The sequence below is a fragment of the Notolepis coatsorum genome (genome assembly GCF_963971535.1).
Source record: "Notolepis coatsorum genome assembly, chromosome: 7".
Classification (NCBI taxonomy): domain Eukaryota; kingdom Metazoa; phylum Chordata; class Actinopteri; order Aulopiformes; family Paralepididae; genus Notolepis; species Notolepis coatsorum.
In genome coordinates this window covers 141949627-142021715 of record NC_140171.1, presented here as the reverse complement: position 1 = coordinate 142021715, position 72089 = coordinate 141949627, and the positions used below count along the sequence as shown (strand labels likewise).

Sequence of the window (72089 nt, the reverse complement as noted above, 5' to 3'; positions counted from 1 at the left end):
GTATTATGAGGTCAGGTTTACCAGCTAGTAGCTGGTATGCTATGCTAATAGTAGCCTATGCTATGCTAATGGTAGCCTATGCTATTGTTGCTAATGGTAGCCTATGCTATTGCTAATGGTAGCCTATGCTATGCTAATGGTAGCCTATGGCAGGGGTTCCCAAACTTTTCAGGCCGCGACCCCCAAATAACGGTGTCAGAGACAATAGTATGCAACCTATGCAACCTTGAACTGGAGAGCCTGGACTGGTCAGATGAGCTCAATGGTACACTGGTTGAAGAAACATGGCTTGGCTTCAAAACCAAATGTTCAACAATACTAAACAACATGGCCCCCCTAAGAACCACCAGGGTAATGCGCCGTGGATTCACACTGAAATACTGACCGCTATGAAAGCCAGAGACAAAAAATGCTCTGAGTTTCGTAAAAGTCAGTCAAAGCTTACCAAAAGCACGAGCAGTGAACTCCCAGCCCACGTGACTGAACTCAAACTAGAAAGAAACAGACTAAAGAAATGACGTAAACTCCATGATCAAACCTGCTAAAAAAAATGTCATCAATGACAAAACTGAGAAACAAAAATAAACCATGTGAACTTTGGAAATTACTCAATCAACTAGGCTGCAGTAAAAAAAAACTTAAAACCAGGTTCTCAAACATAAACATAAAGACGGACAACACGGTCATCACAGACAAGCTGGATGTAGCCAATTACTTAAACACTTTCTTCACAAACATAGCCACAACACTGGTAAACAAACTACCCACCCACTCAGGGCATTATGGGGTAGAACACATAGTAGCATACTACAAGAACCTAGGCGTCCACAAAGACGACTTCAAACTGGAAATGGTAACTACAGATGAGGTACTCAAAAAACTGAGCGCCCTCCAACCGAACAAGGCCACTGGCCATGACAACATCCCCTCCAAATTCCCCAGAGACGACAGCAGCCGCCATCACCCCAGTCATCACACACATAATAAACCTCTCCATAAAACAGGGACACGTCCCCAAGGACTTCAAAATTGCGAGAGTAACATAGAGCCACAGGTAGGGTTGCCACCTTTGACTAATCGAAATAAGGGACACCGATAATCTTTTGGGCGGTTTTGGGGCGTTTTTTGGGCAAAAATGGCCGGATTTTGTCACTTTTTTTTTTTTTTTTTTTCTTTTTATACTTTATTTCGGTTTTAGGGTTAGGGTTATGTTATTTAATTATTTTGGGGAGCCAGCCCCCCAAACTCCTGAAATGCATAGAAATCTATGAAATCTAAATAAAACAATGAAATTTATATTAAAAAGAGCTAGCCCCCAAACCCCTAAAATACATAGAAATCTATGCATTTTGGAACAGTTATAGTCAAGAAAGCATTTAGTCATACTTAAAGTTTAAAGTGCTTTATTTGCATTTAACATTGTTTAAATAAATTGGCTGAACTATAGCCTCAACTTGAGCATAATACTGTATGCATGTAAAGTAGGGCTGGGCGATATGGCCTAAATATGATATCACGATATTTTCTGACCTTTCGGCGATACACGATACACATCACGATGTTTTTCTTTTTTTCCCCAAACAATTCATTATGAGGCTTACCAAGACAATTTGAGTTTGCAAGCTAACATTAAAGACTAAATAAAATACCCATGCATTTAGCATTTTTATATTATATATTAGATTTAGATTATTGGATTATTAGATTATATATTGCATATATTTAGCAATGAGATATTATATGATTTAGATATGAAATATGATTAATTGAAAATGGGGGACCCTGATGTAAACAAGACAAAAGACTTTCTCTGGTCTGCATCCCCTTAACAATTGTATGTATTGAGCTGTACTGTACCCATTCTGCAATATGTTAATAAAGTTTTAAATCAATCAATCAATCAATAAATAGCATTTTAGCATTTTTATGAAACTACTGTATATTTGTATGTCTCTAAATGTTTTGATGAATTGAAAATGGAGGACCCTTATGTAAAAAAGCCGAAAGTCTTTTTCTGGTCTTCATCCCCCAGTCCACTGTTGTTGTATTGAGCTGTACTGTATTGTACCCATTCTGCAATCGTTAATAACGTTTCCATTCATTCGATCATTCAGCCGGCAGAGTCTGCCAATTACGTCACACCGATTGAACCCGCCCTGCTGTTCTTAGCACCAATCGGCAAGCTCTATGCGTTTTTTACTTCCGCAATTGATTTTGACGAGAGCTGAGCTCAGCTCAACGACAACAACAGCTCCCTGCGGCAGACGAGTGATTACCAGCGCACCGCAGCATGACTAAACAAGCCATAATGATTTTATTGCAACGAATGTTATAATAAAAGCCTTTCCATACATCTGTCTGATTGAAAACTTTATTAACAGACCGCAGAATGGGCATGCACAACTCCGCACGGGCTGAGATATGAACAGTAACGCTTGCTATCTATGTCGTCATTGGACATTGCTATGTTTGGGTAAATACGCTAATGTTATTGAACGTGTAACTATATAACGTTAATGCCACAAAACGAATGCCTTTGTTAATAATAATTAGTAACTTTGATGCAGTAGTGTGTGTGGGGGCGGCGTTGTTCAAAAGTTTGAACGGGTGTGGACCAGATTGACGCGACACAATCCTCTTGGGCAAAACATCACGATATCCACAATATGTTAAAAAAGTGTATCGTTAATGAACTGTACCCGATATTTATATAATATCGTCATATCGCCCAGCCCTAATGTAAAGTGCTGTAAAAACAAAGCCTGGGAACACTTTTACTGAAAGAGGACAATAATACAATGAAACACTTGTGTGACCCAAATTAAAAGATTAATAAAAAATAAAGTGCAAAGAAATCCTCCTTCCCTCAACCCTCTTAGCCAAAAAGTCATGGGTCCATCAGAAAGTGTTTATGTCCTCTTTGGTGTAGACCACGGTTAAACAGTCAACAGCCTTCCCTCTCTTCCTCACTGTGTTACTTCTTTTTCCAAGTGTACTTCTTGTTACTCCTTGCAGCACTGAGTAGCTCTTTGTCTTTCAAAGCAGTGCTGTGAAACTGAACAGGACTGCTCAAAGTTGAGAGTGATCAGGAGCTCACTCCTCATGAGCTCCACTGAGCACCTGTTCCTGCTGTCACTCTACTTGTTGGTCATTCTGGAAAAAATCCTTTCCACATATCCAGTGGATGCTGCAATGCTCAAGATGTGGCTGATGATAGACAGCATGTTAGGCAGGTCAGCTACTTTAAAAACAGCCATCCACCTGGCGGCCACACCTTTGGACTTCCATTCATCCTCAGCATCTTCTCTGAGCCTCTTCAGAATGGTATTGACTGTGGTGCATTCATCATAAAGTTCATCCATCTTGACTTTATGGATGAGGTTGAGCTTACTAGCCACCTTCTCAATGTCATCAAAGGTCAAGGTGCCATGGTGCAGAGAGAGAGGTTGCAGTGAGAACAGCCAGTTGTCTTCTGAGAAGTTGAACCATTTCTCAACATATGAGATTGCAAGGTTAAGAAATGCAGTGAACTCTGCCCTTGCCATATCTGCTTCCTGTGGAAGGAGGCGCTGCAGCTTCACTTTAGTTAAGTAGCCGTAGAACTGGTCATCTCGTCTCTGTGAGTTTCTGCTTGAAGTTATCCATGATGGAATATAACTCAACACAGGTGGTTGCATTACTCTCCAGCTTCTTTACAACTTCCTCAAAGAGGGAGAGGATATTATTGCAGAAGGTAAACCTCCACTATGTCTCCATCTTCCTCATTTGAGTCTTCACTGAGCTTTAACAACTCTTGAAGCCGTTTGGGACACTCATCCCCCAGGCTGATGAAGTAAGACTTCAATGTAGGGGTGGACGGTATGGTCTAAAATTTATATCACGGTATAATTTGAAGCATAGACGGTAACGGTATATATCACGGTATCATCGTTTTTGATAAAAAAATTTTTTTTTTATAAAATATATATATTATATAATTAGACTTGTACTTGTATTATCTGCGAGACATCGCCACCACGCAACAAGCTCCACTGTCTGTGTGTACTCTAGTAGCCTCCAGCTACGGCCAGGATTCACCGGAGCTGCACCTGGACCTATACTCGAGTAGCCTCGAGCAGAGCTACGGCCAGGATTCTCCGGCGCTGCACCTGGACCCTATTGCTATAACGTTACTTAACTGTGCTCAGCAAGCCCTCAGCTCGAATACGCATCGAATCAGTGTTATAAGACATTGATATCAGGAGCCATCTGTAGCTACTGCTAGCCGGATATATAACGTTAATACAACGCCTCAGTGAATTATTTAGTTCAATGGGACATTTCGTTTTGAACGGTGAACTAACTTGCGCTAACGTGAGCTAACAGGTAGCATACACGTCTCTGCTAGACTTTGTGGAGCGTTTGTTGATGTCAGGAGCTATCGGTAGCTGGCCGACTAGATACCGTTCGGTTAGACAATGCCTCATCATGTATTAAACTAAAAGTGAATAGTTGACTGGGTCATTTTGTAACGGTAGCTAAGCTAACGTTAGCTCAGGGAGAAGCTGCCGTCCTCCCGACAGCTCCCGTGTCCCGTCCCACTAGACTACTAGACCCGTGTTTACATGCGTGCGGTAGGGGCTGGCACGCCCACTGCGCGAAGCCTCCTAAATAACTTTTTCCAGTTCGCACATATCTATTATCTATGACTAATTCTATCTATTTTTAGGGGCAAATGCGAGTGAAATAGTCACGCTGTGGTTACATGACGTCATTGCTATTTTAGAGCTGCCCTACCGGTTACACGGTATAGTCAAAATCCATACCGTAGAGCAAATTCATACCGTTTATACCGTATACCGTTTATACCGTCCACCCCTACTTCAATGCAGTCCAGGTTTGCATCAGTCTGTGGATGGCTGGATTAAGAGAGAGCCACCTGGTGGTGACATGTCGTAGAATCTCTTGGAACTCAACATCACAGAACTCACAAAATTCTTTGAGTGATTCTCTTCGTTTGGCAGATACAGAGAAGTGGCCATAGACCTTCAGCACAACATTTTCCACATCTATGGTGAGCTTGTCAAGAGCGTGCTTCACTGTGTTGTGCAATATGTGGGCATGGCAGTTTCCTTGCAGCAGATCTTTTTGTTTCTTCTTCAGGTTGGTGAAGACAGAGTTGTGAATTCCATAATTCACATTTGTGTTGTCTGCACTAAATGCTGTCACTTGATTTAATGATAAGCCACATTTCTCAAGGGATTGTTCTAGGAGAGCTACAATCCCGGCAGCTGACGAATCTGGATTCTCAATGAAATCTAGCATTTTGTTGGTGACCCCACACTCTGGAGTGAAGTATTGGACAGCAAGGGGAAACATCTTCCTGTTCCCTTTATTTGATGCATCCGTCTGTATGGAGAATGGGAGGGGTTTGTCTGATGTTAAGGCCTTGAGAACATCACCCACTGCCTTTGGAGCAAGGACGTCTTTGACCAGAGCCTCTGCCTTTGTTCTTCCTAAAGTCATTTTCTTTACTATTTTAGAATCATGTAGAACCTTTTGATTGAGCTTGTGTGCACAGTCGGCACTGTTGTAGCTGAGGTTGTGTTTAACCGTGTGGTATACCTGTGTGACGTCACCTCAGCTGCAGTAACCTAGAGGGGAGGAGTGGGATGATCAAATTTAAATGAAATGAAATTGAACAGTATGACATTGACTTTTATATTGTTGTCTGAACACTATTTATTTATGTTTAAGTATTTATTTAAGTATTTTTGCATTTATGTATTTATGAATTATATTATGTATGTATTAACTCAACATTAATGAACAATCAACCATATTAGTCAACTGAAATAGCCCTAGACTATGCCAACATAGTCATGAATTGAAAATGGGGGACCCTGATGTAAACAATACGAAAGTCTTTCTCTGGTCTGCAGTATTGAGCTGTGCTGTATTGTACCCATTCTGCAATCTGTTAATAAAGTTTTCAATCAATCAATCAATCAACATCAGATTCAGCAGCCAATATGTAGGCTGCCTCTGCCAGGGCAGGTATAGAAATACTGACATCTAGTTAAAAACACAACCAGATAAATAAGATGTAATAATTAATAATATCCCATACCGAATCAATCTCAGGAGATGTTTCAGTCATGAAGAACTGTGACACCTGTGCTTGGGTCCTTTGCATTCTTATATTTCTGGCATGTTGTTCTCCGGAGGCATGCTGTCTGATGTCAGTCAGTCCACCATGTGCCACAGAAAACACACGCCTACATACTTTACAATTAGCTTTGTAAACATCTCCATTGACACTATCAACCCAGGGATTTGCCTCTTCCCACTCAGGTCTGTATTTCTGGAGGCGTTTTGTCTTTTTAGGACGCGGTGGAGTAGACATTTTCAAAGCGAGCGCGCAGACAGAGGTTGGGCACAGGCTCACAGCTGCGGCACAGAACTCTTCCTAGCAACGTGAAAGCGCTAATTCTCATTGGTCGGTGAGCTGCTGAGCGCACGCCCACCATAACAGAGTTGCCATGTCTGTTTATTTCCCCCGACTTTGACAAATTTGCCTTGTTTTTGTACGCCGGCTGGCTCATTTCTCTCACTAAACTGGCAACCTTACAATACGGAACATAGGGCGTCCCTTATCAGTTCAATACGGAACGCGTCTTTTAGTTTACAATTACGGAACGATTCCGTATTTTAAGGGACGGGTGGCAACCCTAGCCACAGGGAACAAAATAAACGTTTTGGCTTACCAGCCAAGGTGGCTGGTAGATTAAAAAAACTACCAGCCAGGCAGATTTTTTTTTTACCAGCCAAAAATTTGAAATAGCTTTTTAGTATATCGCCATGTGTTATTATTATTACTATATACAGGGCTCTACGCTAACCTTTTCCCCAGGGAGCACATGTGCTCCTAAATAAAATTAAAATTACGAAATTTAGGGGCACAGTGAACATTTTTCAAGTAACAGAGTTTATTAACAAACTATTTATTACATGCATATTATACTGTGCGTGCGTGTGCATACTAACGGTCAACATCTGTGCAATAGCACATATCACCAAAATCAGACATTTGCCCATGCCTACTAGACACAAACGATATTGGATGTCAAGCTGCTTTTGTATGTTGTACTGTTGTCACAATACCAACATTTTGACTTTGATACAGATACAGATAGGAAAGGTAATGGAATATATTAGATGACAGAACATGGAAAATTCTTTATACAATTATTTAATTCATGATCATTTAAACACTATTGAATAATAGTTAATCAATAGTAATTCATACAATTATTCTGTTACAGCTACTGAGCTATATACTATAGATTAGCTACTGTCCATCAATATCATCCTTTTCGAATGAAATAGGTTCAGGAGATAGAGGGAGAGAGAGAGAGCGACACACACACACACACAGAGATAGACGGAGAGAGACAGATTCTCAGCCCTCTCTTCCCCCACTATGCCTCTGAGCATCCCCAGTGATTAGCGTTAGCAGTAGTACCTTGCTGACATAATACCCCGGTATACGGTATATGACGGTATGACTTTCATTTTCATCAGCGGGGGGGGGGGGGCAGAGCTAACAATATACTCGTTATCATCACCATACATAACGCTTATATTGAAACACGTTGAGATTAGGGCCGTTCTTTCAACCTGAAAGTGCACTTTCTTCAACCTCGAAGTAAACAAATCACAGAACGGTAGCCAGTTAGTAGGTATCAACGTGAGCTCCCGGGACGGTAGCTAGTTAGTTAGCACCATCCAGGTATCAACGTGAGCTCCCGGGACGGTAGCTAGTTAGTTAGCACTAGGGATGCTCCGATCGATCGGCCAGCGATCGGTATCGGCCGATATTCAGTATAAATATGAGATCGGTGAATTCCGATCGTGAAAACCGATCGAAAAACATGATCCAATTCTTAGCGGAGATCTCACTCGCTGACTCTCAGGCACACAGAGCTGCGGCGTACTGCTCCTCCTCCTCCTGCCCCTCCCGCACTCGTGTAAACACGGGTCTAGTCTAGTCTAGTGGGACCTCCGTGAGCTAACGTTGGCTACCGTTACAAAATGACCCAGTCAACTATTCACTTTTAGTTTAATACATGATGAGGCATTGTCTAACGGTATCTAGCCGGCTAGCTACTGATAGCTCATGATATCAACAAATGCTCCAGCAATAGTCTAGTACTAGTGTATGATACCTCCGTTAGCTCATGTTAGCTCACTACGAAATGTCCCAGTAAAGTAACTAAATAGTTCACTGAGGCGTTGTCTTAACGTTATCTAGCCGGCTAGCAGTAGCTACAGATAGCTCCTGATATCAATGTCTTATAACATTGATTCGATGCGTATTCGAGCACCTGGCTTGCATCTCATGAGGGCATGCTGAATGTGATTTGACCAGAGTATAGGGTCCAGCTGCAGCGCCGGAGAATCCTGGCTGGAGCTGGAGGCTACTGAGTATACATTACACACAGACAGTGGAGCTGTTTGCAGATAGCGAGCATTTTGACTTGTTGCATGGTGGCGATGTCTCGCAGATAATACAACTACAAGTATGATTATTAGCGATGTCCCGATCACGTGATCGGGATCGGGGCCGATCACGTGATTTTCCCAAGATCGGGATCGGCAAAAAAAGAAATGTCATTTTCTTTTTACTTTTTTTTTTTTATTCAACAAACATGACCATGTTCACGTCTTAAACTCATACTGAGGCCTTCGTTTTGGTTTTAAATTGCATATCATCAGGGCGGCTAGGTGGTGTAGTGGGCAAGGCACTCGCCACCAGTGTGGAGACGCTAGGATTCGCGTGTTCGAATCCAGCTCTCCACATTGTTTTCAGTTTAGCTGGTCGTCCGCAGTAATACACATTGGCCGTATTACGGGGAGGGAAAACTGAAGGGTGGGGATCGAAGGTTGTGAACAAGCGACTCCTACAAGTCGGTTGGTGCGCCTGCGCAGTAGAATCAGGAAGTGTCGGGGGCAGCGTGAGCCTCCCACGCGTTACTCCTCGACACTGAGAGATCGAGCTGCGCAGGTGAAAAGATGCGACTGCTGTTACCTCAAGTACCGGAGGGGACTTGTGCTATGTATGACTTAGTCCACATTGCAGCCGGCTTGTGGGAGGCAAGTGTTGGGGAAAATGTGTATACGAGGGTGGAGGTAGGAAAGGGGTTAGTCTTGACTAGTTTAATATAGGTCAACTAGCAGGGCTCAAAGACACTAGGGCGACAGTCTGGCTGATGTTCTTAAAACAGCCTCAAGATAGCAGATGGACATTTTAGTACATCATATCGTGTGTTCTAATCTTGTGTCTTTTCTCTCTTACACACATACACAGCACAGACACAGACACAGCACACACACACAGACACACACAGTTACACAGCACACACACAGACACAGACACACACAGTCGCACAGACATACACACCGACACACACACACATTCCCTGTGTCACAATACACACATACAATACACACACGTCTGTACACAGACGCACACACACACAGACACACACACACATACACACACACACACACAAACACACACATCTCACTCTCTCTTCGATGTTCTTAATGTTTTACATCATATCGTGTGTGGATATCATATCTTGCTTATCTCTCCTCATGTTCTCTCTCTCTCCGATGTTAAATCTACGTATCATCTTAATGTACGTCATGTCAGATCTGACATGATGTGATACGTCATCATATCTGTCATGAGGGCAGGACTGAGAGGGGATTTAGGGACAGGCAAAGGGATCCAGGACAGAGTGTTTTTGTTCAAGCTGTGGCGATCCTCTTTGACCCATAGCTCTTGCTGTTAAAGAACTTCTTTTCTTAAATAAATTACCTATTTGTTACAATTGGAAATATCGTCTCCTGCTGTGTTAAACAACCTTTCCACAACACAAGAAACAGCGTCCGTGACAGGGGAGGGTTGAATTGGATGATACGAAATTGGGATGGGAGAAAAATATAGAAAAATGGGAGAAAAAGTGGATCAAAAAAAAGAAAAATTGCATATCATCATTTATTTATTTATTTATTGTCACACAGAGCAGAAGAATTTTGCCAAACAAACCAATAGTATCCAGCTGCAGAACGGCAGACCAGCCACAATCTCGGACCCAAATTAAAATCTTTTTATTTTTAATTTTTTTAATCCCAATTTCTCACATTACATTCACCCTGAATGTTGACGTTATCCAGGTGAAAAGTTAACTTCATAAATCATTTGATGTATAATTAAATCAAAGGAAATGTGTTTGGGTCTGAGAGTGTGGCTGATCTGCCGTTCTGCAGCTGGAAACTATTGATTTGTTTTGGCAAAATTCTTCTGCTCTGTGTGACAATAAATAAATGAATGATGATATGCAATTTAAAACCAAAACTAAGGCCTCAGTATGAGTTTAAGACGTGAACATGGTCATGTTTGTTGAATAAAAAAATAAAAAAAATAAATAAAATTTATCGGATCGGGAAATATCGGTATCGGTAGATACTCAAAATCACATGATCGGGATCGGATCGGGAGCAAAAAAACGTATAAAAGTATATATTTTTTTTTTATAAAACCAAAAATATCGGTATCGGCCGATATGGCTCATAGACGATCAGTGATCGGTATCGGTGGCAAAAAAACGTGATCGGGGCATCCCTAGTTAGCACCATCCAGGTATCAACGTGAGCTCCCGGGACGGTAGCTAGTTAGTTAGCACCATCCAGGTATCAACGTGAGCTCCCGGGACGGTAGCTAGTTAGTTAGCACCATCCAGGTATCAACGTGAGCTCCCGGGACGGTAGCTAGTTAGTTAGCACCATCCAGGTATTAACGTGAGCTCCCGGGATGGTAGCTAGTTAGTTAGCACCATCCAGGTATCAACGTGAGCTCCCGGGACGGTAGCTAGTTAGTTAGCACCATCCAGGTATCAACGTGAGCTCCCGGGACGGTAGCTAGTTAGTTAGCACTAGGGATGGGTACCGAATTCGGTACTTTTGAGGTACCGAACCGAAACACGTCGGTACTACCGAGTATCGATTCAAGTGAGATACCAAAAAAAAAAAATTACCTTTTTTTTCTTGTCAACGTTCACACGCACAATATATGCTTACCTAGGATTTGACTTGATTCAACAACAAAGCAGTCGGAGCAATGGCAAGCCGAAAACTGTCGAAATTGTAGTTATTTGAAGTTTGGATTTTCTTTTCACTACTGAGGTAGGTAAATAAAATTTCTTGAGACTAAAGTACCGAAAAAAGGTACCGTTGGGTACCGGTATCGATTCACAGGTACCGGTACCGTATCGGTTCAAATGTGAAAGGTACCCATCCCTAGTTAGCACCATCCAGGTATTACACACACTTCCGCGACCCACTCAAAATGGCCCCCGCGACCCACCAGTTGAGAAACACTGCACTACACGACCAAGGTACCCATGTACATGTCAAAATACTTCCCAAAGGTCAGTGAATACCACGATCACAACACCAGAGGGAGCTCCACAAATCATGTTAAACCCAGATTCGGCTCAAACAAGGGACTAAACACGTTTCGCAATTATGCCACATCAATGTGGAACGCCCTACCCAAAGCTGTAAAGGAATGTGAATCACTACCCACTTTCAAAAAAACTCTCAAAGAACACCTACGGGAGACTGCAATTCGAAACTGGCCCCTACAAATGTCATAACCCAGTTGTACAGTAAATGACCAAGTATGGCTTTGTCAGTATTCCAATGTACAGTGTACAGTGTCCCCCCCCCACCTCCAATGTACAGTCCCACCCACCCAACCCCACCTACCCAACCTCCTCCAATGTACAGTTTTTACTAGAGGGGTGGAACGGTTCACAAAATGGACGGTTCGGTTCGTATCACGGTTTTGGGGTCACTGTTTTCGGTTTGGTTCGCTATACGTTGTTTCTTATATATAAAAAGAATTTAACACTCAAATCTAAACATGCTTCTCATTTATTAAAAAAAAATTTAAAAAAGGGTTACGGTGTTTACAGCCTTAAATAATGTTTGTCACACAAAGACCGAACTGACTGAAAAATATAGGCTACTACATTTGTCTAAGTATTAACTTAGTGCAAGCAAACAATGTGCTCAGCCAGCACTACACTTTCCTTTCTTTAATATTTAACACAAAAAAACAATGTCAACAATAAATTCCCTGATTGTCAGTTCTTAACACTTTGAATGCCCATCACGATATCTCGTTTTATCAGCCCAACACCTGAATGCCCATCACAACAAATATCGTTTTATTTTTTATTAGCGATCTGAATTCATATTTCATCAACCGAGTCTCCCGTTGGTACAGCAGCCCCTATAGTAGCGCAGATTTGGAAAAAGCGCCCCCTCTATCCCTGTGTAACTGCAGGCGACTGACCTGGGATCAGTCGATATGTAGAGGCGGAGCCAACTCGCTCCTTGTGCTGGCAAGCTGTCTGCTCAAGAGGGATCTGCTCACGGGACGGGAATCAGCCTGGAATACCGTAATTCCTCTAATAGTAACCGGGTCTCAAATACAAGCCGGGTCTCTATTAATGGCCGGGTGCGCTCTTGAGCTAAGCAATTATAAGCCGGCCTCCTAATACAAGCCGGGTTACTAATATACTGAGCTGCATACTGAGCTAGTTACTTGATTTCACTTTGAAAACGTTGAAATGACCAGTGACCACCTGTAATTGCACTGTTTACTATTTCATACAGTAATTGGTTTCAATAAATTAACCCAGTACATTTTACTGGGTTCAAACTGACACAAAATGTTGATTTATTCATTATGATCCATTTGAAAATTTGAAATATAGGCCTCCCTCTTATACAGGCCTCCTCCTAATACAAGCCTGGTACCCGCTACAGTTGAAACAAATACAAGCCGGGGTTACTATTAGAGGAATTACGGTATGTATTTACAGCAGCCAATAATCAATTGATAAGCGTGATCGATATTTGGAATGGCGATCAGGAATTGGAATAATCTTTTTGGAGAACATCTGATCTGAGGTAAGGAATCTATTTTACCAGTCTTGGGATAATCAGAGTTGTATTCGCTGAGATAAGCTTTTGCCCTATGTGTGATCTGTCTGTGTGCGATCGCTGATGAGGAAATAAGAGAATCGATTTTCAGCTTGCGTCTCTAGCGTGCATACGTACACATATACTATATATACCGATATATTTTTATTTTATATTATATATATATAAAATATATACCGTACTTTTCGGACTATAAGCCGCAGCTTTTTTCTCCATTTTTCTACACCGGCTTATATAACGGTGCGGCTTATGTGACTCGACGTGACCAAACCCGAAAATGTAAAAATCCAAATATTGCTTTTTTGACTGCATTGAAATGTTATTTATCTGTTCCCTTATTTGCTAAACTTAATACAACTTGTAAATTAGTTAATTCTTGTTATTTGTCTGACAGTATTGTGTCCCAATGCTAATTACATATGGTAATTAAACATTAAAACACCTGCGGCTTATAGTCCAGTGCGGCTTATATATGTACACGTCATTCAATTTAGCTGCTGCGGCTTATATTCAGGTGCGGCTTATAGTGCGAAAAGTACGGTATATAAGATATTATCGGCCGATATCGGCATTAAAATGTGATATCGGAAAATATCGGTATCTGGTTTAAATTTTTTTTATTAAGGTTTATTCTATAACCTTTATTTACCCAAGCAAGTAAGAGCAAATTCTGATTTTATTTATTGTCAAAAGTATGCATAATGTTGTGTTAATTCCACAACAAGAGATGTGTAATGTTAATTACCTTAAATTATTCCGTTTTTTGGGGGGGAAACCCTGCATATATCGGTTGATATTGGTATCGGAAATTAAGAGTTGGACAATATCGGTGTATCGGTAAAAAAGCCAATATCAAGCATCCCTACTAACAATCTAACATTATTTAAATATTGAGTGCAACTGTGGTGGAACTATCTATGGGTTGGCGGGTCCGCACGGACATTTTAGTGTCACGGACCTTCAGCTCCGGTAACGTTAGGAGGTGATGGCATGCAGTGGAAAAGCGGCAATAGTCCCGGTTTGAGTTAGTAAAACACAGTTGTATGTTAGCCTTCTTGGATATTGAATAAACGCCTATCATTGTCTTTAAACACCCCGCCTCTCAGACTCCCATTTTCTCCTCTGCTAGTAGCTACGATAACATTAGCTGGCGGGCTACCATAGTTCAACGTGCGTTGTGTTGTACAAACTGCTAACGTTATGGCAAGATGTGTGTAGGGCTGTAGGCCTAGTATGTAGGGATGGGTACCGAATTCGGTACTTTTGAGGCACCGAACCGAAACACGTCGGTACTACCGAGTATCGAATCAAGTGAGAAACGGAAAAAAAATAAAAAAATAATATTTTTTTTTATTTTTTATTTTTTTTTACTTTTTTCTTTTCATGTCAACGTTCACACGCACAATATATGCTTACCTAGGATTTGACTTGATTCAACAACAAAGCAGTCGGAGCAATGACAAGCCGAAAACTGTCGAAATTGTAGTTATTTGAAGTTTCGATTTTTTTTTACGACTGAGGTAGGTAAATAAAATTTCTTGAGACTAAAGTACCGAAAAAAGGTACCGTTGGGTACCGGTATCGATTCACAGGTACCGGTATCGGTTCAAATGTGAAAGGTGCCCATCCCTACTAGTATGTAATGGTTAATGGTTAAAGTCGTAATGAAGATTGATTTATATTGTGCTTGCCATTTACACAAACTGACTAGCACCTAGCTGCAGTGCTGCTGCTGCAGCCAGCGCTCACCTCTCCCGGCTCCGTGCCAAATGATTTTTTTTTTTTTTTTGCGCATCCCCTGAACCGTACGATACACATCTTTTCTGGACACTTTTTGTATCACAAACAGTACTGTATTTGCAAATCTGGTATGTCATAAATGTATAGATGTAGCAGTACTCACCAAAACATCTCAGTAGCACCTTATCTAAATGTTCTATTTCATATATGGAGATTCATATTTATTATGTATTTCATGCATTTCTACATTTTATTTCCTATTTTGTTTATTCATCCCAGTATCTTTCTTTCTTATGTGTGGAATTCTACAAGGCATGTAGGTGTATATGTGTTTGAGGATGATATCCTTCAAACAGGCAATAGTGAATAGTGATGATATAATTTGGGCAGTGCTGAGCTGGGTTACTTTCCTCCAGTGTATTTGTCCCCCGGCCCCACCCAATGACGCACGCACGCACACACACACAAAAATCGAAGTACATTTTTTTTTTTTTTTTTTTTTTACTTAGATTTTTTTTTTATGTTCGAAGCTTGTGCCATCGAACGAAGCTTCGAAGTATTTAAGACAGCCCTACTGTATACTGTATATATATATACTGTAGGGATGTAACAAATCATCAGCTTAAAAAATTTAATGATAGGCTATTGCTTACGACCGCAAGTGGGTGTTTCTTTATATAAAAAAATTAAGGCTGTCAAAATTAACGCGGTATTAGCGCGTTATCGACCGATTCTATTAACGCCACTATTTTTTTTAACTCACAATAAACTTTTTCAATTTGTTTCTTTTCTTTTTTTACTTAATTTTTTTTATTAGACTTCACTCAGGTCAGGTGTATTATTGATACTATGTTTGTTTCTGACTCAAAGTGTGTGTGTGTGTGAGAGATAGAGAGGGGGGGGTGAGAGAGATGAGGAAGGGGCAAGAGAGAAAGAGCTGGGAGAGTGTGTGAGAGAGAGAGGGGGGTGCGGCGGGGTCTGTGTTCTCAGCCCTTGTGTGGGTTAATGTAACACGTTCCTAATGTTTTCTTTCCCCTATTATTTCATGCACTTTATTCATTGTTTTAAATTATTATTTTCTTTTATTATTTTCTTTTAAGTTATTTTGTGCATCACTCTGTTTTGAATTTGATGCAAATTTGCAATGGGTCACCCTTTTGTGTTAAATGGCTGCATAAAGCAAGCATTTGTTCACTCATGTTGATAAGAGTATTAAAACTTGAAAAATATCAGTTTATGGTTAAAAAAAAATGTGATTAAATTGTGATTAATCGCGAGTTAACTATGGACAATCATGCGATTAATCGAGTTCAATATTTTAATCGATTGACAGCACTAAAAAAAATATGTAAATGTAATTAAACCGTGGCATTAAAAGGTCTTAATCTGAATTTACTAATACCTGTAGACACCCTGCTCCAACTGATGATTAAAAAAGAAGAGGCTCAGGACACACTAGATCCACCCAAGGATACTTCCTTTGAGATGAAGGAGGAGCCCGCAGACCACCAGGATATCAGTATGTTACCTTTCTTTTTCTTATCTTGATTCTGTCTTCTCCTTTCTCTGCTCTTATCATATTTGTATGTCTTTGTCTGCACAGTGTCTTTCATGGGGTAGCACACCGAAGATCTCTCTATACCACATTTGTAAAAATGGAGGCTTATCCTTAATCCAGTTTATCAGAAATTCAGAATGCATTTCCGGGCTGAAAGTAGAAGTTTATCAAATAGTTTGAATTGTAAAGGGTGTCACCCCTCCTACCCAGATGAAAACTAAAACAGGACGTTTGCATATTTTCTCAATGTTGCTGTCGACGACTCGACGTCGATGTGCAGACTTGCTTCTTCAAACCGGGTGGACAAAGTTTACAGACAAACGTTAGATTGTTTCCGTCTGGTCAGTACTGACTTTAACGCTAAACTCTTTTAAATGCTCAAACGCCGACGTCTAGAGGTAGAGCTGCTGCAGCTCTCGGCTTCTGCGATTCCGCTGTTCCACTGCTTGTTGTGAGGAGTCTGATGACGTAGCCAGGGGTGACAGGCGTGTTGCCAGATCGGGTGGTTTTTCTGCATACATTTGAAGCCTGTTTACAGTGTGTTTTAAATGGGTTTTCGGCTGAAATGCATATGAAATTTGGCACATCTTTGAACGCCGTTATAATAGAGTGCTGAGAATGAACGCATGTTTGAACGCCGTTATACAGCGCTGAGAATGAACGTGTTCTCAATTGCGTTCATTTAGCGGATATACAGTACGTTCAGTTCACGTTCGCCCAAAATACGAACGCGTTCATGAACGATCGTTCATTGAGCGCGTTCGGGTACATCACTGCCAGACCAATCCCATATAACGCTTATATTCAAGACTCTATAAAATGGGAACGTATCGATGAAAAAATTATTTATTTAAGCCATTTTGAAGGGACGGTTTATAGTGTCAATTGACAATGAGAATGGACAGATGGCAATAATATAAAGTATAGATTTAGCTCTACAAACAGCCTCACGCACAATGAAACCTTATTATGATATGCTGGCCTTATAGAGTGGGTCCGTCTAATACCCATGGCGTCAATGTGTTAAGCATTACATCACGCACAGGAGTGTGTTATACTCATTAGATCACGCCTAGGGGTGGTTGTTAGGCCCGATGCGCAGCGGAGGGTCGTTAGACTCCCCTAGGCGTGATCTAATGAGTATAACACATGACTTCAAGTGATGTAATGCTTTTATACAATGGCCCAATTTACCCAACCTTATTGCTATACAATAAACACAGTAATTGAAGAATAATGGAGATTTATTCACAACCATCCACAGAGAAAGTAGATCCAATAGTAGATCCAATGGTCTGACAAAAAAAATTTACAGCCATTTTATTTTATTTTTAAGTCTGCGGTTTTTCTTTTGTTTCACAATGGGTCATGACAAACCAATTACATAATCCAACATATGTGTAACGAACTAACATATTCCAGTTGACTATCTTTTTTGGAGGATTCGTTCAAAAGATATTTTTTTCCATTTTATATCTATGGCGGACTCATTCAGACTCATTCAGAAAAGAAGAAAAAAAGTAATTCGGTTGTGGGAGGGATCTGGGGTCACGTCGAGTGTGTTATACGAAATAACAACGGCTAACTTGACTGTTTCAGCCAATCAGAATCAAGATATTTGCATGCCATTGTATAAAATGTATTATTATTGCTAATCTTTTTGTCTAATGACTCCAAAATGATGGTCCCTGTCTATACTGTGGACTGGAGACAGAAATAGAATCGAACCAGGAACCTTCTGATTACCAGACGACCATTCTACCTCCTGAGCGCTTGCTGTTTCCCTTCGTGTTGTGCATGCGCCGCCATCTTGGGTCAATAGGAAGGAGGATGTAATTACAGAGGAAATCATAAAGTGGGCAAATACTTTTCCATGCTACTGTAAGTACTTAGTTGCTGTCTCCCTCTGCTCCAGATCCACCCAGCGACCTACTGATGATTAAGAGAGAAGAGGCCCAGGACACACTAGACCCAACCATGGCTATTTCAACTGGGCTGAAGGAGGAGCCCACAGACCGTCAGGATATCAGTATGTTACTTTTCTTGTTCTTGTCTTTATTTTCTCTTGTTGTCTTTCCTCTGTTGCAGCACAGTTGTCTGTCTCTGTCTGTATCCATAGCTTTCCCTCCTCTCATTCTTTCCATAAAACTAGGGATGCCCGATCACGTTTTTTGCCACCGATACCGATCGTCGTGAGCCATATTGGCCGATACCGATCGTTTTTGATTAAAAAGAAATTAAAAATTATTTTATATAATTTTTTTTTTATTATAAAATATATATATTATATAATTAGACTTGTACTTGTATTATCTGCGAGACATCGCCACCACGCAACAAGTCAAAATGCTCGCTATCTGCAAACAGCTCCACTGTCTGTGTGTACTCTAGTAGCCTCCAGCTCCAAAAAGGATTCTCCTGTGCTGCAGCTGGACCCTATTGGTAATGTTACTGTGCTTTGGTCATATCACATTCAGCAAGCCCTCAGCTCGAATACACATTGAATCAATGTTATAAGATCTGTAGCTACTGCTAGCCGGCTAGATGACGTTAAGACAGAACTTTTTAATTCAATGGGACATTTCGTTTTGAACAGTGAACTAACGCAAGCTAACGGAGGTATCAACATGGACTACTAGACTTGCTTGCTGGAGCATTTGTTGATATCAGGAGCTATCAGTAGCTAGCCGGCTAAATACCGTTAGACAATGCCTACTAAAAGTGAATAGTTGACTGGGTAATTTTGTTTAAACAGTAACGATAGCTAGGTAGCTAACGTTAGCTCAGGTCGAATGCACTATAGACTCGAGCAGAGGAGCCGCCTCTCAGTCCTCTGTGTTTACAAACTGTACACGGGTGCTGGCGGGGCTAGGGAGGAGGAGCAGCGGCAGTTTGCAGGTCCTGTGTTTCCGCGATCAGCGAATATGAGTCATTATCGGAATTCGCCGATCGCATATTTATACTGATTATCGGCCGATAACGATCGGTGGCCGATCGATCGGGGCATCCCTACATAAAACCCCAATCTGTGATTTTCCTTTACCATAATAAAGTGAGGTATTTTAACATACATTCTTGAAGAGTGATAGATGGATGATAAAATAATAAATGTGTTTCATTACTCTTTATAAAGGGAATAGCTTTGACTGTCTTGCACTAGCCGGTAGACCCTACTGTATATGGCCGGTCCCTGGTCAAAGTTGGGAATAAATCCATAGGGAAATCTTTTGGTCCAGAGATTGAAGACTTTGCAACATAGATACAATATTCTTAGGTCTCTAGATGTGTGAGGTTATGAATTTACCCTTGTGGATGGTGTGGAGTGCATGACGGATCGCTACATTATGTCGATCCACCACAATGGAACATATTAAATAGCTTACATAAGTATAACCAGCTAGCACAAATGTTAGCTTTTTTTGTTGAGAAAAAGCTCACGCCAACTTATAAGTCTGTAACTGAGTGGCGAGACTATTAAAACGAAAATGCTCAGACCTGTAGTTGACTAAAACTTTACTAAACGAAAAATGGATAAAGGTGAAATATGATAAACGAAAAAGAGCATTTGAGACATGACTCAAATTAAAAATAGCTGACGAAATTAACACTGCTCCCTAGATGAAACACTGAATGGCTTCATTCCGACAGCCATCAGACTAGGGCTGCACGATTAATAGATTTTAAATCGAAATCGCGATTTGGAATGATGCAATTATCTAATCGCAAAAAAAATTAAATATCGCAATTTCTTCTTTTTTTTACATTTATTTAACCAGGAAGTCCCATTGAGATACAAGATCGGTTTGGGAGAGGGAGGTAAGGGGTTTTAGATTGTGTGTTGTGAAGTTTAGACTTCAGAGAGGGAGAGTAAAGTACAGAAAAAAGGTACCGTTGGGTACCGGTATCGATTCCCAGGTAAAAAGAAACATTTTCAGGCTCTGTGTCCTGAAAAGACCCACCGCGTAGGCCAGATGCAAGCTGCATTTTACAATAAACCTCTGTGGTGCTGCTTTAAAAAAAATATATATATTATAATCGCTAATTTTATCGCAATCGCAATATCTGTCAGAAAAATCGCAATTACATTATTTCCCAAAATCGTGAAGCCCTGCAGCAGATTTTTAAATTTTTTTAATATATATATATTTCTTTTTAAACATGACATAAAATTAGACACAAGCATTAACAGTAAATATCCACAGTAAGTCACAGGATTATACATTCCATTTGATTCAATATAAATGTAGTTTACGAGATATATACCTAATACTTGCAATCCAATACAGTACATACATTATGCTCTTACTCGCTCTTCCCCCCCCCCCCCCCCAGGACCCCCCCTTGGATAATCCATCCATTTTCCATCCATCCATTTTCATTCGTATATAGCAGACTCTATAATGCATCACTGTGCCTCACTGAGCACAGGGCGACGGTGTCGGTACAGTCTGCCATAATGTTCCTGGACACTTTTTACACTTATTTAGGGCCCTATGGAATCCACGATCGTGGAGGATTTCATGGAATTGAGGTATTAACACGGAATTCTGAATTATTGCAGAATGGCATGGAAATTGCCTAAATTATACATAATCTGTTTTCATATAAATCGATCTTCATTACGACTCTAAAAACGGTGACGCTGCACGGTCTACGGAGACGCAGAAATGACAGCTACCAAATACATTCCGGGACTTGCATCGACAATAATGCGAGTCTCTTTCTCTCGGAACGCAGTGCGTGCTTACTTGCGCCATGAGTGTCTCTCTCAAGTAGCCAAACTTTACACTATAAAAACTAACTGGATATTTAGACTAGAGTTGTTCCGATACCAGTATCGGAAATGCCTCCGATACTGCCTAAAATGCTGGTATCGGTATCGGCGAGTACGCCGAAAGTGTAGCCTCTGATCCCATGACGTCATTTATCTCCTGCGGAGAGTCAGTATTATAAAATGAACGTGTTTTAAAGTGTGATGCTGTTTGTCATTTTAACAGCAGATACACTTTCTTAAATTCCATTGTCCCCGACAGAGCGGTGTGACGGGGAGCTCGGACGGGATGTGTTTTGCTTGCTGGTGTTATTATAGCATTAATAATAATAATAATAATATCTTAAATTTATATAGCGCCTTTCAGGAGACTCAAGGCGCTTAACAGCTAAGGGAGGGGGACAGGGAACAATGTAACAACAAAATATTAATCAAAAGGAAAGAAAAGAAAGAAAACAAAAGAAAAAGGGGAAATCAGGCAGTCATTTACAAATTTGGTGAAAAGGTGGGTTTTGAGTTGGGATTTGAAAGAGTGCAGGGATGTAGCACTACGGATGTTTGGAGGGAGTGAGTTCCAGAGGGTGGGTGCGGCCACAGAGAAGGCTCTGGGACCAACAGTCCGCATGTTGGTGGTGGGGATGGAGAGGAGACCGGAGTCAGAGGACCGCAGCATTAGCTGAAAAGCTAGCTAGTTGGAACAACATCCGCTTTAACGTTACATCAAATCAGATGACCGCCTGTCCTTTCTCCAGGACCTGACACTGTCCGTCTATCAACAATAATGCACCCACGGTGAATCGTATTTAAGTCAAGTAGCTAGTGCTACTGACTAGCGTTAGCTGACGTTATCAAATGTCAATGCGGGGAAGACGAGCTAGGTCAGCTAGCTTAGCTTGATAACGGTACCTTGGCTAAAGTTGGTGCTATTCATAATCCAGCAATAATTGCTGCAGACCTGCAAGCAAAGTACAGCAAGTTCCAAGTGCCAAAGGATAAGAGTCTGAGGCGGAGTCTCGAAAGAGAATGTTGAATATTTATTTTGCATCGAAAATCACAACAAACGTTAATACTAGCCAGAGCATCTGCTACAGTACTAGCTAACAGACTGGGTAGCAAGTGCAACAGCGTCTAACGTCCGTGCGGATCATTGGAGTAGGGTATATCTGCAGTGCCGCAGCTCCATACTCATTGAAAAATGGTATCGGAACATCTCTAATTTAGACTGTGTGCGCACGTGCCCGTCCCATCTCTGGTCTTTGGAAAGACCAGATGAGGTCAGAGGAGTTTGATAGTATTTACTGAGGATAGCCAGATAAAGTTATTTAAACTTAAAAAATTATTATACAGAGAGAAGCTTCAGAAAGTACAAAACGCTGCTGACCGACAAAAGAGAATCCCTCACTGAGGAAACACAAAGCGCCTAACCATCAGAATGGTGATGTCAGCCAGAGATGGAGAGAAGCATGAACATTTAACTCAATCTGTGCCAACCACGTATATATACGTGTTTGCTCGCCATGCGTTGAACGCCAATCATGTATATATACATTATTAGCTCGTTTGATCTTTTTCCTTTGATCCCCGCGCTACAGACTCGCCCGAAGCGATCTGAATCACTTTGGCACAGCCAATACGCTTAAAACTAATTATTTTGTATTATTTAACTATTTAATTATTATTTAGATATTGCACTGCACTGGCAGCTGAACTGCATTGAACTGAATAAAAAAAATCATTGAACTGCACTGGCACTTCTGTACGGCAGATGTACAAAACATAATTTAGTGTATTTTTTTTTTGTTAAACTTGGATCCAAAGGAAAAAATATTCAACGGAGAAATCCGATAACAGGATAATTAAAACCAGAGAAATCCGAAAACGGGAAAAGAAAAAAATTTATTTCATAGTGCCCTACACTTATTACTGTGCATTTTACTGTATATCTTTGGCTGCTTATTTAATATTTTGGAATGTATATACTAGGGCTGTCTTAAATACTTCGAAGCTTTGTTCGATGGCACAAGCTTCGAACATAAAAAAAAAATCAAAGTATCTTTATTTTAATTTTTTAAAATCTTGCGCCTCCATTCCAATGAAACGAAAGTAAGCGGCGCCTCGACTCCACCTCTCTACAACAAACATGTGGAGATTATCTGTGTTGAAAACAAGGACATGTGCAGCAGACATGTCGACGAAGAACTCATCAGACGTGTGGTTACACTTTAAAATATGCAAAGACAATGCCCAAAAAGCCGAGTGCCAGATATGCCAGAAGAAACTGGCATATCACAACTCTACAACAACTTTGTCAAATCACCTAAAAAACGTAAGTATCGTTGTACACGACGGCGACGCCACACAAAACATTAATAAGGCTATGCCTATGCTGCTATGACTAATGTGTTACCAAGTTGGCTAATTTAATTGTAATCATCTGCTTTTGTAGGTGCATTGTCTGATATAATTATAAATTCAATATAATATAATTGTTTGCTTGATAGACGAAGGTTGCAACATAATTATGTAATGTCATCTCTGTGAGAGCAGCCCCACTGCACCCAGGCAGCGCAGCCGAGTGAAACCTTGTTGGCTGTCAGTCACGAAAGGGGCTACTTAATTAATTAATCCAATCCACTTTATTTATAGAGCACATTTAAAAACAACAAAGTTTACCAAAGTGCTGTACAAGTCCCACAACATAAGATAAAAAAATATATATACCTATATTCTAATTAATATTTTTTTTCTCTCTCGAAGCTTCGAATTAAAATCGAAGCTCGGCCCCGAAGCTTCGATTGCCAAAAAAAGCTTTGAAGGTCAGCCCTAGTATATACTGTACATACCAGAATGTATATCCCGGACCGCATTTTAAATTTTTTTTTAGATTTATTTTTCGTGTTTTTCATGGTCAGACATGACCGACAGAGGAGGAGAGAGTGAACGGGAGAGGAGGTGGGGAAAACATGCAACAAATTATCCCCCGGGAGCGGGAGGCAAACCCGGGATGGCCGTGTAGGTGTGCGAGGCACTATGCGGTGCGCCACGAGGGCGCCCCTGTATTTTATTCTTTATTTTTATTTGTGACTTTTCAATTTGAATACCTTAACTCATTGGCTGCCAGCCATTAGACGGGCCCAGTGGTAGCACTGCCACGCTTTAAAAGATAGGAGTGCGTCACCTTGTTTGTAGAGCTATAACTATATTCTATATTATTAGGGATGCCCCGATCCATCGGCCACCGATCGTTATCGGCCGATAATCGGTATAAATATGCGATCGGTGATAATGCTTTATTTTCGCCGATCGCAAAACAGCAGAGATCTCACTCGCTGAGTTCTGTCTCAGCCACACGGGAGCTGCAAACTGCCGCTCCACCTCCTCCTCCTCCTGCCCCTCCCTTACCCATGTAAACAAGCTCGGGCAATAGTCTGCTCTAACCTAGTGCATGCGAGCTCCGTGAGCTAACGTTAGCTACCGTTACTGTTTAAACAGAATGACCCAGTCAACTATAAACTTTTAGTTTCTAGTCAACATGCCTGTGACAGATTGTTTTTTCATCTGTACATTTCCGTTTTATACCGTTTTGAATAGAGTATGGTTTGGGTGTTTTTCAGTAATTCCAGGGAAAAGGTGAGAAAAAGGCGCTTTACTGTAATCCAGTAATCACGTTGTAATTTTTCGGCTGATTATCTAATCATCCTGAAATCAACACTAGATTATCATTAGTATGTCTCCTCGGCCATACATGAAATGACCCTCGTAGCGGGGCGCTCCCCCCCCCCACCCCCACCGCAGCCAATGGTAAACAGCCATACACGGTCCACACATATAGCTGTGATCGTGGTAGAAATAAATGTCAGATCAACGATCAAATTTATATATAATCTTCTTACCTTGTATCTGATGTAATGCAAAAGAGATGATCCAAATATCTGATCGCAATTCCAAATAATGCTTGTGGAGGTCCGCACCACACTACCGACCGGTTCACAATGACGGGTGGGTGGAGTTACTGCTCGATGCCACCGTTGTATAGAACTGGTTCGTCCGAGTATTTAAACCCCGCCTGCCCGGCTCAGATCGCCTCCTAAGGGGCCTTTCTCACTCACTCAATTGGGTCCGTTCCGGTCCGTACCGTCCTCATTCCGGGTCGGGTGCGAACTTCCCCCCTCCCTCTCCCCCCTCTAGTTCGTGTACACACTTCAGTCTTTGTTCGCTCCGGGTTCTGTTTGCGTTTTGAGCGTGTACGCTTGCCGTAGGCCAGTGCTTCTCAAACTTTTTCTGTCAGGCCCCCCTTTGGCGGACCAAAATATCTTGGGCCCCCCCCCCCCCCTCGCCCCAACAAAATAGTCATGAAATGGGCCATGTTTAAATTTATTGAAATAACACCAATATCGTGACCTTTCAAATTGACAACACCTTCCCTCGCGAGAGCCACCTTGCCTCGCTGTGAAACGGCACTGCAGAATGGTCAGCTCCCATCTCCTCACAGCGCAGAGAACAGGCGCGCTTTCAGGGCTCGGGTTTTGATGAAATTTACCACGTTTATAACTTCTGTCAACCTCATTCAGCTCCGGGCTAAGCTGTCTTGACGCTGGCGCCTCTCTGAATTTACAGTGCGTCCATTGCGCGTTTGGCGAGACCCCCTTGATGAGCGCCTGTAGCCCACTCCTTTTCCCTGCCATGGCCTGCGCACCGTCAGAGCAAAAGCCCACACAGTTCTCCCATTTCAGTCCATGTTCTGTCAGGTAACTGTCAATAATTTTGAAGAGCTCATCAGCTGTCGCTCTGTTTTTGACATATTTGCAAAACAGCAGATCTTCACTCAGTGACTGGGAATTTACAAAGCACCACACTCTGAAACTAGCTCTCCAGGTGGTATCAGATGAGATTTCAATGAGTTCTTCCAAGAGTTTGGATGGAGATGTGTCAGGAAGCTTTGTCTCAATGTTGTCTGTAAAGTTTTTTTTTATCGAGAGTAACTTGTGATCCTTTTCTGTGTTTTATTAAATAATGATTTTCAGATTTTGAGAAATGGTCAAACTTATCCAAATATGGTATTTTCATGGAGAACAGTGCAGCTGCAACAGATATTATTATTTTTTATTTTTTTTAATCTCAAGGCCCCCCCTGTCATGCCTCTGCACCCCCCCTGTGGGGCGCGCCCCCCACTTTGAGAAACACTGCCGTAGGCGATGATGTCACGCTCAAATGTAAACAGGAAGAGTGTCAACACGGCGGCGGAGTCTAGTATAGCCACTGTAGCACTTATTTTTCAGCAAAGAACGTGCAATAAACAAAACAAATACATTCACTGTGTTCTGCCTCTCATTTGTTGATGAAACAAAACTAACATCAACACAATTGAACACCAAAAGCGGAGTTTAGTCTCATCGGCGACGAGTTTGTTAGCTTACATGCTAACATGAATGGAATATGCCAGTATAACAGTATAGCATTGTGGCTAGCAGCTAAACGCTAAGCTAACGGCTAACGCTAGTTAGCTTAGCCTGTTCAGCAGCTAACATCCCATCGCTCGTGGCAATTATATTGCATGTCATTGATCTACTTGTCGACCACGGCCGACTGGTTGGGCACCACTGGTCTAATAGAAATAAATGCATTCGAACAAGAAAGTATAGTAGACAGACATGGCACTGGTAAACGCTAAGCTAACGGCTAATGCTAGTTAGCTTAGCCTGTTCAGCAGCTAACATCCCATCGCTCGTGGCAATTATATTGCATGTCATTGATCTACTGGTCGACCACGGCCGACTGGTTGGGCACCACTGGTCTAATAGAAATAAATGCATTCGAACAAGAAAGTATAGTAGACAGACATAGCACTGGCAAACGCTAAGCTAACTGCTAACGCTAGTTAGCTTAGCCTGTTCAGCAGCTAACATCCCATCGCTCGTGGCAATTATATTGCATGTCATTGATCTACTGGTCGACCACGGCCGACTGGTTGGGCACCACTGGTCTAATAGAAATAAATGCATTCGAACAAGAAACCAATGTATAGACATAGCATGGCAAACAAAATTGCCGGGCCTAATGCGAGCCAGGGAAGTGCTGTGCGTTGTAACGTGGCTTCATGTTTTCATCCACTGAGCTGTGAGGCTCCACATGCTTGTTTTTGGTTGAGGTCTGAACTCTCAAATTGCCCATAAATATAGTTTTTGTGGGTATTGTCCAGTTGTTGCTGTGTGGTTTTATCTACCCAAAATTCAAGCAAGCATGAAAAGCATTACAGTAACGACGTTGTGTGTGTCACGCTAGGGCTGGGCGATATAACGATAACGATAAATATCGCGATATATTTTAATAATCGATATCGAATATCAAAATTAAAAAAAAATCGAAAATCTTTTTTTTTTCTCTTTTTTTTACCTGCAACAGGGCAGTTTTAAAACCAGAGACAGTGGACAGACTTGTCTTTCTTGCCTGCAACTTAAAGTAATGGCTTTGCTTGTCCAAATGACAATACTGACCAAATTCAGATTTCTTTTTATCTTGTCCATTTATTTTGTTTGCTTTCTAATTTAAAATACATTTTGAAACCGTCTGTACACAGTAGGCTATGTGTGCTAGCAGAACTAGACTCCAGTCACGAGTCACAGTGCACATGTGCGGTGGTATGTCCACCAAAAAAGCGCCAAAAGATCAAAAATAAACTAGCAGAGCCAGAACTGTTCAACTCCTCTGGAGCCACAGCCAGCAGAGAAGCCTGTTTACTTTAGCTTTTAAACCAGCTGCAGCCTGAGAACTGGAGTGTGAGGGGATGTAACACTAAAGATGGCGGCAATGACAAAGAATTGCTGCAAAATAAACATACATCTGTTGTTAAAAAAAAAAAAAAAATATATACTTATAACAATTCGATAATTATCGATATCGAGAAATAAAATAAAATTATCATATCGTTATCGCGATATGATTTTTTTCCATATCGCCCAGCCCTATGTCACGCCCCCCCGCTCCCACTGGCCCGCACCCGAGACCACCTATTTCATGCGTCCCAGGTTCAGCGGGAGGTAGTATGAATCAGCGCCGCATCGCACCCAAAAGGGGTGTGTCCGTCTGAGTGAGAACACTCCCCCCCCCCCGTCCCCGCGGGCGCTGATTCGACCCCGAATAGTGAGTGAGAAAGGCCCCTAAAACACACCAACCCATTTTCAATTAGTTGCAATAGCTCCGCCTGGCAGTAGAGGGCGGTGTTGACCGTCTGCCAGCTCAGACAGGCTCTGAAGAGGAAACCAGAGGCTGCAGCTATGAATTCTGAATATATATAGCGAATAAATGAGATAACGATCCCAAAAACGAGTTAACTCGTTTCTGGCGCTCAACGCATTGCGGCCAATAACGAGTTAACTCTGCTCAGAATGTGTTAACGGCCAAAAACGTAGGACCGTTTTCCCTTTTTTCCCCGAATATCCTATTCAATGTCGGGGACCTGTATGTTGCTGTTAAAAGGCATACTGGCACTCCGAAGGTGCAGCACCTGCCAGATCCTGCTAGTAGGCAGTATCGAGAGTGCAGTAAACCCTGTTCCAGACCGGGTGCTACACTCAAATGTCTCCGGACTGACTTTTCTAGTAATGGGAAACCGGGTGCTTCACCCGATCGCATTGAATCATTTTCGGGACCCCCGATTCATATGTTGTGGGTTATGTCGTGGACCCGATGGCAGAGGTGGGACCAAGTCATTATTTTGCAAGTCTCAAGTCAGTCTCAAGTCCAGAGTCAAGTCCCAAGTCAAGACAGGCAAGTCCCAAGTCCCAAGTCAAGACTGACAAGTCCCAAGTCGAGTCCCAAGTCCTAACCTTTCAGTTTTGAGTCCTAAACAAGTCATAATACCCGCTTCACCAAAAAATGTCATTATCAACTTGTTGGCTAAACATAATCTAATTTCTATAAATGTAATAATATTCAGAATCAGGGTTAGTCTTACAACTAGATACATTTGGGCAAGAGCTGCTTGAGAACCAGTTCAGGAGTATATTGAGAAAAAAAATAATAAGGATCACCATATCTATTTTAAAGGTAGGATGACAATAACCAACATATTGTCTTCCCACTTGGACCAATCATTTATTTAACGTCTGCCTGCCCTGTATATACAGTCTATAGCACATGATCCATAATAGCAGACCTCTGTTCAACTAACTAGTCTACCTTAACCCTTTATACATTTTGGGGTATAAAAAATCTGTACTGAAATGATGAGGCATCTCTGCATTTCGTATATTGGGTAGTTTATTAGGTATTAGAATTAGGTAGGGCCTAATTCGTGCAAGTTCTCTCTCGCTCTCTCGGATCAATGACGAAAGTATTTTTCTGCTCTGCATCCCCTTAACAATTGTTTGTATTGAGCTGTACTGTATTGTACCCATTCTGTAATCTGTTAATACAAATTTCAATCAATACATTTTTTTAAGGAGCAGCAGTACTGTTGGGCTACTGCTGGCCATTCATCAAGCGAGACATTGCTCATTGTTTATTTATTTTATAAGACAAGACTATGACTACCAACTGCCTAGCCAGCCGTGTATCAATCTTGGATGTAATGATAACGTTACCACACTGACTGTCGATGGCTCATTGATTTAACTACTGTAGCTAGCAAGCCAAGTTACTTAACGGTATTTGTGCAGCTTCAAATGCCGAACGAAGTTGGAAGTTGTTGGTTCTCCATCTGTGATTTTCGACCCGCACGTTTTGCATCCTGCAATTCGTTTTTTGTTGACCACCACGTCGTTTTTATAAGCAAACGAAGCAATCTTTGGTATCATTTTCCATTGGATCCGTCGTTAATAACGTTCGTAGCGTTACTTCTTCTCTCACGCAATTTGATTGGATGCTGTCGGATTGTTTCAAACAAAGTGGGCAGTAGCCAAGACACAATTTACATTTAACTAAAACGTTATTTTCTTTGTGCTCAACAAAAGAGAAATAGTGAGAATATCCAATATCATGGTTAAAACCTCTACTACTGGGCGCCGCCATGACAGTCTTAACAAGTAAACAAAACACGCCCACAACGTGTCTCCGCAGGTGACACAGGAGCCAGGACTGCGTGAATGAAGTGTCTATTAGCTAGAAATGAATTAATTCACATTTAATAACATCATTTGGGCATGCGGTAAGATGGTATCAAGTCTTCTCAAGTCAAAAGGCTCAAGTCCAAGTGAAGTCACGAGTCATTGGTGTTCAAGTCAAAGTCGAGTTGCAAGTCTTTTTTGATTTGGTCAAGTCTAAAGTCATCAAATTCGTGACTCGAGTCCACACCTCTGCCAGATGGACATAGGATGGACCAGATGGCGATCAAATAATTGGAATATTCTTTTTGGAATACCACCGACCACAGGTAAGGACAATCTGACGTCAATTTCAGCTTGATCGTGCAAGGTTATCATACCCATCCCCCTGATCGGCGTGTGTTGTGGTAATAACGAACGACGTTACTGGCAATCAAATAATCAGAAACGACCCCCCCCCCCCTTCCATGCATTCATGATGAAACATAATACCTATCATATGCATTTGATTTGAAAATAGTAGCGGGTCCAGGGACGAAACGCCAATGGCTTTAGTAGCCCTATAGCCAGCCTCCCAGGAATTTGCCTGGATCATTCCGAAATTATACTCATATTCACCACGGGATAACGCGTGAACGTATTCATGAAAAAAATAATTAAATACAGATTTAGCTCTACAAACAAGGTGACACACAGTGAAACTATGTAATGAAAACCTGGCCGTGCTAGCACGTGATGGGGAAATCGAATGGCCCCCGAATGTGTTAACCCCTTAGCTCGCCAATTACTTGTTAACACGTCATTCTCCGCCATGCGTAATCTGCCAATGACGCCGTAAAGGCGTCTTTGAGATCAATATTTCATATTTTCGTCACAGTATTCACATTTCACCCACGGAGTCTTTGCTGGTGCTGTAGGACTCCGCTCAACTCTGCAACGCTTCAATACCGCCACCTCGTGGCCGATCGACGAGTTGCCAAACCGGAAGTGGCCGGAAGTGCTTGGTCCGTCCCCTATTTTCGTCTGGCCACTCGGTGATCGTCCCGGGGCTCAATACAGACACCGTGGATATGGATCTTTGCCATAACTCAATAATCAACATTATTTGGACGTGTATTAGTAATATACAACCCGGCAATGGATCGCATCGATCAACATCTCATAATAGCGATCTTTTTGCTCCACTCTAATCACCCAACGCTACGAGGAGACTGGGGTGAGTTTCAGCGTTTTTCTTTACCATTTTCGATACAAACTGCTCTGATCAATATATCACCCATACTACATGAATCATTTAACGTCGGTCACGGAATTATAAATGACCCCCCCCCCCCCTCTGTTCATCCGCGCATGATGAGTCATAACATCTAGGATCATGTACAGTTGACATTTTTAATCTGGCGTTGATCGGTATCAAACTGCATTTGATGATCTAATATATGCATTTATGGCTATATCTCACGTTCTATGAAATACTGCAGAAAACGATAAAAACATATTTATACTCTAGACCAGGGGTAGGCAACCCTAGGCACGCATGCCTGCATAGGCACGCGGGGGCATTTTCATAGGCACAGGGGGCAGCATAAAAAAAACTATAATTTTTTTTTTTTTTTGCCTTTTTTTTTCACTTTTATTATAGTGAAATATTTTGCACTGTTGTCGCATTTATCTTGTTGAAATCCTCCCACAGGTTCTTTTTACTACCACATATTTAATTGAGACCCTTTATTTGTTTATTATTTCAATTTAGCTGGAAATACATTGCTACATCATTCAGTAACATTTGCAGAGCTTTATAACAAAAACATTATTACGGTCACCCTTGTGACCAGTGGGATTAATCAACATATTTTATTATTTATTTTTCTATTTCATTGAACATTGCACATGTTAAAAGCCATTTTTTACTCAAAATGTGAGTATTACCAAGTCAACTTGTGTTCTTAAAACAATGACAATAAACATAGTTTTATTAGGTTGAAATAATGTGGTTGTGTACTTATTTTTCTGTTAACTTATTATGGATTGAAAACTGAAAACCTTAATGCATAGTAACTGAACTCAATATTTTTAAGTTTTGGTAACTTATTGTTATTTTTTTTACAGTGTAGTCTTGCGATCAATCAAAACTTATTTACACGATATACCTCACATTCACCCTCCATTCACATCCTGGTGTTCTCCATTAGGCCTGTAGGTGGAGCTATGACGGCACACGTACAGTACACACACCGATGGTGTGTGATGTGTCCAAAAATGAATGGGCAAATGTGAGTGAAATGGTTGCACTGTATGCAGCTGTTTGTCTGCATTGCATCCCCCCCCCCCAACTCAGATTTAGGGTTGATACAACCATCATAATAATATTGTTAATAATAACAATAATGATGTAATAATGTAAACATTTTCATTAAAAAGACCTGATTATGAGGAGAAAAAAATTACGATTTATGGAATATTGTTGAGGCACACTAGTTACAACTATATTTCAAACAGGCACTCTATGTCAAAAAGGTTGCTGACCCCTGCTCTAGACCGTATTTTTGTATGAATGTGTGAATGAAAAAGTAAAACGTTCCTACATCCTGAACGATAGATAATTGATGTTGAATGGGCCATAGTAATGTCAATTTAGCAATACAATTTAAAAAGTTATAGCCCTGCAAAGAAGGTGAACATCTCCATAGACAAATAGAGCTGGCAGAGGATGGTTTAGGATGGGTACAATGCCCGGCGGAGAATGGGTTCAGACATTGTTGCTTTTGGGATTTGGCACAAACCCATTTATTATTTACAAAAATATACAATAAGGACTATGGCCATACAATGCCTGGTCATACAGCATTATTCAATATACAAAACTATATTAAAAAAAAATACTAGCCACATCGTTACTAGAGATGTTCCGATACCATTTTTTCCTTTCCGATCCGATACCTAAGCTTTGGGTATCGGCCGATACCGATACTTATCCGATACCAGTGCATACACTAAAAAAAAAAACTATATTATATAAATTATACTTTTTATTTTTTTTTTAACAAATACTGTTTTATATATATACTGTTTTTTAGTAATAACTAGAAAGTAATGGTATTTATTCAACAACAGGTGATTGTATAGATTTGTATTAGTATCATTAATCAATGAGTATGGGGCTTCAGCACTGCAGATATACCCTACTCCAATGATCCACACGGACATTATACGTTGCTGCACTCGCTACCCACTGGCTCTGCAGATATACCCTACTCAGTCTGTCTACAAGGCTCAGTTTCAGTAGCAGTCGGATCTGTTGTGATTTTTGCACAATAAATATTCAACATTCTCTTTTGAGACTCCGCCTCAGACTCTTATCATTTGGCACTAAAAGCTCAACATTGTCACCAATATGGCTGTCCGTAACATGTCATTAATTAATTAATTGTGTGCGAGGTGGTCTCAATGACGACGTCAACGTGAGCTAGGTTAGCATAGCATAAGCTGCCGGTATATGAAAAGACTGTAACGTTACTGGTGACATTGTGATTTAACGAATACTCCTTTGCCAACTTGCTGTACTTTGCTTGCAGGTATGCAGCCATTATTGCTGGATTATGAATAGCCCCAACTTTAGCCAAGGTAATGTTAAAGCTAGCTTTCGGTTAGCTGTTCAATGCTAATAACACCAGCCACCAAGCGAACCCATGAGCTCCCTGTCAACACCGCTCTGTCGGGACGATGACATTTAACTCTTTCAGTGCCACGCCTGGTTTTCCGTTTTACCGCTTGAATGCCACCATCGGCGCCAATGTTAACGTTAATATCGCCTAATCTATGTTTTAAATTATGGCTATGTGTCCAATCTGATGAAAAAATTTACAATTCCCGCACTCACTTTTTCTCTGCTTTTATTGTTGTCAACGTTTCGGCTGTTCAGCCTTCATCAGGACAGTGGCATGAAACAATGAGGTCTCATATTCATTTTATACAATTCCAAGGTCTGTTTTGGTTGATTGCATAACAGGGAGCACCTGTGCCTTCCTGTCAATAAATCAATTGGTTGAGCTTGCAGCCCCACTGGGTACTGCAGCAAAAAGAGAGACAGAGTTAGAAATGCAATAATTCAACCTCAGAACAAAACATTTTTGAAACATCGAACAGTCATATTTACAACACAATATAGTTTAGCATATTTAATATACAGCAATATGACCGAATCATTGTGAAACATTAAACCATCATCAATGGGATTCAGTGGAACAGTTTACAAACACACACTTAAATCCAGTTCATCATTGAGTCCAAAGGTGGTCCCAAATGTTTGAAGTTCCGTTATCCAATAGGCTTCTCTCTTGAGAAGCATCTGTTTCAGATCCCCCCCACGTCTAGAAAGGACCACTTTTTCAATACCACAGTAACTGAAAGCTGTGATTGGATGGTTGGCATCTTTAAAGTGGATGGCTATAGGGCTATCTGGATTATTATTACGAATAGCTGAACGGTGTTCAGATATTCGTGTTTTTAGTGCTCTTGTTGTCATTCCAACATAGGCTTTGGAGCAGCTGCATTTTATTAGATAAATGACCCCAGTTGTTGAGCATGTTATAACTCCACGAATTTTATAGATTTTCCCTGTAAGAGGGTGTGTGAGAGTCTTACTTCTAGTGGTACAATTACATTGTGCACATCGTCCACACTTGTGGTTGCCATCAGGCAGAGATGGCATGCTGCTTGATCTTTCAAATAAATAGTCTGCATGTACAAGTTTGTCTTTCAAATTCTTTCCTCTACGGTAAGTAATTATTGGTGGAGAATCAAATAAGTGGCCTACATTAGGATCACTTGAGAGGATATGCCAGTATTTCTTGATAGAATGTTTTATTTCATGTGATCTATCAGTATAATTAAGAACACAGACAGCTGATGGCTTTCTTTTTGTCTTTCTACCCCCTTGTGTTTTTGTTTTTACTTTCTGAAGGGCCCTGTCTATGCATTCATCTTCATATCCTCTTTGTTTAAAACGTGATTTCATTACCTCAACTTGGTTGTCAAATCGTTCTTTTGTGTCACAGATTCTTTGCAATCTATGGAACTGTCCTATTGGAATAGCTTCTTTCACATATTGTGGATGGTAGCTCTCCATGTGTAAAAGGTTGTTCCTATCTGTAGGTTTTCTAAAGAGATCTGTCACTAATTTGCCATTTTCTTTTGTGATACATATATCTAAGAAGTTGACAGTGTGGTTGTTATATTCCAGGTTAAAAGTAAGAGATTCACTTTTGCTGTTTAACCAGTCTGTGAATTCTATAAGTAGTTCTGTTGATCCCGTCCACAAAAATAGAACATCATCTATATATCGTTTCCAATATTTGATGTATTGCAGGTATGGGTTCTCTGTACTATCTAGAATATTTGTCATTTCAAACAGTCCAACGTACAAGTTTGCATAGTTAGGAGCCATTGTGGTTCCCATGGCAGTTCCTTTGATATGCAGGTAAAAATCTCTATCAACACTGAAATAGTTCTTAATTAGTACCAGTTCAGCTGCCTCAAGTAAAAATCTATTAAATTGTGCATTACTGTCTTCTTTGCTGTTCAGAAAGATCTTTAGGGCCTCTAACCCCCCTTGGTGGGGTATATTGGAATAGAGACTTTCGACATCTAGTGTACACAGTATAGTAGATTCAGGGACATGTTCAATGTTTCTCAATGACTTAAGTACATCATTTGTGTCTTTGACAAAGGTTGGCAGTTTTAAAACAAATGGCTTTATGTAGTGATCAACAAAAACTGAAAGTGGTGCTGTAATCGAACCTATTCCAGCCACAACCGGTCTTCCAGGTGGATGTTCAATGGACTTATGGATTTTTGGTAGCGTGTATAATACTGGTATAGTTGGTGACTTTGCATACAAGAACTCAAGATTCTTCTTTGTGATAACTTTGTTGTCTAAGGCTATCTCCAAAAATTCTTTTACTTCCTTTTGAAATATTTTGGTTGGATCACCTTTCAGTTTTCTGTAATAGTTTTCATTTGACATTTGTCTCTCAATTTCAGCTCTGTAGTCACTAATGTTCTGAACTACAACGGCTCCTCCCTTGTCTGCACTTTTGATTATTATTGTCTTGTCTCTTTGTAATGTCCTTAAAGCCTCGTGTTCACCCTTAGATAGATTTTCACATGAGGTATATTTTCTTCTCTTATATATTCTCTCAATATCATCATTCACTAAACGGCAGTAGGTGTCAATAGAGGAATTTCGTTTATTTGGGGGAACAAATTTACTTTGTCCTTTAAAAGGAAAGTTCTTACCCCTAGATCCATCTGCAGTATCAACAGCAGTATCAGTATCACAGATAAGTGGTTCAGATTCCACATGCTCAGATTCAATAGATGTTTCTTTAGGTGCAAAAAATTCTTTGAGTCTTACATTCCTAGAGAATCTGAAAAAATCACATTTTGCATCAAATACATTATCTGTGTGTTTAAAAACAAATGTCAATCCTTTACTTAAGACAGAAACTTCATCAGGAGTCAGTGTCTTACTGGATATGTTGATCACATTCTCCTCATCTGTGACTGGGCTCGTGATCTCGTCCAGGGTGGATCTCGTTGGTTTGGTCTTGCCTCTCCCCTTGCCACGCCTGGTCTTCTTGTGTAGCGTCCCCGGCCTCTGTTGTTGGGTTGGGGCCTGGGGTCTAAAAAAGGGTGGGCGTTGAGGGACCCATCCGAAGTGTAGTCACTCTCTGATGTGGCTGGATTACTGCGGTTCGGCCATCTTGGTTTTGGGCGCCCACTTCTTGGAGTTTGCTTCTTCTGCCAGAAGTATACTTCTTTGTTCTTGTAATCTGCCTCATCTCGTTGGAATTTCTTCTGTTTGTTGGCTGTTAGCTTTGCTTCTAGTTCTTTTTGCATCTTCTTAATGTTCTCAATGGTCTCATTGCATTTTGCAATGTCAGTGACTTTCTCTAACAATTCAGAGGTGGTTGTTTCTATATCCTTTCTGATTTTCACTAGATCTGACTTTATCTCATTAACTATCAATGCCATGAGGTCTATTGAACATTTGTTCAAGATCTCAGTCCAGCGTTTGCTGAACTGTTCATTATCTTTACACAGTGTAGGCTGCTTTTGGATCCTTAGTCCTCTTGGTATAATCTTTCTGGCATAATAGTTACAAAGTGTCTTTCGGTGCAGGTCTAACCTGACCTCTTTCTGAGATAAGTGATCTAGTTTCTTTACCATATCATCACTGGTTCCATCTCTTGGCATCATTAAATCTTCTCCGCCATCAAAAATCTCCTCATAGTCTCGTTGAGAAAACTCAAAAGTGGTTGCATATTCCACAGGATCTGCCATTTTCAGACTTTTTGTTTGGCAAGCAGAGTTCTATGTATTTCTTTAGAGAGGTGCTATGTTGTAGGGTGGGGGATCCCAAATAGTATCTATAGTGAAAAATCAACATGCACTCTCTCAAAAAATATTGTTGTGCTGGGAATTGCTCCCCTTAATTGTCATCGGATGAAAAAATTTACAATTCCCGCACTCACTTTTTCTCTGCTTTTATTGTCGTCAACGTTTCGGCTATTCAGCCTTCATCAGGACAGTGGCATGAAACAATGAGGTCTCACATTCATTTTATACAATTCCAAGGTCTGTTTTGGTTGATTGCATAACAGGGAGCACCTGTGCCTTCCTGTCAATAAACCAATTGGTTGAGCTTGCAGCCCCACTGGGTACTGCAGCAAAAAGAGAGACAGAGTTAGAAATGCAATAATTCAACCTCAGAACAAAACATTTTTGAAACATCGAACAGTCATATTTACAACACAATATAGTTTAGCATATTTAGAGAATCAAATAAGTGGCCTACATTAGGATCACTTGAGAGGATATGCCAGTATTTCTTGATAGAATGTTTTATTTCATGTGATCTATCAGTATAATTAAGAACACAGACAGCTGATGGCTTTCTTTTTGTCTTTCTACCCCCTTGTGTCTAATCTGCCCATCGCATTATCAAAGACTATTTTCCAGTCAGTGCTGTGAAGGCAGATTGTTTTTTTATCGTGTCGTTTCCATTTCAGAGCGGTTAGAAAAGCCCCCGTTTTGATATAAAAAACAGCTCATTCTGGAGCATTCTATGAAAATCGTCTTTTAGTGGAATATTCCACAACGTTGATATTCGTCGGCCTTTTTATGAATCGTTTTCAAATAAACGCTAGATGATCAATATTATACGTGCACGCAAGCACATTACGGCCGCGCACTGATAATCGCTCCGTTGATTTCCTCACAGACTTTTACAGTGAAACCGAAAGAAGACATTTCACAAAACAGCTTATAACTTCATCAAACTTACTCCGATTATCCTACCACTGATAACATAGAGTCCTTACCTGACATCAGATGGTATCCAACTGGTATATTCCAATTCCTGATCACCATTCGAAAAAATCGATACGTGTATGGATCCAACGCGACACTGTAGATCTCCATGATCCGCGGGGATCTGAGGCTCCAGAATGAACTGTGGTAACCCCGGCTGGATCAGTGAACTGGAAAATGTGGAGTACCGGATTTTTTTCCCCATTCATTTTCATTGAGTTCATTTTCATTGAGTCCATTCCAAAATCACTTATGTCATCTGGGAGACGACAGGGGGCGCTTTTTTCCACAGTGATCACCGGCGCAGCTCGGCTATACTCGGGTAGGCTCGGGTGATGCAATAATTTTTCAGATCGCAAAAAAATAATAATAATAATAATTCCGAGAAATCTCGTGAGTGGCACGCAACCACCTATAAAAAAAACAGAGAAATCCCGTGAGTGGCACTGAAAGACTTAAGAAAGTATCTGCTGTTAAAATGACAAATGGCATTGACACTTTAATCGATTAAGCACACGTTTGTTTTATAATGCTTACTCAACAGACCGCAGTGTTGTTGATAAATTACGTCATATGGTATCGGAGCGCAGCATTAGAGGGTACTCGCCGATACCGATACCAGCATTTTAGGCAGTATCGACGGCTTTTCCGATACTGGTATCGGTATCGGAACGATTCGTTACTAGAGAAACTACTATAACAAGTTGACGCTTGACGCTGCTGTCGACTCGGACGTCACGTGGAACAGGAAGTGAATAAGTCACTGGCTCAGGTTAAATCTAAGGCTGTCAAAGTTAACGTCATTAATGCGTTAACGCACAATTCTGTTAACACCACTATTTATTTTGTGCACGATTACCGTTTTAGAATTTTATTTTTTTTACTTTTTTTTATTTTTATTTTTTTCTAGACTTCACTCTGTATTATTGATACACTCATTGGGCCTCATTCATGAAGCGATATAAGATTTCGTTCTTAACACTTTGATCGCCATGGGTTAAATTCATAATTTACCATCCCTTGTCAGCTCTATTTGTCTATGGAGAAGTTCCCCTTCTTTGCAGGGCTATAACTTTTTAAATTCTATTGCTAAATTGCCATTATTATGGCCCATTCAATGTCCTATATGTATTGTTCAGGGTGTAGCAACGTTAAACTTTTTCATTCACATATTCATACTAAAATATGGTCTACTCTAAAGTATACGTGTTTTTATCGTTTTCTGCAGCTTTATCCAGAACTTGATTTATAGCTCCAAATGCATTATATTGATGATGAAATACAGTTTGATAGCAATCGGCGCGAGATGAAAAATTTCAACTGGACGTACTTCTAGAATGATCTACGTATGATCTGATGATGACCGGATGGGCGGGGGATCGTTTATAATTCCGTGGGCAGCGTTAGATGATTCATCCAGAGTGGGTCATATGTTCATCATAGCAGTTTATATGGAATACGTTAGAAAATAACGCTGAATCTTACCGTATGTTCCTCATGCCGTTGGACGATCAGCGTGGAGTAGACCGTTTTCGATTATGGGATGTTGATCCTGATGAACCATTTCCAGGTTGTATAATACTATATACGTCCAAATAACGTTGTTTATTGAGTTAGGGCGAGCGATTGATCACCCAGTGTGTTGAGATGGAGTCCGGCTACCGATCGCGAGTGCCCGGAGCACATATGGATGAGCACTTCCTGTTTGGCGCGCCCCTCCCTCTTGGCCGATCTGCCGATCGGCCACCTGATGGCGCTCTCGAACCGTTAGACAGTTGAGTGGAGCTCACCAGTACATCTCAGGGCTCCGGAGGGGCAATATGATTTCGATCACAGATTTTTGAAATATTGACATCAAAGACGAGTTACGGCGTCTTCGGCAGAATGAGCATGGCTAGGAATGACGTCTTAAGGCGAGACACTGCAGGTGAATAGTCAAATATACTTTTTTTGTTGATTTTGAGATTTTGTTATATTTTGCTTCCTAAACTATGAAACTAGTGACAATAAAACGTCAATAACACACATTTAGTTGTTTATTTTACATCATTTTGCCTTATTGCATCCATAAATGTGCACATATTTAATGGGGAAGTGCCTCATTTGCATATATAAACATAAATTTCAGAAAACTTGCAATATATTTTTTCTTAGTTTATATGTACATAACAAATTGGGAAAGTTTCATAGTGATATCTATTCAAATATGTTTTGCCTATTAGGGGGTACTACACTGTACTACACTGTTTGTAGCCTGTGTGTAGTTCTGTTAAGTTCAATAACATCATTATTATTATTATTCAGTTATCAGGCATGTGTTTAGGTTGTCTATTACTAATGGTTTGATTAGGTATTGTGTTTGTAAATATCTGTTTAAAAAAAAAAGTATGGCATTTTACAATACAGAACTTTGAAGGCGTTTTCCCAAAAATGAGTTTTAAGAGTTTTTCCTCATACTCTGAGCCAGAAATCTCCACTTCAGTAGCACTCACATACACCAAACCTTCCAGTTCTATTCATATCTATGTTCTGAAGGTATTTACAGAATGGTTTGTTGATATCGCATTCATACCCTGATTTATATCACATTTTATTCATAAAACAAGGAAAATTATGGAATTTTACCATAAAATGGACTGAATGGAGTATTTTCTGATTTATGGAGTGATAAAAAGAGATATCCAAAATCCCCTCTGTAATAACCTTTGGCTCTAATATGTCAACAAAATGAAACTATAATTTTGAAAATGGCTTTATCCAATGTTCAGATTTCTGTCCTGGAATTATATGCAAATTATTGCATATTTAAGTAGATCATGCCTCATTTGCATATTTAAACATACAATTTCAGAAAACTTGTAATACAAAAAAGTCTTGTCTTAATATAAGTAATCAACTGGGGAAGTTGCATTGTGATATCTATTAGTTAATTTTTTTTACCCTATTCACCTGCAGTGTCTCCCCTTAACTCGTCCCCGGCGATCATAGTGTTAACTAGCATTTCCTCTTATTTTGTTGTTACCTGGGATTCAGCAATGTTTTCTTATTGTTGCTTTTCTCTCAGGCAAGACCAAATTCTAAGAGTGGTCGAGAGCACTCTTACCTAGATAAGAAACTCTAACCCAGATGAGAAACATTAAAAAAGCCTACCATTCATAATAATAATAATAAATCAGATTTATATAGCGCTTTTCCTAATGCTCAAAGACACTTTACAAAACTACAATACAGTTTTAGTAGATGGATACAATAAAAAAATATATATATAAAAAGGTGAGAGAGGAAGGAGTTCATGGGTTGAAAGCAAACCATTGGTCAATTGCCCCCCAAATACGACTTTATAAACCCAGAACTTTTCAATAATTATTATTATCATGACTTATTGCATGCGTTCTTCTTCTGAAATGGATTATATATTGCTGTTAGAACAGTTAGATGCTGGCCCAGGCCGTACGCATACAACATCTCTCCTCTCTTCTCTGCTCCTATATAATTCTAATAGTTCTGAGCGTATTCCAGTATTTCCCAACCTACTGCGTGATTGGTTCTTGACAAGCGTCTTTCAGTATTGACAAAGCCTACTTTGCTGGAACGATTTATTTCGCACTATACAGTACGCGGTATACGTAGAAGTACAATTATAAGTCTTTATTTGTCATTAGATTAACACACACACGCATGCGATGAGCGACCCACAGGAACACAGTCGCGAGTGGTGTGTTCATTTTGAGATCTGTCACAAATCGCTTCCTGTTGAATGGATCAGATGGCGATCAGACGCTGAAACTCTGCTGTTTTACACACGCCTCATTCACCTTATAAGGAGATGGTGGGCGTGTCTGTATGCAAATGATTTAGCGTGAACACGCATTTGAATTTAAGAGTGGAATTCACCATGCAACCGACCTGGGTAAGAACCGATTTTGACGCTAAGAATGACTTGATGAATGTGGCGGTGGCTTTTCTTATTGTTCTCTTAACAGACTGGTAAGCAAGAATATAAGAAATAATAAGAGTATTGTTGAATGAGGCCCATTGATACTATGTTTGTTTCTGACTCAAAGTGTGTGTGATAGGGGGGGGGGGTGAGAGATGAGGAAGGGGCAAGAGAGAAAGAGAGCTGGAAGTGTGTGAAAGAGCGAGAGAGAGGGTGGGGGTGTGTGAGTCCTCAGCCCTTGTGTGGGTGAATGTAACAAGTTTCGAATGTTTTCTTTCTATTTCATGCACACTTTATTCATTATTTTAAATTATTATTTTCTTAAGTTATTTTGTGCATCACTCTGTTTTGAATTTGATGCAAATTTGCAATGCATGAGGGTCATCCTTTTGTGTTAAATGGCTGCATAAAGAAAGCATTTGTTGACTCATGTTGATAAGAGTATTAAAACTTGAAAAAGATCTGTTTAAGGTAGATTTAGAAAAGAAGGAAAAAAATGCGATTAATTGCCAGTTAACTATGGACAATCATGCGATTAATCAGATTAAATATTTTAATCGATTGACAGCACTAGTTAAATCAAATTAAGCCTGTAGCTACATCAGGTACAAACAATGGAGCACCACTTAGTGACCAAACATGGCACTGCAACTAAATAACAACACAAATACAATAGACACATTTGTGACAAATATAACACATTTTATACTCGTGCTACAAGATTTTGGCCTGTGCTACAAAACTATCAACATAGCACCAGTGCTATGTGCAAAAAAAGTTAACGTACAGCCCTGTACTAAGAGTAGCCGTGTGAACCGAATGAACACACAGTCCCACACAACAGTGGAAATAAGGCCAACACACAATACGCATAGTCCAGTGATAATGGAAAAAGGCCATGTGTGGCTCCAGGATCTCAGGCTTTATCCACCCGCCCCTTAATGAGTGATTGCCCTCAGCTGTAGTCATCATTGGGCAGTGGGCACTCAGCAGACTCTACAGCAGTGGTGCCCAACCAGTCGATCGCGATCGACAGGTAGATCGCGGGCTGATTTCAAGTAGATCTTGATTAATAAAATTTGATTATAAATTTTTTTTTTTTTTTTTTTTTTTTGCTAAATCAACTCTGCCTCTCGTTAACTACAACAAGCAATGCTGTTTGTTATTTAAGATGAGGTCGGACTCGGCACTGACAGATTTGTGTTCATTATGCTGCTTTTATAAAGCCTCAAATGACGGCTTACAATTATACAATTTTGGCTGGTAGCTCTCGGCTAGGTGGTAAATTAAAAAGTAGATCTTGGTTCAAAAAAGGTTAGGCACCCCTGCTCTACAGCAAAGGGCGGGCGGTACCTGAGAAGTGGGAAACGGAAGAGGGAATTAATGAGGTAGTGTTGTCACGATACTGGAATTTCGAACTTCGATACGATACCTTGAAAAGTATCGATATTTGATACCATTTTCGATACCACGGGGAAAAAGGTTCAATCTTAAAACGTAAAAAAATATATATATAAATATATATATATATTTTTTTAATAAATGTTGCTTTTGTTGCCGGTTGATTCTCCTCAGCTTCTCTCTGGTACTATAAGAGAAGATAAATATAACACTTTTAAAACCCTTTGTTCATCTTTAGATCACACATTTAAAAATAACTAAATGATATAATCTTAGAAATTAAGTAAAGTTAATAGTACTGCGTGTTAAGCATAACAGATTGATTGATTGAAAATTGTATTAACAGATTGCAGAATGGGTACCGTACAATACAGTACAGCTCAATACACAATTGTTAAGGGGATGCAGACCAGAGAAAGACTTTTGTCTTGTTTACATCAGGGTCCCCCATTTTCAATTCATCATAACATATATGACATTAGGGGTGGGAATCGCCAGAGACCTCACGATATGATACTATCGCGATACTTGCGTCACGATAAGATAGTATCGCGATACTAAATATATCGCGATATGCTGAGTATTGCGAAGAATTTTTATATCAAATTTAATTTATTACCTTTTTTCAACTGCAAAGTAAAACTGTCAACATGTTTTATCTAATAAAATAAAGTTCAATCTGTTCATCTCACTTCAATAATTTTTATTGCAGAACATGGTATTTTCTCAAGCAGACAGATGTAAACACTGTAATCTGTGTTGCATGTACCTGACAAACTGAACTGTTTGTATTAGTCATATTCCAACTTAACTGAATGCACGTGTGTGTGTGTGTGGACTACTGTACTATTACAGGTATTGAAATAAACAATGCAACTTCCTTATACAATTCCTTTTTATTTTATTTTATGAATTATTAAATATAGATATTGCGGGAAATTAGTATTGAAACTGTTTTAAATATTCAGAACACTAATATGAGGTGACACTACACCATATTACAAATACCAAACAACTCACCTACCTGATATTTAACACAATCGTGGCCATTGGGGCCCGTCTAATCTCACTCTGAGGCCAGCTTTTCATTACAAGGTTTCACTGTGCGTGAGGTTGTTTGTAGAGCTAAATCTATATATGTGTCCATTGTCATTGTCAATTGACAGTATAAACTTTCCCTTCAATATGCCATAAAGAAATAATTTTTTTCATCAATACGTTCCCATTTTATAGCGTCATGAATATGAACGTTATATCGGATTGGTCTAGAGTAATTCCTGCAAAGCTAGTTATAGGGCGCTAAGCTAATAACGTTAAATCGATTGCTGTTTTGGCCCTACACAAGCTAGAGTTAAAAATCAAAATGCATATGGTCGGTATCATGGTCCACCATGAATGCATGAAAGGGGGGTGGGGGAAGTCGTTTCTGATTATTGATTACCAATAACTGCATTCGTTATTACTAGGGATGCACTGAAAATTCGGCCACTAAAGGGTTTTAGCACCGAAAATATATCACCCAATGTCAAAGAACAGGGATATGCAACGTTCGTAACCGAAAGTGTTGTTGTGATGACGTAATCAAAACGTGCAACGTGTAACGTGAGCAGCTTGGCAGCTCTTCCTGCGTTCTGCAGCCTGTGATAACTAACTCCTCTTGGGAGTCGTGCTGTTTCTATGTAAACTCCGCGACCGCGAGCAATGCATCCAATAAATGCGTCTTTAACATGCTTTATAATCCTCGCCATTACTATATGCCCGTCGCGGTTAAAACATTTTGAACTAACGATAGCGTTAAGCTAGCTAACGCTTCCATTCCTCTTTGACCCGTCTCTCGTAAGCTACGTCATCCCCTGCTAAGAGTCATGGGAGATGTAGTAAATACAACAGTCCTGTGTGTGTGTCTTTATGCAGATTGTTATGCAGTTTTAAAGCACCTTGGCTTTGTTCTGAATGCACTTTGTTGTAGTTATCCTACAGAGAAAAGAAAATGCACTTGACTTTAATGCACATTTTGTTGTATGCAAAGAGAAAATGTTTAAATTGTACAATCTTTCAGCAGTCAGTCTGGAATTAATGTATGCATTCAAAAGTGCTGAATAAATGTTTTATGGGCCCATAATAGTGATTATTAATATTATTTAAGTAAAGTTTTGCCATAATCATGTCTTTTGCCATAATCAGGTAGCTAAAAAAAAAATACATTATATATATATTTATATCATTTTCGGCATTCGGTTTTCGGCCAACTGTTTCCTATTTCCGGTATCTGTTTCGGCCAAGAATTTTTCGGTGCATCCCTAACTTATTACAACAACATACGCTGATCAGGGGGTTGGCTATGAGAACAAGGCCTGATCAAGCTGAAATTGACGTCAAATCGCTCTTACCTGTGGCCGGTTGGATTCCAAAAAGAATTTCCCAGTTATTGATCGCCATCTGGTAGATCGATATGTCCATTGGCTGATGCTATATTCCTTTACTGCATACTGAATTCGCTGTCGCAATAAGTATTCCAGGCGATCGGTTGAAGCCATAGCTTCAGGCTAACAAAAAAGTTAACCCGGAATGAAAAACTGCATTATTGAGACGGCGCCAATACCAGGATCTGGCCGGTACTGCACTTTCGGAGTCCGGAAATGCCGTTTCCAGCCAACATACAGCTCCGTGACATTGAGTAGGATATTAAAATGGAATAAAAGCAAAAACGAGTCCAATAACATATATATACGTGGTTGGCCTCCAACGGTCGGATCTCAATAACGTATATATACATGGTTGGCCCCGAAACGGTTAACTCATTGGCCGCCAATCACGAGTATACTCGTTATTGGCCGCCAACGCTTGACCACCAATAACGAGTATACTCGTTATTAGATCGTTTGATCTTTTTCCTTTTGATCCCCGTTCTACACATTCTCTAGGCCGGAGCTCTCTGAATCACTGGCACAGCTACATACGTTGGAATTGCAATGCCGATCGAATCTCACCAGATGGCAGTATCATCTACTTTTTTATTTTTTATCTACTTTTTCTATTTTTCTCCCATCCCAATTTCGTATTGTCCAATTATACCCTCCCCTGTCTCGAACGCTGTTAGGCCATGCCTCCTACTGGCCGGCTGCAATGTGGACGAAGCCTTGCATCACATGTCCCCTCCGGTACTCGAGGAAGCAGCCGTCACATCTTTTCACCTGCACAGCGCAATCTCTCGGCGGCGACCCCTGTTGCTTCCTGATTCTGCTGCGCAAGCGTACCAACCGACCTGTAGGAGTCGCTGTCCACAACGTCCGATCCCCACCCACCAGCTTCCCACCCCTAACACTGCCAATTGTGTTAGTATGAAAGAGCTGGGCTCGAACCCAGCATCTCCTGCATTAGTGGCGAGCGCCTTGCCCACTGCGCCACTTAGCCGCCCTCAGTATCGTCTACCTTTTGAACTCGGATAGAAAGGGATCAGGACAGACGATGAATGAACCGGACTATCAAGACTCGCTCTGAGGGGGAGGAGCTCTTACAAAGCAATAGCAAGCAGATCTGCTCGCCTCAAAACCTTTACTGTCCCGTAAACACGTCTAATTACATATAAACGAGTAATCGCGATCGCCCATGGGATCATTGGAATTATTAATACAGAACGGCGCAATACACACAATTGTTAAGGGGATGCAGACCAGAGAAAAACGTTTGTCTTGTTTACATCCGGGTCTGCCATTTGCGAGTGCTCGCTTATGCCTGTTTTTTACTGTTGTGAAGCACTGCAACCTCTGTATGAAAAGTGCTATACAAATAAAGTTATTATTATTATTAACACTTTGATCGCCGGGGTTAAATTCATAATTTACCATCCCTCGCCAGCCCTATTTAACATGGAGAAGTTCCCCTTCTTTGCAGGGCTATAACTTTTTTAATTGTATTGCTAAATTGACATGTTGAGTCCTAGCCATATTAAAAGACAAAGTGCCTTTAATTTGTATTTAGTTTAAATACAGGATTATTAAGAAGTAGTCCTGAATTATGTGGTTATTTTGTGGACAAATGTTTCATCCAATTTACAGAACATGCATTGTGATATATATCGTTACAGAGATATGAAATGTCTCATAGCGTGATATTAGGTTTGATCCATAAGGTGACACTTAAATCTGTCATAATCTGAGACTAAAGGGGCTTTAGTCCCGGACTAAATTAAACGGACCTTAACCATAGCCATGATGTACTCCTGCTCCAGAAACTGGTGCTTGAAACAAAGTGGTTTGAGTCGAGAACTGTAGACCACTCTGGACTACACTGTGTTCTTACACTATAAAACCCAGCTACATAACATTTATAAACCTCTTACATGGAAATTAAAGCTGTATAAAATCACCAAATCTCTCCTTCCTCTGACACTCTTCTCCATCCAGATAGCTGTCCTGTCAGGCCTGGGAAGAAACCACGAGGCTTGGATGGAAGAAAAGGTCTCTACTGTGACCAGTGTGCAAAAAGCTTCAGTTCAAAGATGGATCTCGATAAACACCAGCACATTCACACAGGAGAGATGTCCTACTCCTGTGACCAGTGTGGGATAAGCTTTGGTCGACTGTCTAGTCTGAAAATGCATCAGAGAATTCACACAGGAGAGAAGCCCTACTCCTGTGACCAGTGTGAGAAGAGCTTTAGTCAACTTGGTAATCTGAATACACACCGGAAAATTCACACAGGACAAAAGCCCTACTCCTGTGACCAGTGTGAGAAGAGCTTTAGTCATCAACATCATCTGAAAACACACCAGATAATTCACACAGGAGAGAAGCCCTACTCCTGTGACCAGTGTGAGAAGAGCTTTGGTCGACTGGAGAGTCTGAAAAGGCACCAGATAATTCACACAGGAGAAATGCCCTACTCCTGTGACCAGTGTGAGAAGAGCTTTAGACATTTGAATAGTCTTAAATTACACCAGAGAATTCACACGGAACAAAAGCCCTACTCCTGTGACCAGTGTGAGAAGAGCTTTAGTCAACTGTCTCATCTGCAAAGACACCAGATAAGTCACACAGGAGAGAAGCCCTACTCTTGTGACCAGTGTGGAAAGAGCTTTACTCTACTGTCTAAACTGAAAATGCACCAGACAATTCACACAGGAGAGAAGCCCTACTCTTGTGACCAGTGTGAAAAGAGCTTTACTCTACTGTCTAGTCTGAAAAAGCACCAGACAGTTCACACAGGAGAAAAACCCTATTCCTGTGACCAGTGTGAGAAGAGCTTTAGACATATGACTAGTCTTAAATTACACCAGAGAATTCACACAGGACAAAAGCCCTACTCCTGTGACCAGTGTGAGAAGAGCTTTAGTCAACAGTCTCATCTGCAAACACACCAGGAGAGAATTCACACAGGAGAGAAGCCCTACTCTCGTGACCAGTTTGGAAAGAGCTTTACTCTACTGTCTAGTCTGAAAACGCACCAGACAATTCACACCGGAGAAAAGCCCTACTCTTGTGACCAGTGTGGAAGGAGCTTTGGTCAACTGTCTAGTCTGAAAAGGCACCAGATAATTCACACAGGAGAAAAGCCCTACTCCTGTGACCAGTGTGAGAAGAGCTTTAGTCAACCGTCTGATCTGCGAAGACACCAGATAATTCACACGGGAGAGAAGCCCTACTCCTGTGACCAGTGTGGAAAGAGCTTTAGAGATTTGAATAGGCTTAAATCACACCATAGAATACACACAGGACAAAAGCCCTACTCCTGTGTCCAGTGTGAGAAGAGCTTTAGTCAACTGTCTGATGTGCAAAGACACCAGGTAATTCACACAGGAGAGAAGCCCTACTCCTGTGACCAGTGTGAGAAGAGCTTTAGTCAACTGCCTCATATGCGAAGACACCAGGAGAGAATTCACACAGGAGAGAAGCCCTACTCTTGTGACCAGTGTGGAAAGAGCTTTACTCTACTGTCTAGTCTGAAAACGCACCAGACAATTCACACAGGAGAAAAGCCCTACTCCTGTGACCAGTGTGCGAAGAGCTTTAGTTATTTGACTAGTCTTAAATTACACCAGAGAATTCACACAGGAGATAAACTCTATTCCTGTGACCAGTGTGCGAAGAGCTTTAGTTATTTGACTAGTCTTAAATTACACCAGAGAATTCACACAGGAGAGAAACTCTATTCCTGTGACCAGTGTGGGAAGAGCTTTAGTCTACTGTCTAGTCTGAAATGGCACCAGATAATTCACACGGGAGAAAAGCTCTACTCCTGTGACCAATGTGGAAAGAGCTTTACTCTACTGTCTAGTCTGAAAACGCACCAGACAATTCACACAGGAGAAAATCCCTACTCCTGTGACCAGTGTGGGAAGAGCTTTACTCTACTGTCTAGTCTGAAAATGCACCAGACAATTCACACAGGAGAAAAGCTCTACTCCTGTGACCAGTGTGGGAAGAACTTTAGTCGACTGTCTCATCTGAAAACACACCAGATCATTCACACAGGAGAAAAGCCCTACTCCTGTGACCAGTGTAAGAAGAGCTTTGGTCGACTGTCTAGTCTGAAATGGCACCAGATAATTCACACAGGAGAAAAGCCCTTCTTCTTTCACCAGTGTGAGAAGAGCTTTAGTCATTTGACTAGTCTTAAATTACACCAGAGAATTCACACAGGACAAAAGCTCTACTCCTGTGACCAGTGTGAGAAGAGCTTTAGTCAACTGTCTCATCTGCATAGACACCAGATAATTCACACAGGAGAGAAGCCCTACTCATGTCACCAGTGTGAGAAGAGCTTTAGGCGACTGGATAATCTGCAAAGACACCAGATAATTCACACAGGAGAGAAGCCCTACGCCTGTGACCAGTGTGAGAAGAGCTTTAGTCAACTGTCTCATCTGAATACACACCAGATAATTCACACAGGAGAGAAGCCACATCATTGTGGTTTGTGTGATAAGAGATTCAAAACATTAGCATATTTGAGTAGACATGAGAAAATTCACTTGGGAGAGAAGATTCCGGGAAATGTCAAACCTGTCTATTCACGTGCACATTCTTAGGTGAGAACTCTACTGCTGCGACCAGTGTTAGAAGAGTTACTCATAATGATGCTCCTGAAATATCAACGTCATTCACACAGGAGAGACACTATACCACTGTGGGGGAAACTTCACATGAAAAATAGGTACCATTTTAACTAATGTAGCAGGAATTTAAAACCATCCAAACTGATAATACACAACACACCGGGAAGGTCTACTACTGTGACCAATGTGGAAAACGCTTCAGTCCATCATTACAGCCATCAGGCCATCAACAATCATAACAATAATAGTGGTAGTAATTTTTTACTGTTGTTTTGAAATGAAAAACTACTACCAAGAGCTTTTGACCTGCACAGAAGCCTCTGTGAGATAGAAGCAGTACTAGCATAGACACAGTTTTCATTGACAACAACAACAGTTGTGTTTCTGTTGCTCTGAGGAGTGAGACAGACGGTGTGGATGTTCCTGGGACAATATGTCATGGTGTAAGAGTGAACACACATTGTTCTAGTGTTTTAAATACTGGGATCATAGGAACTTTCTGACCTCAGTATGGGGTGACCAGCCAAAAGCCAAGATGGTTAACAAACACACTTTGTACACACTGGAGGGGGAAACCGCTTCTGGTATGGATTTTTATTAGGGCTGTCAAAATGAATGCTTTAACTTTGGAGATTAATTGAAAGCATTAAAATAAATTAATCTATGGAGTGAAAAATCTTCAACGTTATGAACTTTCAGCAGTATATTCGCCGCGGATATAAGAAAGAGGTCTAGCTGAGTCAACGTTGATGGTTTTGTTGAACATTTGTATTTCACAGGAGAGAAACTATTCAAAGAAAGCTATTAAAATAGTATTTGAATCTAAATATACTTTCTTTGTGTTGATTTTACATTAATTCCATGATTTTACTCAAGTAAATATCTGTTACAAGCTTCGGTCTTAAGTAGAAAAATGCAATTTTTATTCTAGATTAATTACAGAAAATTGTGAGATTAATTAGTTAATTTTTAATCAATTCACTTTAAATGTTATCAAACAATTTAACAAATTGTTGTTTACTTTATCATAGAACATCCATTCACATGTAATTGCCATTAGGTTGTATAGTAAAACCTTTTCATGACAGAACTTGTACAATATTTTAAATAAAATCTACATCTTGAATTAAAGTGAATTGATCCAAACTTTGAAACATTCTCATAATAATATAGATGCATTTTAAGCGTCAAGATATGTGTGAAGGTGTGAATGATCTCTTTGAAGTAACTAACTCAGAAATATGAAAATGAAATATTACATTTTAACCTACCGTACTTTTCGGACTATAAGCCGCGGCTTTTTCCCCCATTTTTCGACCCTGCGGCTTATATAACGGTGCGGCTTATATGTGGACAAAACCCGAAAATCGAAATATTGCTTTTTTTACTGCATTGAAATGTTATTTATCTGTTCCCTTACTTGCTAAACTTAATACAACTTGTAAATGAGTTAATGTTATTTGTCCGACAGTATTGTGTCCCAATGGGAGTCATTCTCTGTAGAGGTGGGAACTTAAAGCTCAATATAAGAACGGCCATGCACCACCACTCACAGAATCGAGAAAGAGCAATCAATCTGTCAAACCTTTCCGTGTCCGGGCCGGGTGAGGTTTCCCGTGTTGAGTCAAATTAAGCCGCAGGCTCCACTCCTTACATATGGTAATTAAACATTAAAACACATGCGGCTTATAGTCCAGTGCGGCTTATATATGTACACATCATTCAATTTAGCTGCTGCGGCTTATAGTCAGGTGCGGCTTATAGTGCGAAAAGTACGGTACTTTGTATGAAAGGCTTCATCTAAGTGCAAATTATATATTTTTTTTTATCTTGTGTTGCCACGTATCATGGAACTGTGCATATGTACAAGCACACCCTTCCCATTAAGTCTAGTTTTTTATTCTTGAAAAGCGCATGTGAACGCATTTTATTTTTTATGTTTTTGGCAACATATTTTGGCTAAATATGCCTCGTTTTGTATGTGTATACACTACAGAAACCATTCCGTTGCTTTTGTTGATAATATTCATTAATTTCATTGATAACATGGTGCTGTAATAAAAATGTCTAATAAATATGCATGATCAAGTTCAACAACGTGTTCCTTTATTTAGATATTCCATGTTGAAATTATGCGATACATTAAGTGTGGGGTAGCCAAAAAAAATCCTAAATGAAATGGGGTCGAGGTATAAAAAAGTTTGAGAACCCCTGGGCCCTGTTCCTCGTGCCTGGCTAACTGAGTTCAGAAGGTTTGAACCTGCTCCAGGGCAGGGTTAAGTTCAGTTAGCTGGATAACCTGCATGGCCACACCCTCGCAAAGAAATGCCATTCTCCACTCCCTTCCTGAAATATTTCTCACAGTCTAGATCCCATTATACCATTCTGAATTATGTTTTTGTTCTTTGTTTTTCTAGAGGGGGCTTTTGAAATGTAAAATAATATACCTAAAATGCTGATAATAAATCATATTCAGCCTATAGATTTACTTTGTCCTAAATAATGCACGTCATAGTTATACGGCGCTCGCGCGTCGCGACACACTGTGGTTATTTTAATAATGCGGAGCATTGCAAATGTGAATCCCGCTGGGATATTTTTAATGAATGAAACCTATCTGGCGTTTGGCTCTGATTAGTTTCATATTCTTCGCTGTTGATGTATTTGCTTAACAGAGCGCTCGGATGCGTCTATATTAATCCCTGCCGAAGAGTGCTTCGCGTTTCTCTGATTGGCCACGACGCCCATGTGACCGCGTGGCAGAGCGGTAGAGCGGAAATAAGCTGCTGCCTCCGCGTCAAGAAAGACAGACAGGCATTCTATTGCCATGCTCTGCGACAAACCCTAACCGTAACCAACTCCGAAAGAATGCCTAAACTTAACCCTAACCTTAACCAACTCCGAAAGAATGCCTAAACAAAAAAAAAAAAAAAATTGAAGTGATTAGAACTTGTCACCAACGCCACCGCAGGCTCCACAGCAAGGCGGCGAACGAGTTCAGCTAACCGTCGATGGCAAAACAGGGGGGATTACGGCTGCATAATGGTGCGTCTGCCACGGGGCGTGTCACGGCCAATCATGGAAAACGCGGAAGCACTCGGCAGCACTCTTCGGCTGGGATTAAAGAATAGGCCGCCCGGATTGTGTTTCATTTTTTTTTTATCCACTTTTTCTCCCATTTTCTATTTTTCTCCCATCCCCGCCCATTGTGTTTCATTCAAGCATAAATTGAAGCGTCTATGCGTGGACTGGATATTAATTACGAGGAATCTGTAATCTGTGGATTGTTGAATTGTATCACTGTCACTCGCACGTTATTGTGATATTGTAACTGGGATTAAAATTTCTGAGATGCGCTGTTTGACGGATTTGAGAAATTGAATGAGCCTTTGACGTTTTGATGAATTAATTTGAGAAAATGCATTTATCTGTTCAATCACTGTTATCTGATGATGAACATGAGGTGTCACTGGTATAAACCAAAGGTTAATCAATTCAATGCATGTATAGATGATGTCCGAAACAGATTAAAACCTGACACAGGAACACATGCACTGAGTCGCTGACGAAATGTTCTCTGCACCTCCCATCCCGTCGTCCTTCCCCCCAAGAAGTTATTATTGATCTAGATTGATGAACCTAGATCTCTGAACAATCCAGAGACTCCGTGGGCAATCTGTGCATGCAGAGTTGGGTAGTAGGTGCAAAAGAGTTACTATAGCTCGGCAGAGAAAGTGCCGATCGACTTGGGATTGGTCTCTCCGTGTTCAGGAGACTCGGGCGTATAAAAGTATATTGGATCATGTCTCCAGCACCCCCACAGCCGTAGCTACAACCACTTAATGTCAAGGCTCTCATCCACATTCATTAATTTTCTCCCATGATTTCAGAATACCGTGAGTGTTGCCCCCCCAAACGATGTTACACCACCACCACAAACTCATCATTTGATTGGACAGATGTGTCCGGTAGTATTATTTGAATATATATATATATATATATATATATATATATATATATATATATATATATATACATTTTAAATGGCCAGTGTGAGATTTTAAAATGTGGTTTGTTGCCTGAGGGCAACGCTATGCAGTAGAGGGTTAGATTAGATTAGATTAAATTAAAATGTATTGTCATGATGCAGCACAAGTACAGTACAATAAAAAAAATAAGCTTTGAATCCAACCAGGGTGCGAATGTAAAAGTAAAGTGCAATAGTAATATACAATGTAGGCTACAGGTGATTAAACAGGGTATAATATATATAAATAAGTACTACTGGGTGTAGTGCAAATCAGATGTATGTACATGTCGTGTATGTTGTCTAATTACGCAACTACATAATATAAGAATCACTAGCGCTGAACCCATGGCTTTAATGACGTACCCCCAACCTGGCAGTACATTCATATGACCTGTGCGTAACGTAAGCGCGCATGACAAGAGGGGCATATATAAACTAACGTTAAGTAGTCCCTGTACTAACTATATATTACAGTACAGAATTTTTTTTATATGTACAGTGATACAGGTATGAAGACGGACTGTATGGTATTAGTCATACTGGCCAGCAGCGTAACTAGTACAAGTGGGTAAGGGATATGTACAGATATAGTAACTATAGTATATATGTTGTATGTGCAGCTATGACAAGACAGACATAACAGTGGCTATATGGCTAGCAACATAGCCAAACTATTTGATATTATCTTGGGGCGAGTGGGGAGAGATGATGGACAATGATTAGAGGCTACCCATACTTGAAAACACCGTCGCCCAAAACACAATCTAAAGATTCCCGCTTCTTACTGGTACATACGTTCATATCTAGTCTTTAGATCACTAAATATAGATGAATTCTCATGAAATTTGATATAAACAAAGTTTGGAAATTTGTGTTTGGTAGATTATTTCTCTGTTGTAACAATGCTTCTTGAGGTCCATATCTGAGGTGCCAGGCTGTTGTGGCCATAGATATTATATAGAACACTAGATAGCTTGCCCGCGCTGCCGGCCAATGGAGAGCGACGTCACTGAACCGCCGGCATCTTGCTCCAGTTAGCCTTGAGTGAGAGTGAGTGAGCTGCACAGACAAAAATACTCATAACTCGCTGAAATATTGACAGATTTACAAACGGTTTGGTTTATTACAAGCATTATTAACGTGGCTATAATTCAAGCGGTTTGTAAAAAAAAACATCTTAAAAAAAAAAAAGATTATAAGTATGCAGTATCATAACTACATCTTTGATGTTTATAGCAAACCAACCCGTTTGTAAATCCGTCAATATTTCAGCGAGTTATGAGTATTTTTGTCTGTGCAGCTCACTCACTCTCACTCAGTGGTGCGTTATTGAAATCATCTGGGGTGACACGCTCCACGTGCGTGCGCGCGCTCCCGGCGCGTGCGCACGCTCCCGCGAATGCGCATTTAATGTCCCCAAGCTTGGGCACAGACTAAAGACAGTGCCTAATTGCCTCTACGAATGGAATGTAACACGTCTTCACAACATGTTAGGTGTGAATGTGTCTGAGAACGTATTTAACACACCTGACGACCGGCGCTATTGATATGCAAATAGCGAGTGAGCTTGCACACCGTGCTACCCCGTCCCATGAACAACGCATGCCTGCTCTCACTCAAGAGGCTTGTTCAAGATGGATTTCGGTTTGCCTCGACTAGTAGACGAGAGTAGCCGAGTGAAGCCGGGGGAGGAGTTAAGAGGGCGGACACTGCCGATTTCACGAGAGCCTCTCGCCTAGTCTCGCGCGGCAGATACGCTTTCACGTCACCACACACACGTTACACACCTGTCCAGCTCATTATAATGCGATGGCCGTGTGCAAAATTAGATCAGATTCAAATGTACAGCACACCATATACTGCTACAGTGGAATATACTATTCATATACCATAATGTATACCATCTTGTTGCTCGCTCCTGGCCGCACGCACACACAACACACTGCTGTATGTGTGTGTGTGTGTGTGTGTGTGTGTGTCTGACAGCTTGAAGTTTATCATGATATGATGATATGATGATAAATTGATAACGCATAACATAATAAAGTTTTCAATCAATCAAACATCTCATAACTCCCTGGCTGTCACATGGCTGGTGACTGACAACTTTTCTGAACCAATAGGCGCTTTGCGCGACCGTAGCAAGTCGCTTCCCAGCCGGGAGCAACAGGTGTTCTGCAAAATCCTACTCCCTGCAGAATTCTACTGCCGAGCGCTCCTGCGCTTGCGCACGCATGCTCATGACCCATAATCGTTCACTCTACAATATTCTGCCACCTTGCTGACGAACATCATGTTGAGTCTTGTTGATATATCTTAAACAATATCTTAAACATATGTTTTTCATTGCACCTTTTGAACTGTATAAGCATGTAAATATTTGCATGTAATTGGCTTTGCAGCTGAATGTATTTGTAGATGATAACATGTCGGTACACCTGTTGGAGTTCGGAGTGAACTATAGGGTGACGTCACCCAGCTGTCAAAAGATATAGGCGATTCGCGCTACGGCAGCAGTTTTCGAGGAGGGAGTAGAATTCGGTAGAACACCGACTGAGAGGTACTGTGGAGCCTCGCTCTGAAGGCTGCGCGCGGCTCGCTCCCGCGGGAGTTCCGCGCCTCGCCTCGTCAGATTTTCAGAGCAAATCGGACAACATTCTAACCGTCATGCAACGCGCTTGGCGAGGCCGTAGTAAAACCTGCGCAGATCTGCGTCCGCCTATCCCATCTTGAACAAGCCTAAGGCTAACTGGAGCAAGATGGCGGCGGTTCAGTGACGCTGGTGACTCCGCCTTAAGCTATCTAGTGTTCTATAGATATCTATGGTTGTGGCTGTGTGTGGTTCTTCCACACGCTACTGAGGCTTCTGACTGTTTATTGAATTAATAAATAGTAAAATTGCCAATTATGTCTAATTTCTTTCTTGTTACCGATAGACTTCAATCATCCAATCCACCCAACGACACCAAACAAGAGTCAGTAGCAAGTTCAAGTTTCAAGTTCAAGTTTCTTTAATAGTTGTCATACAGAAGTACAGAATACTTTTGTACAAAATGCTTCTTACTGTTGCGCTCCAGAGACTGTGCATGACAAGATAAGTATGAAATAAAGACATAGTAAAAATTAGAAGTAAAAAAAGAGGTCACAGTGTTCGTAGACGTAGTTACCATACAATATACAATACTGTGCAGTGTACTAATATACAATACTATATAGTGCAAGGCATAAATGGACGAGGTGCAGTTTAGGTACAATTCACAGTAGGTGTACGAGTTGTAGTGCAAATCCTTTATCAATAAATATAAAGTGTAAGTGTGTTTGTGTGATCTAAAGTGTGGAGAGTGGGTGCTGCAGTGTGTTGTTTGTTTGAGTGAGTGTGTGCGTGTGGGTGTGTGTGCTGTGTGCATTTGATGGTTGTTGCATAGTGATTATTGTTCGTTTAGCAGCCTGATGGCCTGGGGATAGAACTGCTGTTTGAATAAGATCTGTAAACATTTTCATGGGCACAAGTAAAATTAAATACAGTAATCATGTTTTATTTTTTTGATCCACTTTTTCTATGTTTCTCCCATCCCAATTTAGCCTCGCCAATTCTCCCTTCAATTCTCCCCTCTCCTGTCTCGAACGTTGCTAGATCGGCAGCAGTGAGACAGTCCACAACGTCCAATCCCCACCCACCGGCTTTCCCACCCCCAACACCCAAGAGACGGTCCTTGGCACAACCAAGGAGCTAGACCAAAGCAGTGGATCACCGTCAAGGATAAAAGGAGAAATAAACGATCCAGGACCTCACCCCCGGTACCGCCAGGAAATAGTTTCAACCTACTCTCGGAAACACGCATATCAACACCCAAAGCAAAGAGACATAGAAGCGTAGCTAACAACGCTAACGAAGAAAACAGCGAGCGTAACGGAGCTCACGCTAACGACGCTAATAGCAAGAATACCGGAGCTCACGCTAACACTAGCGAAGCAAACAGCTGGCATGCCGGAGCTCACGCTAATGCTAGCGAAGCACACGCTAACGACGAGACGACGAGGAAAACAGAGCCACTAGCGACACGGCTGGCAAACACGACCCAGACCGAGCGAACGGCTAACAGCGAAGAGACTATCATGCGCCGAGAACGTCGCGGTAGCCAACGCCGAAGGTACGGGACCAGCGTTAACATGCCGGCTATTGAGAAGGCTAACGAGGCTTCACCAAGGCCACAGGACTGTGGAAAGAACCGGCAGACTAGGCCTAGCCCAAAAACAAACGGCCCCAAAACTGTTGGAAAGAAAAATGCTAACCTCACACAGAAAATAGACTGCATACTGATTGGAGATTCCACAACAAGGTATGTGGAGATGGCAAACACAGAAAATATCTGTCTAGACAATACAACTGTGAAAGAGCTAGCCGAAAAACTTCCAACACTAATCAGACCAGGAATAACAAAAATTGTCATTCACTCTGGATCGTTTGACATCCTGCGAAAGAAGACTGGCACAGAGACTTTGAAAGACGATTTCACACGTTTAATGAACACACTAGACAAACATCAGTCTGTGTACACAAACACTGATGTGTCCATCAGTGGACCAATTGCATGCTTTCGCAGAGGACAGGAAGCATTCAGTCGACTCCTAAATTTTTATTCATGGTTAGGGGCTGCATGTCTCGTACACGGCCTGAAATTCATTGACAACTTCAATGTTTTCTGGAATAACCCAGAACGTTTTCAAAGAAATGGCTTCTTCCCAAATCGCTTAGGTTCAAAGCTCCTATCAGCAAACATGCGTCATGCCTTGATGGCCTCCAAGAATATTAAGCTCATACCAGCACGAGAGATAGTCATGAAGGACACAATCTCACCACGAAGTACAGCACAAGACGTCCCCCCCCCCCCCCCCCCATATCACACAAGGCCATCTCGTCTGATCAAATGTCCCCGAAAGCACAGTGCAGTCAGTACGGTACAGTATAGCACAATTACCATGCCATCTCTCAAAACATAAAATTAGCTTTCCTAAATGTCAGATCACTGAATAATAAAACATTCTTAGTAAATGATCTGATTAAAGAAAATAACTTAGATTGCATCTGCCTAGTAGAGACATGGCTAAATAATGACACAGCTACATCAATAATGATAGAAGCTTGTCCACCAGACTATAACTTTTTTCAAATACCCAGAAAAAATAAAAGGGGCGGAGGAGTTGCAGCAATCTTCTCCTCAAAACTCTTGTTTAGAATCACAGAACTAGGCGAGTTCATGTCAATGGAATATCTTGCCATTGAACTAAAAACAGAATCAACTATTATTGTCACAATATACCGCCCGCCTAGACACTCACCAATATTTATACAGGAGCTCTCTGAACTGATCTCACTATGTGTTACCGGATATGATAAGGTGATCCTAAATGGAGACCTGAACATCCATTTTAATAAGAAAACAGACTCCAAAACTATGGAACTAAAAAATCTACTGGATAGCTTTGACCTAATACAGCATATAACAAATGCAACTCACCGGCTTGGGAATACACTAGACTTAGTTATAACAACAACTGGGCTAAGCATAACAAATATCTCAATAACTGAATTACCTCTCTCCGACCATCACTGTATATTTTTTGATACTCAAATAACCCTTACTAAAACAAAAAAAGAAATCATAGTTAAAAAGAGGCTCCTAAACGACAACGCTGAATCAAAGTTCATTGATCTTATCAGACTACATGAACCACACAATCATGACAGCTCTCTAAATGAAATGGTAGAAAATCTCAATGATGCAATGTCATCTATATTAAATTCTGTCGCCCCATTAAAAACGAAAAAGAAGAAAACTAGAGCCTCGCCCTGGTTAAACTATAATACGGTCAACGAAGAAAAAAGGAAATGTCGTGCAGCGGAGCGAAAATGGAGAAAAACAAAAACCACCATATGCTGTGATATATACAAAGATGCTTTAACTGCTTATAATAAAACCATCTGCTTAGCAAGGAAAGATTACTTCTCTAAAATCATTACAGAAAATTCTGGAAACTCCAGAATCCTCTTTTCCACTATTAATGTACTACTCAACACTGCCCCTACACCTCCTCAGTCATCAACGGTTAAGTGTGAAGAACTTGCACTATTCTTTAACAACAAAATAACCTTGATCAGGGCCAGCATTACTCATGATGGAAATAAAGTTGACTGCGGCAAACCGTGCAATGTAACCATGAGAAGTTTCACATGCATCACATTAGATGTACTCTGCAAAACTGTCTCAGAATGTAAGTCCTCCTCCTCAGACATTGACCCTATACCTACAGCTTTCTTCAAGCGGGTATTTAATAGTGTTTCAAGCCCTGTGCTCATAAACACTTCCCTTAGGACTGGTATTTTCCCGGATGCCTTTAAAACAGCAGTTGTAAAGCCATTACTAAAAAAACCTAACTTGGATAGTAATGAAATGGCAAATTATCGTCCAATATCCAACCTACCATTCATTAGTAAAGTACTTGAAAAGATAGTTTCAGTTCAAATAAATTCCTTTCTTGAAGAAAACAACATCTTTTTTGTTTCAGTCAGGATTCAGAAAATATCATAGCACTGAAACTGCCCTCACCAAAATAATCAGTGACCTCAGACTAAACTCTGACGAGAATAAGATCTCCATCCTTATCCTGTTAGATCTCAGTGCAGCATTTGATACAATCGATCACGATATTCTAATCGATCGTCTTGAAAACCATGTCGGTTTCTCAGACCATGTGCTGGGCTGGTTTAAAACATACATCAGAGGGAGGAAATTCTATGTTAAACTAGGAGATCACATGTCTGATATATACGACAACAACTATGGAGTTGCACAAGGGAGTTGCTTAGGTCCTTTACTCTTCTCCCTTTACATGTTACCGCTGGGTGATATCATCAGAGAACATAATGTAGATTTCCATAGCTATGCGGATGATACACAACTGTACATATCTGCTGAACCAAATGATACAGCGATTAGCTCCATTACAGACTGCTTACTGGCAATAAATAAATGGATGAGTAAGAACTTCCTGAAACTAAACGAGAACAAAACTGAAATTCTAATTATCGGCTCCAAAACTAAAAAAGAAACATTAATAAAGAACCTGGGGGGACTAACCCCTTGGATCAAATCTGAGGTCACTAGTCTTGGGGTTATCATAGATTCAGAACTGAACTTCAATTCTCATATTAGCAAAGTGACGAAAACATCGTTCTTCCATCTCAGAAATATAGCAAAAGTACGACCATTTATTAATCAGAATGATGCTGAGAAGCTAATTCATGCATTCATATCTAGCCGGTTAGACTACTGTAATGCACTTTTCACAGGTCTCCCTAAGAAAACCACAGAGAGGCTTCAGCTAATCCAAAACTCTGCAGCCCGACTGCTAACTAGAACCAAAAGGAGAGAGCACATTAGTCCAGTCCTAGCCGCTTTACACTGGCTTCCTGTAACATTTAGAATTGACTTTAAGGTCCTTCTCCTTACATACAAAGCTCTAAATGGACAGGGACCTAGCTACATCGCCAACACTCTAATAAATTACACACCAGCAAGAACACTGCGATCATCAGCTGCTGGACTACTAGAGGCTCCCAGAAGCAGTCAAAAGAGGATCGGTAATGTAGCCTTTATCAACTATGCCCCAAAACTATGGAACAAACTACCCCAAAACATCAGGGAAGCCAACTCGCTAGACATCTTTAAAAGACAGCTTAAAACCTATCTCTTTGCTCAGGCATTTCACTGATAGATATCTGCTACCACCTAGTGGCAAGAGGAAACATCAGGGATATCCTGACACATTATTCTTACCCTGCCTACTCTTTTACACTGCCTATCAAATTCATGTCGGTTATTGCACTTTTTACTTCTTACTGATGACTATTTTTAAACTGAATCATTTTAAACTATTATTATTTGCTAGATCCAAATGTGAAACACTAATTATTTATGACTATTTTTAAACTGAATCATTTTATTCTTATTATTTGCTAGATCCAAATGTGAAACACTGATTATTTGTTCATGAATTACAGGAGTATTACTGAATAGAGAGCCTATTAGGATGCTAGATCCTAATGTGAAACACTGATTTGCTATGCTCGCTCATGCCTGTATTTTTTATGTCCGTTCTATTTTATAATTTTTTGACTATTTTTAAACTGAATCATTTTAAACTATTTTTACTATGTGTTACTGAAAACTGTAAGCGGAGAGCCTATTGGGATGCTAGATCCTAATGTGAAACACTGATTCTACCTGTCTATCTTTTTATGCTCGCTTATGCCTGTATTTTTTGCTGTTGTGAAGCACTTTGAACTGCAACCTCTGTATGAAAAGTGCTATACAAATAAAGTTATTATTATTATTAACACTGCCAATTGTGTTAGTATGACGACCGGCCAAGCCGGTAGCAACGCCGAGAGCTGGGCTCGATACCAGCATCTCATGCGTTAGTGGCGAGTGCCTTGCCCACTCAGCCGCCCATCATGTTTAAAGTGAAGCATTTGATACAAACCTTTTGTAGTCTTTGTAAAATGTTCCTTCCTCTTGCGGGCAGCCTGTTAGCCCTTTTTTATTTTAGCTACTTATTGTACATATCTCGCAGTCCTGTATATTGTGTCCCGTTACTTGCGTTTTATATAGTCTAGAGATCTTTCTATACACACCGTGGGAAGGGGGAACGCAATTTCAATTTTCTGTACGTCTTGCACAAATGGACGCTTACATTAGCAAATTGCATAGGTCATGGTCTTTATTTATATAGCCCATTTAAAATCAACCAAAGTTGTACCAAAGTGCTGTACAATAGAGAAATACTAAAAGAAATATAAAATACAGTGGTCTTATAACTAGAAGTTTAAAAAACAATCACGACCTGACCAAGGGATGTGTACAAAGATGGAGGAGTTCAGCTAGATACTGAGGGGCCAGACCATTTAAGGCCTTGAACAAAAACATGGCAATTTTAAAATAATTCTGAAACTAACGGAGGCAGTGCAGGGAAGCCAGTACTGGTCTGATCTGTGCAGCAGCGTTCTGCACCAGCTGCAGGCGTCACAGGCAGAGCTAGTCTAGACCCACATACAGGGGTATGCATGTAGCATCCTCTGTGGTAGCCTGTATTAGCTGGCACATCTGGAATTGGGCTGTTTTCAAAGTTAACAGCCAATTGTGCAATTTCATTTTCTGGGCCATCTAAATTAGCCCACTGCAATGAACGGGTAATACAATTCAACCCAACTTGTCTGAAGATTCTTTTTCCTGGGCTCTTTACAATTAGACACAACCCTAACCCAATGCCAATAGTAATAACGTTGGGACTCTGCAAGGTGGGGCTGGGGAAGAAAGCATTGTTTATTTTTATTAAATGGAGAACGTCTGATGAGCTTGCCACCTTGGTGGTTGGATAGCACCCAGACCCGAAACTTTGAATAAAATTGTGGTCGGATAGAGCCAATGTTAGGCTAGTAAGCTCACATGTAACACGGTATTTTTGCGGAATACAAGAGGAAATATGTCAGGGTTCACAATCTTAGTAGAAAACAGGTGTTGGAAAGTTTTATTAGAAGGTATTTACAGTCTTTCAATGCATAATCCAGACATAGCTGGCATTCCAGATCCACCCTGTTGGGGGTCCTTATCGCCATATGCGAATTCGTATTAGTTTATCAGCTAGATGTGTCCAAAGATATGAATTAGCAAACATCCTTTAGATTACAAAGCTCCTAACTAATTTCTTTTGATGTAACATAAGTTATCACACGCAAATAATTGTTCTCCATCGACGCAGATCAATTAAGTTTGAGAATTAAGTCTTTTGAAAGATGATACTACAGTACAAAGATTACACAAACATTTGTTCAATCAAGTTTATTGAAAATGCAAGACATGAAGGCAGAAGATCAGACTAATACCAAAATACACAATCTATATCAATTTTGTACCTTCTGGAGGTATCAAGAACTAACTTTATTCAAAACGTATACACAGACTGGCTTCAGTTCATGGTCTTCCAGATGGTTCCTGAGGTGTGGGTTCAGTGTGTAGTTGTTGAACACCAGGTACAAGGTGCCAGGAGAGAGGACCTGAGAAAGACAAGGTAGGTTAGAGAACCCACCCTCACTTCTGAATAAAAACACTGGTCTGAATAAAAACACTGTTCTAAAAGCCTCAGATCAGAGTTAGAATCAGGAGTTTAAAAACTCTCATACGAGGTGTCAGAAAAGTTATTTAGTCTGTCATCACTGGCTTCAACACAAACACATGTACGTTAACACACCAACTCACCACTGTTCTGAGTAGTCTGATCGCTGTGAGCCTGGCAATAATGTAGACTCACAATCCAGACTGGATACCTTAGCCCTCAACTTCAGCAAGCTGTAGTGAACCAGGGATGAAGACAAATTTGAATATTTAAATGTAACATTACAATAAAACATTTACAAGAACAGCTGGTGTCCAAGAGCCTCAGAAAAGATTTAGAATCAGGAGTTTAAAAACTCTCATACGAGGTGTCAGAAAAGTTATTTTAGTCTGTCATCAGTGGCTCATAAATCAAACATAGTTTCACACATTAGTGCGTGTACTCACCACCAAGCCTGTTCAGAGACTCCCGTTCTCAACACGAGCTCAGCTTTCCCACAACACTGCATGTTGGAGATGGAAGGTTCTGGCAGGACTGGACCGTGACCCACAAGGGGCATGTGGTCCTGGGGGGGGGGGTCAACCACCCTCTCACCTCCAAAATCAGGTCACAGCTGAAGAAACAAGGTGGAAGAAAAGTTAACCCAAAGTAAGGCCAATGAAACAGAACCAAAGTTCACAAGAACACCCGTAGCCCTACACCGGCAGGGATCCGTGCCGGTTCCCAAACCTAATCTTAAACCCGGCTGGCGCCGCAAAAAATTTGTTTTGAACCTGAAAAGTCAGTTCTCAGCTGGAACCGAAAAATTGCCATCAGTGGGCGTGTCATATTCTAGGCTGTCAGGACAAGCGAAAGCGGCGAACAGCTTCGGCATTGCACTCAATCCAGTCAACAGGAAGCGATTTGCAACCGATTTATTGTTATACAGCACAAGTACAATACACCATCCAACCAGAGTGAATAATGTTTGGAAAGGCTTAGTGAGGCAGCCTCAGCGTGCGAGCGTACTGTAGTGCGAAATGAACATGGGAAGTTCTACTGTAGAACATGACATCTCATTTATTAATGTCAATACTGAATGTGCACAATTGGCTCTAGACAGGTGTAAACTAAGGATTAGTCGGTCGCAGTAACCAGCACCTGCTAAGGGGTTGGTCCATTTAGCTCAACTGGTTAGTGCGGCTGCCTGTGGATCCTATAGTCACAGGTTCAAATCTCTCGGTTACATAAGTTATTTTTGATTTCATTCATGCATTTATCCACTCTGGTTGGATGGTGTATTGTACTAGTGCTTAGGGGTGGGACGATACATTATCAATAATCAAATAGGATCGATGTAACGTAAAAAGGTCAATTCATAATAGCGATACTCTTATTTTGAAGATCCACCGAGTCGTATCCGCCCAGTAATGTGAAACGCCGTGTAGCTCTGTACAGCAGAACAGGGCTACAGAGCGCCTATTTTGTGTGGGGACTGGGGAGGGGCATTCTGTGTGTGCGTTTGAAAAGACCAGATGAAGTCAGGAGTATTATATTGATATTATTTACCGAGGATGGACAGATAATGTTGATATTTAAGATCATGCAACCTAAAACAATTGTAGGAACGGAGAGGGGTTTTAGGTTGCGTGTTCCAAAACATTTTACTTAAGTTTAAAGCTCAATATATAAAAACGTGGCACTTTACAGTGAACAGGAGGTCTATTTGTATAAACACAATAGATTGTTTTTTTTAGTTGATCTAAATGTGACTGATTCTGACACCTCTCATACGAGGTGTCAGAAAAGTTATTTAGTCAGTGGCTTCAACACAAACACGTTAACACACCAACTCACCACTGTTCTGAGGAGTAGTCTCTGATCGCTGTGAGCCTGGCAATAATGTAGTCTCACAATCCAGACTGGATACCTTAGCCCTCACCTTCAGCAAGCTGTAGTGAACCAGGGATGAATACATATTTGAATATTTAACATTACAATAAAACATTTCACAAGAACAGCTGGTGTCCAAGAGCCTCAGAAAAGAGTTAGAATCAGGAGTTTAAAAACTCTCATACGAGGTGTCAGAAAAGCTATTTTGTCTGTCATCAGTGGCTCATAAATCAAACATCATTTCACACATTAGTGCGTGTACTCACCACCAAGCCTGTTCAGCGACTCCCGTTCTCAACAAGAACTCAGATCCCACAACGCTGCATGTCGAGATGGACGGTTCTGGCAGAACTGGACCGTGACCCACAAGGGGCATGTGGTCCCAGGGGGGTTACAGCTGAAGAAACAAGGTGGAAGAGAAGTTAACCCAAAGTAAGGCCAATGAAACAGAACCAAAGTTTATTCCCAAATATTCCTCAAATACTGCTTGATGTGAGAGCCTCAGATCAGAGTTAGAATCAGGAGCTGGAGTCCAGCTCTCATACGAGGTGTCAGAAAAGTTATTTAGTTTCGTCATCACTGGCTCCACATATTGGCAGATGAGGAAGTGGAAATTTTTTTGGTGCACTGTGACAAGAGATTCATCAAACAAAAATGAGCACAGGCAAATCTTCTCATCGCCCCCATAACTATAGACATTGACTCACCATCACTCCAGTAAGACGACGTCCCGTCTCCAAGACCTCATCACCACCAGCTGCTAGTCTTCATCGTTGCTCAGGGAAGCAGTCACATCATCACCATCCTTCACCTCCCATCAGTAAGCTGGGTTTAAAAGAGTAACGTCAGGAGGAGGTGGTAAATTTACTTAAAGAAATCCTAAAGACCACACAGTCTATTATGGACAGCTCTCTTGCCAAGGGATTTACCCCTCTGGCTTGTGGTTTAGGCGGTTGATGGTACTACTAGTGTTCACCTTAACCCTTTCACTGCCACACTACCAAAACGGTTAACCCTTTACTATCGCACTACCGAAAACGGCAGCTATGTGACAAAATGAAACAAAATGTCCCCCGCTCTTATTGTAGATCAACTTAAATGTTAAATCAGGAAAGCAGTGTTACTTTCTCTCTTTAGGTCGTTATTAGGTGCATTTACGTTTGTGATGATGTCATAGCAGAACATTCTAGAACATTAGTACCGCCGAACATTCTGGAACGTTGGTGATGACGTCATAGAACATCGAACACTTATTTAAGCGGTGGCAGTCATTCTAGCTTTCCAGTAACGTACTGTATCGTAGGGGTGGACGGTATAAACGGTATAAATTTGCTCTATGGTATGGATTTTGACTATACCGTGTAACCGGTAGTGCAGCTCTAAAATAGCAATGACGTCATGTAACCACAGCGCGACTTTCACTCGCATTTGCCCCTAAAAATAGATAGAATTAGTCATAGATAATAGATATGTGCGAACAGGAAAAAGTTATTTAGGAGGCTTCGCGCAGTGGGCGTGTTAGCTCACGTTAACGCAAGTTAGTTCACCGTTCAAAACGAAATGTCCCATTGAACTAAATAATTCACTGAGGCGTTGTATTAACGTTATATATCCGGCTACAGATAGCTCCTGATATCAATGTCTTATAAGTACCACTGATTCGATGCGTATTCGAGCTGAGGGCTTGCTAACGTTATACCAATACAATAGGGTCCAGGTGCAGCGCCGGAGAATCCTGGCCGTAGCTCTGCTCGAGGCTACTCGAGTATAGGTCCAGGTGCAGCTCCGGAGAATCCTGGCCGTAGCTGGAGGCTACTAGAGTACACACAAGACAGTGGAGCTTGTTGCGTGGTGGCGATGTCTCGCAGATAATACAAGTACAAGTCTAATTATATAATATATATATTTTATAAAAAAAATAAATTATAAAAAAAAATGTTTATCAAAGACGATGATACCGTGATATATACCGTTACCGTCTATGCTTCAAATTATACCGTGATATACATTTTAGACCATACCGTCCACCCCTACTGTATCGTGTACTCAAAATACTATTCGCTCTGCCTCGAGCCACCGTCTCTGACTCCCATCTATCGGCACTACACTGGTGACCCCGACGTTGGTCTCGCTGAAGTTTCAGAGACTAAACCAAACATGGCAAACAATGCAGTTATTCTTCGATTTATTCTTCGATTGCCGGAGTTTTGGGAGCAGTGCGGCAGCGTGGTTCGCTCAAACAGAGGCGCAGTCCGCACTACGAGGGGTTAACGACGACGCGAGATATTACCACGTCGTCTCGAGCCTCGGGAGCACTACAGCGACGACGGTAGGATTCATTACAGCTCCACCTGCCCGGAATAAGTATGAGGCGTTTAAGACGCACCTCCTTAAGGCGTTCGAGCTGTCGCGACCAGAGCGGGCCCGACGCCCGTTTACTATACAGGGCTTGGGGGGCAGCAAACCTTCGGAGCACATGGAGATGATGTTAAACCTGCTAGGTACAGAACGGCCTGATTTCCCGTTTATCGAACCGTTTTTATCAGGCACATGCCGCCACACGTGCAGACGGCGGAACGTTGGTTCTGCTTAAATGGGTGTAAACACGGGCTGGTTCGCCAGAAAGCACCAAGGTCCAGAGGCTCCCGAACAAAGCCAGAGCTCGAACCCGGAGCCCTGCCGTGTGAAAGGGCTATCATTCCCAAATACTGCTTGATGCGAGAGCCTCAGATCAGAGTTAGAATCAGGAGTTTAAAAACTCATACGATACGAGTAGGGATGTACCGATCACGTGCTTTTCAGAGGATCAGGTTTTTTTTTATCCGCAGTCAATTTTTTTTTTTTTTTTAATTTATTTATTCAACAAACATGACCATGTTCACGTCCTTAAACTCATACGGAGGCCTTAGTTTTGGTTTTAAATTACATATAATATATCATTCATGTATTTATTGTCACACAGCAGAATAATTGTCCACAAAAAACACATTCACTTTAATTTACACCGTTGCAACAAACACATTGCCTTTCATTTAGACCTACACTTTCACAACACATACACGTCGCTCCCAAAACACGGTTATCCACTGACTTGAGCAGCTAGAGGTTTGGAACTAAGCATTTTAAAATAGAAAGTCAAGCCAGTCCAACAGCAATTGCAATGTTTGCAACAGCAATTGCAATGTTTGCAAGGAGGACATTCCGCATGGAGGAAAAACTCATGAAGCAGCAGGCTGGAGGCAGAGTTCTCAGACTAACTTTTCACCTGGATAACTTCAATTATTTGCTGTGTGACTGAGGATTATCGTCTGCGTTTCAGACCAGAATGGAGCTAATCATTACGTAAGTCGAACACTGAATGTATACTAATGTGCAAACGTATATTGAAACTTTTAATATTTCTCATATGAAGCACATTTCTCAGGGTGAATGTAATAAGAGCCACCGCGCTCGCGCCCCTCGAGGGACTATAGGCAACAGAGGGGCTTGTCTTGCTCCGCCAGTTTCTGACAAATGCGTGAATGATCGGAATCGGTAGATATTTAAAATCACATGATCGGAATCGGATCGGGAGCAAAAAAGGCGATCGGGACATCCCTAGATACGAGGTGTCAGAAAAGTTTTTAGTCAGTCATCACTGGCTTCAACACAAACACGTTAACACACCAACTCACCACTGTTCTGAGGAGTAGTCTCTGATCGCTGTGAGCCTGGCAATAATGTAGTCTCACAATCCAGACTGGATACCTTAGCCCTCACCTTCAGCAAGCTGTAGTGAACCAGGGATGAATACATATTTGAATATTTAACATTACAATAAAACATTTCACAACAACAGCTGGTGTACAAGAGCCTCAGAAAAGAGTTAGAATCAGGAGTTTAAAAACTCATACGAGGTGTCAGAAAAGCTATTTTGTCTGTCATCAGTGGCTCATAAATCAAACATCGTTTCACACATTAGTGCGTGTACTCACCACCAAGCCTGTTCAGCGACTCCCGTTCTCAAGAGCTCAGATTTCCCACAACACTGCATGTTGGAGATGGAAGGTTCTGTCAGGACTGGACCGTGACCCACAAAGGGCATGTGGTCCCAGGGGGGGGGGGGGGGGGTCACCTCCAAAATCAAGTTACAGCTGAAGAAACAAGGTGGAAGAGAAGTTAACCCAAAGTAAGGCCAATGAAACAGAACCAAAGGTCAAAATAAGTCATTCGCAAATATTCCTCAAATACTGCTTGATGCGAGAGCCTCAGATCAGAGTTAGAATCAGGAGCTGGAGTCCAGCTCTCATACGAGGTGTCAGAAAAGTTATTTTAGTTTTGTCATCACTGGCTCCACATATTGGCAGATGAGGAAGTGGAAATTTTGTTGGTGCACTGTGGCAGCGGAGACGCTGGGATTGCCTGTTCGATCCCAGCGCTCCACATTGCTTTCAGTCTAGCTGGTCGTCCGCACTAATACACATTGGCCGTATTAGGGGGTGGGAAACTGATGGGTGGGGATCGGGTGTTGTGGACAGCGACTCCTACAGGTCGGTTGGTGCGCCTGCGCAGTAGAATCAGTTAGTGTCGGGGGCAGTGTGAGCCTCCCACGCGTTACTCCTCGCCACTGAGAAATCGAGCTGCGCAGGTGAAAAGATGCGACTGCTGTTACCTCAAGTACCGGAGGGGACTTGTGCCATGTATGACTTAGTCCACATTGCAGCCGGCTTGTGGGAGGCAACAAACAGCGTTCGTGACAGGGGAGGGTTGAATTGGATGATACGAAATTGGGATGGGAGAAACATATAGAAAATGGGAGAAAGTGGACAAAGACATTGACTCACCATCACTCCAGTAAGACGACGTCCCGTCTCCAAGACCTCATCACCAGCTGCTAGTCTTCATCGTTGCTCAGGGAAGCAGTCACATCATCACCATCCTTCACCTCCCATCAGTAAGCTGGGTTTAAAAGAGTAACGTCAGGAGGAGGTGGTAAATTTACTTAAAGAAATCCTAAAGACTACACAAATGTCTATTATGGAAAGCTCTCTTGCCAAGGGATTTACCCCTCTGGCTTGTGGTTTAGGCGGTTGAT

The 72089-nt window shown here is 41.0% G+C and overlaps 1 protein-coding gene and 1 long non-coding RNA gene across 2 annotated transcripts in view; one reads left to right on the top strand and one right to left on the bottom strand.

Annotated features, from left to right (window-relative positions):
- Nucleotides 1–18281: 18281 nt before the first annotated feature.
- Nucleotides 18282–50917, top strand: LOC311231791 (uncharacterized protein; the record flags this gene model as incomplete). The annotated part of the gene is made up of 3 exons (XM_084318419.1): nt 18282–18389; nt 48290–49961; nt 50914–50917. Exons 1-3 carry the CDS (start codon nt 18296–18298, stop codon nt 50915–50917), a joined length of 1770 nt encoding a protein of 589 aa, XP_084174545.1. The 5' UTR covers nt 18282–18295.
- A 13719-nt stretch (nt 50918–64636) lies between these two features.
- LOC311232177 overlaps nt 64637–72089 on the bottom strand; it is an 8948-nt gene continuing 1495 nt past the window's right edge. The window contains exons 2-10 of the long non-coding RNA XR_014619923.1: nt 71839–71953; nt 70990–71148; nt 70690–70784; nt 67723–67840; nt 67282–67412; nt 66980–67074; nt 65590–65756; nt 65287–65376; nt 64637–65084 (exon numbers count right to left, since the gene is read on the bottom strand). This is a non-coding gene — a long non-coding RNA (uncharacterized lncRNA). The remainder of the gene's footprint in view (nt 65085–65286; nt 65377–65589; nt 65757–66979; nt 67075–67281; nt 67413–67722; nt 67841–70689; nt 70785–70989; nt 71149–71838; nt 71954–72089) is intronic.